Raw genomic sequence first — 71837 nt, forward strand, 5'->3', positions numbered from 1 at the left:
TCACTTGTTTAAGACCCTATATTTTGCTCATGAATAAAAAGGGTGGTTAATTCAAGTCGTTTCTGAAGCATCGCCGCGCCGAGTGTGTAGACGGCCGGTAATCACGCAGGTGTCCGGGAGCCTGCGCACGAGGAACTTAATGGTAGTGGGAAAGGTTGCGGTACAAGATTGCCAAATATGTTGCGGAAGGAGAAGAATCGATTTCCACTCTGCTGTCGCGATCGGACAATACAGGTGTCCAGCGGAGAACAGGCAACCCGGCGAGTGCATCTTGTATGATAAGCGCGGAAGAAATGCCAACGATGCTTGAAGGACGCTTTGGCTAAGCAGGGAAAGAAAAGCTTTCAGGTTCCGAAGAATTTGGACATGACGTGGCTGGCAATTAGCAGACTATGAGAGAGAATGAACATGAGCAACAAATGCCAGGCATTCAGGAAGCGCACTAACAAGAGGTGAAAACTAAGTCAACACGAGTTAATCATGTGTTGTTCAGGAAGAAGAGCACACGGATAGGGATGGAGGCTCACAAATGCCAATACCCTCCCGGTCAATGCAGGGGTGATAAACGAGGATGCCAACGAGGGATACACAGTGAAGACTTGAGGAGAGGATAAGGATGCTCGAGAGCAAATATCAACATTATTTGATTTTAACTCGCGCTCGAGACGAAGAAAACAGTATATTTTATCAACAAGGGATTTCCAAGGGGGTAGTGTCCGACGCCTCGCGTGCTGCGTCTTCTCAGGCCCCGATGCGGGGCATTCCTGTCCATGACCCAGAGAGTGGAAATGCGATCCCTATCCGGCGAAGTTCAGTTTAAGTCAACTTCACCGCGCGGTTCGATGGAAGGCGTTCGCCCCACTCAGCATTTGATTTATTTCAAATCGCGACGCCTGGTGCTGTGGCGAGCCGGGGGGCATAACTCTTGTGGTGTGTCCCAACAAAAACACGATCCGGGGTTGATTAGATTGGGGGAGATATGTATTTTTCGTTCAGGCTCTAAATTTCAATAGATTGGTGAATGGTGTAGTCCCTAAAGAATAGCTGGAGCTGTTCAAACAAATCGACGCCTTGGCCAAGTGAATAAGCAAACCACGAGGAAAGCTTGTTTCACACTACGTAATTCTAGAAATTTAAAAAGTAGGTTTTTTATATTTATATGGATCCAAAACTTTAATGTTTGGGTAAGTGTTACTTATTTACTGTATTTTTAACTAAAAGATAGGGAAAAAGATAGTTGGATTTTTCTAGACTTATTCTTTTTGCAACTTTCATAAGGAGATCTACTTATTGATATCAAGAATGGGCTATTTGTTGCTCTTTAAGCGGAATAAAGTCAAAAATTAGATGAAGTAAGTGACAGTAAACTGTACAAAGATTTTCCAAAATAAGTTGAAGTATTTAGGTCAAGGTATGGTTCCTAAGTATAATTGTTTGTCCGTCTTTAAACGTTAATTTAAGAAATAAGTTTAGAACTGTTGATCAATGCCACTCTTTTTCCAAAAGGGCAAAGGTCACCCATCGAGCTTAATTAGATATGCATGTTATGTATTATAGGCGTTTTTGGAGCAGGCTTTTTTGGATATTTCAAATATATATTTGTTTCTATTAAACCTTTATTGGTATTGGCTGTTATGTAAAAAGGGAAAGACAACTCATTTTAATAATGAATCGTTTGAAGGACCAAACGAATTTGTAATTAAGAGTTCAAGCGGAAATACTTATAGGTATCTTTGTTTAATGAATCGTGTTAATTTTATATTTTTACGGCTAACAAGATAAGACATAATGACCTTCAATTAATGCCTCGATGCCTCGGCGCAGGAGATGTGCTGCGAAGAATAGAGGCGATTTCGCTAGTATTGTCAAGGGCTCGAAGGTTCGACCTGGAATGGTTAGTGCCGCAGGTAGTTGAATAAGGCACTCGCGGTATTATTTGCGGCAATGAGCCTCTGATGGGCGGTCAGTTCGTTCGCGCACTCTCGCGAGCCGCCTTCCGATTGGTATCGGCCGCCTCAAGCCAAGAGTAGCGTGACAGCTGGACGATATGGAAACGCATGTTCCTCGCCAACTTCTTCGAGCGGCGACACCGAGATATCTATCGAGAGCATTACTGCGATGAGAAGCAAAGAAGGAGACGGGGAGTTAGTCGACACCGTTCGTTATAAAGTGTCACGGAACAAAGCGATGAATTGTCGGACCGCGCTCACCAATGAATTCATCCTCCAGACCTGGCCAGGAAAGCAAACAACCTTTGGCGGCTGGAACGTGTTGAAGGCAATGGCACAGCACCGTCCAAAACGTGGCAGGATCTGAAAGTCCGAGGAGAGCAAGCTGAACGTTTCTCAGAAGGAAGAAGGCCGAGAGGAACCTACCGACGGCCTAATCTCCTGGACTCAAACTCTTGCCTCTCTCGGTAAGGGCAGAACACGCTGCAGCTACTGGTGGTGCTAATCAAGCGTCACAACAGCAATCCCGAAGGCAGCAAAAGATTTCGGGTCCGAAACTCGAAAGAGAGTATTCGCTTCAAGGACGAAGATGTTCGCAGCCATCTTGCGAATCCCTCCTTGAAGTAACAAGATCAAGCTACCACCTATCACAAATCAAGGAGGAAGCTGACAACACCACGAGCACGACCCAAAGTACTGTGCATACGCACAGGAGGGTCGTTCATACCCCCCAAGGATTGCTTTGCTCTCAAGAATAGCATTCAGACGCTTGGTTGAAGCCGGCGTCATAACGCTAAGGTAAGCCAATTGAGAATGGCGAAACTCCAAAGAGTATACGAGTATAACTGTTTCTCATTCTGCCGACGCGGTATAAGAGGTTAAACTACTCCACTGATACTCCCCAATAGGTATATGAGTCTAAACTGTTTTCCCAACTTTTGACGGAAGTTCCTGAAGAATATTAAGCTAATATTCTTAAGGATACCCGGTTAAGGTAACTGATAATAATGTCCAAACCAGTTCGGCAGAGGAAACTGGGGTGGACGATTTATGTAACGGGAAGTTCCGCAAAACCACAGCAATGTAATGAATAAGAACTCCCATTCAAATTCTCACCATGTCTGTGCACTCAACACTCTCTCTATTAGAGTCTGGACATAAAATTCCCTAGCTATTGGTAAACTTCTTACAGTTAGGACGCACAGTCAAAATCCTCTCGATTCCCCCAATGAACGAGAGGTCCACAATCAAGCGATCAAAACCTTCCTACAGTTAGGATCGTCTTAAACCTTCCAATTCGTCAACTTTTCTACAGTTAGGACCAAAACCAAAATCCCCTCTCGATTCTTCCCGAATGAACAAGAGGTCCATTTCTAAATGCGAGTGATCAAACCTTCCTACAGTTAGGGTCATCTCCAAACTCGCTGCTTGGTCCAAACTTCCTACAGTTAGGAGCCAAAACGCACAATTCACTCTCGATAAACGAGAAATTCATCTTTAGTTCGGTAATTCAAACCTTCCGACAGTTAGGGTTATCCGAATCTTTTTCGATTCTCGAGTGGAGATCCCACTTCTCAGTTTCACCTTTCCGGATTTCTGGGGGTGGAGATCCCACCTCGAGTCTCCTTTTCCATTTGAAGATAGAATATAAAATTTTTCTTCTTCATTGTCGGGAGATAGAATATAAAATTCTTCCTCTCCCATTTCGGGTTCGTCTTTGCCCCAAGAGAAGACACCAACCTTTTTCAAATCCCAAAAATCTATGCCTCACAGGTTACAGGAATTTTATCCCGAATCCTAAGCAGGGATAAGTCTGCGCTAACACGCGCTGCCGGTTTAATCTTTTTCCATACAAAAAAGACACCCCAGGGTTCGATTCTGGGTATTCTATCCTGAAACCTAAGCAAGGATAAGTCTTGGCCTAACCCGCGCTGGGCCGGTTAGTTCTTAACCGTTGTGAAAAGAACATCCGTCCACATATTCAACATTGTGGCAGGTTTGTTTATTAATAACACCAAAAATCCATGGCCTTACACGCATGGGGAATTTCATCCTGAATCGCTAAGAAAGGGTATGCCGACGCCTAACACGCGTCGCCGGTTATTAGTCTTTTTACGCCGATTGAAAAGACACCAAGAGTTCGATTCTGGGTATCTCATCCCGAAGCCTAAGTAGGGATAAGTCAACGTCTAATACACGTTGCCGGGTAAGCCTATTCCCGGTAACAATGGCGAAGGCCTATGTATTCAACATCATTAGCACAAAGTCTCAGAGAATTCACATCTCTTAGCACAAGTTACATGCGGAACGGATTTAGACAATCCGCATGCTAGCCCGACTCAAACGCGGTAGTCGGTAAAGGCTAATCAACCCGTTGAAGGCTGGGGTTAGCCAAAAACCCTAAAGTCAACGCCTAACACGCGTCGCCGGTAGTCCATTTCCCGTAAGAAAGACGAAGTCTACGTATTTCAATATCGTAGCACTAAAAGGGTTAACTCTTTTAGCTTAACGTCACATGCGGAACGGACTTGAATCAATCCGCATGCTAGCCCGACTCAAACGGTAGTGTAAAGCTCATCAAACCGTTAATGGCTGAGGGTTTGCCAAAAATCCTATAAGTACGAGGTCACTGACAGGACATCAGCTTCTTTAGTTGGTCTCCGTGACCTGAGCAACATACGACGTTCAAAACCCAAAGGTCTACGCCAGAACAACGGCGTAACCTTAGGTCAACGCCAGTCAAACGCGTTGCGATCAAAAGGTCAACGTACGACGGTCAAAAACCCCAGGGTCAACAGTCGGATCAACGCATAACCTTAGGTAACGGCCAGTCAACGCGTTGCAAGCAAAAAATTCAACGTTCAAACCGCTACGGTCAACGCCGGACAACGCATAACCTTAGGTCAACGCAAGTAACACGCGTTGCGATCAAAAGTCAACGTACGACGGTCAAAACCCAGGGTCAACGCCGGACAACGCGTAACCCTAGGTCAACGCCTATCAATGGCGTTGCAATGAAAGAATCAATACTCCGAAAAGTATACGAGTATAAACTGCTTCTTATACTCCGAAAATTATACGAGTATAAACTGCTTCTTATTACTCCAATAAGGTATACGAGTATAAACTATTCGCCTATTGTTTGGTTGAGAAGTTCCTGGAGAATATTTTCATTCATAGGATAACTCCAACAACACTACGCGCGGACAACAGCGTCGGCAAAATAAAGACTCAACGCCGACATTCGAGGTCAGTTCTGTGTTCAACCAACAAGCACGAGCTAAAAATCAGAAAACCAGGAATTGACTTCAAGTTCAAATTTCCGACAACGGTCAGACAAATAAATGCAGGCACCGGAACTCTCTGCAGACATTCGACAAAGCACCGAATAGCCTGAAGATTGAAGAATCAGAAGTGGAAGTCATCCCAAGGTCCCATTACACCGACTGAAGGTGGGGACTCGACATATCCAAAGTATTCGCAGACTCTTTCTATAAAGAACGAGAGCTGAAATACTTTGGAGGGGGTATCTGTAGCATATAAAATTGCTTATAGGTCCCTTAGCTCAGCTCGCCCGAACCGACAAACCAAGCGAGGCGACGAGATCGACGAATTCGCACGCAAGCAACGAAATACATCCATTCGCGGTCGGGGGATCAAGCCAAGTGTTCCAAGAGTCAACGAGTCATCCAAACCGAGAGCGGACTCGACGAATCAGCGATCGAATCAAGATCAGTTTCGGACTCAGACTCAGAAGTGGATTACTGGCCTAATCGGGATCTCGGATTTACTGCCAAATCAGGTCAACGAATCAAGTCTGGAATAAATCAACCACAAGAACTGAATCACAGATAGAACCAAGAGCGGAAAACGACAGAGAACAACACACCCGAAAAGAGCCTCGAAAACCAAGTCACCGAGGCGGCTCACCGAGCCACCAAGGTGGCTCGGTGGCCGAGCCACCAAGTGGTGGCTCGGAGGCCGAGCCACCTCGCTTGGTGGCTTCGGCGGCCACCAAGGTGGCTCGGCACCCAAGGTGGCTCGGCCACACCCGAGCCACCTCTTGGTGGCTCGGCATGAGCCGAGCCACCTTGAGAGCTGGCCACACGTGCACACGGGCACGGGCACAGTGACGAGAGCCTATAAATAGGCCAAGGGGTCTTTACATTTCAAAAGGTTGGAAATTTTTGGAGAGAGAGGCGAAGCCCTGCTGGATTTGAGACTCGGAACTTAAAAAAGATTGAAACTTTGGGACTTCGGGGACTTACTCCTTCAGATCTGGTGCTCGGCAATCATCAAAGTCAAATAAGGCAGGTGTTCGAGAGGATCAGATCTCAGATCTACGCAGGCATACTCCGGATCTAAGCTTGGTCTTAGTAAAAATAACTTCTTTATTAATAATCGGTAAATCCTTTACAAGTATAAATTTATTTCGAAATTCGTCGCATCACAATAGATGAGTACATCCCAACTAGGTTGGCACCTACTCACCCATATCACTATCATTTGCAACTTTTTTCGAAATAATTTAATTCAAATTTAAAGCTAAGAAATAAAAATTACAATTTTATGAATATTATCTAATCATTATATCTATCTGCTAGTCCCAACTCTTCAAATTTATCTTCAATCATAGCAATCCGTTCGATGCCTTGTGTTCGCTTCTCGTATCTCCACCAATCCTGTAAGCACATCACCGCTTGTACAGTATACGGATCTAAGCATGTCCTGTGATCATCGATTAAACGTCCTGCTGTGCTGAAGGCGGATTCCGAAGCTACTGTCGAAACCTGCACTGTTAGTAAGTCACGAACCATGGTGGAAAGTATAGGATATGAAACTGATCCATATATTTTTCACCATTGCAAAATATCTAAAGCATTTCCTTGACATTTAACTAAAGAAGCAGATAAATATTCATCTACTTCAGAAACCTCTAATGATGACGATCCAAGTCCAGATCCACCAGTTAGCTCAGCTACCATTGCATACCTATCAAAACTTACACTTTTACCTCGGGATGAGCTCGAAGAAACCGAAGCTGTAGACTGTTGTGTAGCTACACCATGCCTAACTGCATACTCATCATATAAGGTTTGAAAATAATTTCTAATAGCTAAATGATGAGTAGTAGCAGTAATGGTGGTTCCATCATCTAAGTCTATAATCTGATTACCATACAAGGATTGTAAAAAACTTCGAAGGCCAATATCCTTCAAGCATGGATCAATAAGAACCCCCAAACCAAAAATATGAGGAATAGGCCTAAAGTACTTATTAAATTTGCTCTCTATTTGAAAAATCATAGGTCTAAAAGTATCATTCATACGATATTTCCCAAAAAAAAATTGAATATTTAAAATTTGTAAAGCAGCTAAAGTAATGGTTGGATAATAACAGTCAGATAATAACATTATAGCATCATAAAAACTTGTAACATTTCATTTAAATTACATATAATTATCCATTTATCTTCAGTTATTCCATAAGTGCTATCAGAACTAGAACTAGAAGCATAATAATTTATAAAATCAGTTATAATGTCTTTATATTCTATTGCTACACTTAACATTGCATATGTGGAATTCCACCTATGGTTAACATCTTTTGGAATTAGTCTGGGCTTTACATTTTTTGACTTACAAAATTGTTTTCATCTTTTAAGTCTTTGTTCAGAAGCATTATGCATATAAGCAACTGTTCTAACCTTTTCTATCATAGGTTTAATTTTAGTAAATGCACTTTGAACAATTAAATTTAAAATATGACAGATACACCTAATATGAAAAAGATCACCATGACATGGCAATGACAAAGTTGATCTGATAAAATCAACATGTACATTGTTATTACTTGCATTATCTAGTGAAAGAGAAAATATTCTTTCTGAAATTTCTAATTTCATAAGTTCTTCAATTATTAAATTTGCAACATTAATACTAGTATGTGACTCTTCTATTGTAATAAAAGAAACAACTCTTTTAAACATTTGCCAATTTTTATCAATCCAGTGTGCTGTGATACATAAATATCCAGTTTGTGCTCTAGATGTCCAAATATCAGAAGTTAAAGAAAATTTACAGTTTAAATTTTTAAAATAAGAAATTATTTTTCCTTGTTCCTCCTGATAATATTTTAAAATATCACGTTGACAGGTTTGACGAGAAAATTTTTTAAATGCAGGATAAAAACCATCTCTAAACATATCTTCAAATTCATCATCTTCAACTAATTTAAAAGGAAGGTTTTTAAGAATGATAAACATGATTACGTATTTCCTGGCTCTGGCAGCGTCATAGTTCCAACTACCGAGACTACCAGAAGAGGAGGATTAAGAAATCATAGATTGTCGGATATCAGCTTGAGGAGTCTGGCCTTTGTTGTGTTTATATAAATGGCGTTTGAGGTGGTTGGTGCTGCTCTTATGATGAGCTTGAAAAATCTTGCCGCATAACGCATACTTAGCCTTCTGGGTGAGGATCCTACCGTGTTCATCCTTGGTGACGTCGATCTTCTCGTAAAAATTTCACACATCGGATCTTGGCCTTTTAGAAGCTCTTGGTGCATATTCGTCGCCACCGGATTCGGGATTAACTTCGGTAGGAGTAGACCCAGTAGGAGGACTCATTTCAAGATCGGGAGATAGGTTTTGCTCTTCATAATCAGATCCGGAAGCCATTTGATGAAAGGATTAGAAATTATAAGAGAGTATAAGAGTATAAGAGAGAAGTAGATGAGTTTTGGTGTGAAGAAAACAAATAAAAACCCCCCTCTATTTATAGAACCAGCCCCCTAAGCAAATGACCAAAATAACCTCACAAAATAACCATTTTTGACCGTTTTTAGGGACAAAACGGTCAAAAGACCGTTTATGACCGTTATGGCCAAACGGTCGGGTGGCCCGGCCCGGCTGGCCCTAATTTGGCAACGGTCATCATACCGGTCCGGCCCGGCCTAATTTGGCAACGGTCACCATATGGTGACCGTTGCCACCGGGCCGGGCTCCGGGCCCGGGCTGCCCGGCCCGAATTTTGCCCGGTGTCGGCGCTGTTCCGGGCCGGGCCAGGCCCGGGCTGAGCGCCGCTGAGGCAGCCGTACCCGGGCCCGGAACCCGGCCAGGACCGGATTTTCGGGCGCTGTCGGCCGGGCCGGGTTCCTGGCCGGGCCCGGGTCGTTGAGCTTTTTGGACAGGCCTAGCTATTGGTTAGGGTTATTGTTTGAGATATTGAGAGCTTTGTTGATGAGATTAGTTGATTGGTTTGAGCGATTTGTAATCTCAGTTTGTACTCTCCTTCTCTATAGTAAAACTCATCTCCTTCTTGCCCCGTGGACGTAGGCAATTTGCCGAACCACGTTAAACTTTGGTTTTTGAATTTGCGTGTTTTGCCTTTATCTTTGCGTTTGGTTTGGTTTCTCGAAGCACATAGGTTTGGTGGCTTCCGCGCTCACAACAAGTGGTATCAGAGCTTGGGCTACGCTTGGGCTATTTGGAGGAGTAGATCGCTTTGGAAGTTTGTCTAGGGCTTTAGTTGGTGATAAAGGTGAGATTTTCCCTATTTGTGGATCTCGTTTCCGTCGTGCGGGGTGAGATTTTCAGAAGCTCTTGTTAGGGTTTCAATTGGAGGTAAAAATCTCTCATTTATCAGTTTGGATCTATTCTTTGTTTGTTCCGCATTGGTTTATTGGTGCTTTGAGATAGATGGCCAAGAAAGAAGGAGTTGAGACTTGGATATTGGATTATTGAGAAGTGTCTTGACCTGCATATTAAAGTTCTATGAGCACATTGGTATAAGTAAGAAGACCGGGGTGGAGTTTATCAGTTCTATCCATCGATCGAGGGGTCTTTTAGATGGTGTTCATGCAAGCATTTGGGGGCCTTTCAAGGAGGCATCATTAAGAGGTAATAGATATTTGGTTTCCTTGGTTAAAAAATATTCTAGGCATATTTGGGTTGCAATCAAATCTCATTTGGATAAAGTCCTAGTAGTATCCAACAGATTGAAGAAGTGTAAGATAGACAGAAAGGTGAAGGTACTTTATTCTGATTTTAGTAGGAGGTACAAGAGGGACATGTTTTTGCATTTGTACCGAGCTTACGGCAGTTTGAGACACTTCATTGAAGAGGAAACATTAGGGCGACGAGATAAGATGACAGTTTTGATGGGTCGTTCCTTGCTAGAGGAGGATCGTCGTTGGTTATCGAGCATTAATTCTGATATTGAGACTTTGACATATTCGGGTCATCTTAGTCATAGGTTGTCAACTACTGCATTTGGAGATTTTGGATCTGGTAGAGCTGCTTCAGATTTTGGGTTGCGTTGGATGTTTGGTTGCCCAGCATTTGGTCACATCGAGGATGTGGGATTTGATCTGATAGCACGTTTGGGATTCAGAGGCTCGTTTGATTATCAGTTGGGAGACTCTGATTTTGTTATGAGCACGTATGTCACATTTGACTCTCGGTAGGTGGAGATTATTGATCAGATCGTTAGGATATCGTAGCGGGTGGAGGGTGATGTTACTTAACGTTGGGTGGAGATTACTCCACATACTCCAGATCATACTACATTGATTGGGATTCCAGCTGAGGTGACACAGTTTGGGGATCATTTGGATTTGGATGCAGATGATGAGTTGGTTTTGGATTCGAGTGCAGCTAGTGGATATAGTTTCGATTTGGATATGGCGGTTGGTTTACCTCAGATGTAGGTGTTTGGTTTGTTTCACTTTAGGGCTATTAGGAGAGCTATTAGTTGCAGATTCATTGGTGATGTTAGGGGAGGGTTGAGAACTCTTCTATTGGATTGAGGGCCTTTGGAGGCAGTTGGGTGAACTACGTAAAAACTTGATTCCTTGGGCAAGAGGATACATAGGCAATCATTTATGATGCAGCTGGTTTGGTGAGTAGACATCGACATTTGGAGAGTGGTCACATTCTCATTTGGGTCTCGACTTGTTATGGATTGAGTTCGTTGTCGTGATTTTGTTTCACTTCGTACTGGACACAACAAGTAAGATTTTTAGTTTGGTTGGTATCAGCTCAGTTTTGGGAAAACTTCACTGAGGTGGAGAATTGTAGAATTAGGAACAACGGCGAAGAAGTTCAGGCAAAAAGACGAAGGACAGTTTTTGGATGCAACAACGGTCGACCGCCGAGTAGTGCGGCGGTCGACCGCGAACGTGCACAGCACTGGGGTTAGTCTCTGGACTTTTGACGGTCGACCGCGTCGATTGGCGTGGCGGTCGACCGTGAGACCCTGTAAGTGTTTTTTTTGGGTTCTCTCGTTGGCCACGGTCGACCGCGACTGGTGCGGCGGTCGATCGCAGATCGGGTCTGGGTCTGGGTTTGGTTTCCTCTTCTGTTAGGGATTTGTGTTTGGTATAAATACCAACACACGTTTTAGGGTTTCTTTGGCTTTGATTGGGAATTATTTTAGGGATATTGGAGCACAGAAAAGAGAGGTCTTTCTGAGCTATTGGTTAGGGTTATTGTTTAAGAGATTGAGAGCTTTGTTGATGAGTTTAGTTGATTTGTTTGAGCGATTTGTAATCTCAGTTTGTACTCTCTTTCTCTATAGTAAAACTCATCCCCTTTTTGCCCCGTGGACGTAGATAATTTGCCGAACCACGTTAAACTTTGGTGTTTGAGTTTGTATGTTTGACCTTTATCTTGGCGTTTGGTTTGGTTTCTCGAAACAGATAGGTTTGATGGCTTCCGCGCGCACAACACTTTTTCCTTTGGATTCTAATGGGTATAGTGCCAAATGGCACAATACTATTCATATATGGCTGCTAGTTAAAGCGCGTCCACTGCTTGTAAAGCACCCCGTGTGGTGGGTTGTAATGGATCCAATCATCGGTGTAATGAATAGAATCGGATCCTTTTTACTGTTGAAAAAAAATTCAGATCCTCTCTATTACAATTTTCTAGAGCCATCGATTCATTAATTGAAGGTCATTATTTATCTTGTTGAGCGTAAAATATAAATTAACACGATTCATAAAAATACTATAAGTATTTCCTTGAACTTAATTACAATTCTTTGTCCTTCAACGATTCATATTAAAAATGATGGTCTTTCCATTTACATAACAGCCAATACAAATAAAGTTAATAGAACAATATATATGAAATATCAAAAGCCTGCCTCCAAATATAAATACATACATCATATCTATTAAGCTCGATGGTGACCTTTGCCCTTTGGAAAAGATGCATATCAAAGTTTAAATTAGTAAAGAGACAAACAATTATATTAGAACATACTTGACTAATACTAATTATTTTTGGAAATCTTGTAAGTACTTACTACTATTAATTTTTACTTATTCCGTTAAAGAGCAAAATAGCCTTTTGATATCAATAAGTAGATCTCCTTATAAGTGCAAAAAGAATAAGTTAGAAAATCCCAACTTATCTTTTTCTCCTACTTTTAGGTTAAAAATAAGTAAATAAGTAAACTTTACCAAACATAAGTTTGGACCCATATAAATAAAAACCTACTTTTAAATTAGAATACGTAGGTTGTGAAACAAGCTCCTCGTTGTTTGCTTATTCATGCCAAGGGGTGATTTGCTTTTTTACAGCAGCTATTTACTACAATTCACCACTATGAAATTTTAGAGCTGAAGAAAAATAAATCTGAAGATCTTTGTTGACAAGTTAGTGCTGAGAAAAGAAGGGTCGCTTGGAAACCTTTGTTGATAAATATATAAACAACATCTTTAATTACACAAGTAAATTGCATATTATTTCCTTTTTATTTTTGAGAATATATTAATGTTTTATGGAAAGTTTACTTTTCCAATTTATTATGAAAATATACGTGTTATATTTATTTTCAATTATTTTATTTTGTGCCTCTTCATGACAAAATTAATTCTGAGTGCGTCCCTTAAGCTAAGGAGGAGTTGTGCCTAACGATATTTTATTAGGCTAATAAAGTAGTAGTTTTTTAGATATTAGTCCCTTAAGTCTTCAACAATTGTATATTAGTCCATCAAATCTTTGAAATTGCATATTAGTCCCTTAATCTTTAATAATTGCATATTAGTTCCTAAAATCCTATAGGGTCTTGAATAACAGTCCCCCAATTAATATTTCAGTTAAAAAAGTTAATCATAATTGGGTTACCTCCTAATCTAAAATCCGTACGTAATCACCAAACTACCCCCTCTTTCCAACGTTTTAAACATTTGCGAAGCTTAACTTTGAGTTAGGATTTTTTGTTAACAATTGGAGAAGAAGAACTCAAGTGAGTTTGGGTTTATTTAAGCGGGTATTGGATTTAAACCTATTAAAAATGGGTTATGGAACATTATAGAGAAGATAAAATGGTCACTTTGCCTCCAACTGTTAAATTTGACGGAATATTACTCTCAACTCTGACATGATTTAACTTGAAGGACCATTTTATAGGACCCTATAGGATTTTAGGGACTAATATGTAATTTCTAAGATTTAATGGAGCAATATGCAATTATTTAAGATTTTAAGTGACTAATATGCAATTTCAAACTATGAGGGACTAATATGCAATTATTGAAGATGTAAGGAACTAATATCTAACCCATAAACTTTTCATACACTTTTTCCAAGTCAAAACAAACACTTTGCATTTTTAATTAATTATAAGTGGATTGGATAGTAACCCATGCGATTTGGACCCGTGCTCGCTTCACACGAGGTTATATATTGTTAGCTCATTGAGGTTCATGGACTAATCTCAGGCAATCCTAAAAGCAACTAATAAGTGATTAATTATGTCACATACGCCTACTTGACTTTGTGCATCCATATCATTACAAGTGTCATTACATTAACAATTTTCGTCTTAATTTATGCTTTATTTTGATAGTAATTTGCTTATATCTTGTACTCAAATTGCCAACACGTAAACTTTGTCGGTGCACGAAACCTTTTTATAATTTTTTGTGGATAAATCAGCGTTGAATGTTTGTGCAAGCGATCCAAGTGATCCGGATGTTGGGGAGTTTGGACTTTGATTTCTAATTTAACTTACTCTTAAATATGTCGGTGTTATTGGTAATTAAGATAATGTTAATCTCTATCCTTAGATTTTTTTTTATTTTATTATTATTATTTTTTTGTACTTTGTATATGCTTTTGTCATGTTGTTTGGCATCGTGTTTTGGTTATTAGTTGAAATGATAAGAGTAATGGTAAAATTTACAGGTTCACTAAATGTGACGTACTCCCTCTTGTCTCATGATATTTCCTTCAATTTGGATCTTAAGAGTTGAAGGCAACGAGTTTGACAATCAAACGCTTAAGAGGTCCAAAGCAACTCTATAAGATATCATGAGATTGAACTTTATTTCAAGTACGTACCTTGAGAGGATAAAATCAGCATAAATCAAGGAATAAGTGTTGTAAGGTCATATCGACTTAATATACTATTTAAAAAAGATAGCTAATAGCACATGCTAGTATTTCTTTTTCATTATTATTATTATTACTATTATTATTATTATTATTATTATTATTATTATTATTATTATTATTATTATTTTACAATGGGGAAATATCTGTTAGAGGAGTCATATATCTGAGGGAAAGTCTAAATTCGAGTCCTCACCATCATCATGAGAACTTAACCCTTTCAAGAAAATCCCCAAAAAGCACATGCTAATATTTCTATTGTTTGTTATTGCTTCATTGATAGCCCAATAGTAACACGAGCAAAAAAAACTTAAAGGGTTTTGAAAGGTCCAAACATCTACAAAAAGATTGAACTTTCTGCATGAGTGAATAAATTACGCAGGTGGACATTTTTGCTAGTAAAAATTACGATAACACTATTAGAGGGGTTTTCTAATAAAATCTTAAACTTCAAAAGGGAGGGTTTACCGATAACCCTTAACATTTGGTAATTGTCCAAAGTTTTTCTTTTGTGGGAGGAAGGTTGGGGGAGGGGGTCATCCAGGAAAATCTAGCCGAGTTGGTAAGCTGCCCATGAATAGTACTTCAAGGTCTTAGGTTATATTCTCCTAGAGAGCACCCATAAGAATTTAAATGCCTAGAATAAATGATGTTGTGTGTATGGGGGATCCCCTTAGTCACGCCCAGGGATTTGATACCCATGATTCAAAGGATTGTGGAAAAATTTACTCGCCAAAACCAAAAAAAAAGGAAAAAAGGAAAAAAATAAGAAAAAGATGGGAGTTTCTGATATTTAGCCTAATATCAGACTATGCCATCCTTAATTAGGAGCGCAGCTAAATGGGCCTTCATAGGTCCACTATCTAAGAAAAGAGTGACTAGGCGAAGTTGGCTTCATATATGGAGCTATGTCTGTTTGGGCCTACGCTATTCAAACCCACCAAATGGATCGACAAGTGGGATAATATAGATAATATCCAATACAAGAAATAACCCAAAGCCGTTTAAACCCCTGAACATCACTCTTGCTGTCTATGCTTCCTTCTTCCTCCTCTGTTCCAACTAGGGTGGTAAACGATCGAATTGAATACTAAGGTATTCCATATTTGTATTTGTTTAAAATTATCGAATTCAAATGCGGACTCTAATATTCATATATCTAGTTTTTCGAATTCGAACTCGAATACTTGGTATTTGATAAATATTAATGAATATTCACGAATACTTATCGAATATCAAAATAAAGAAACAACCAGATCTGAAACAGAAAAATATAATTATATAAAAAGAAAAGAAAAATACACTTGTATATGCAGAAAAATCTTTAATTCTATCTTTGTCTTTTGTATTCATTTTTTTCCTTTTGTTAATAAAAAAGTGAGCAATCTACCAATCTGTAGAAAAAAAACCATAACAGTCTAAAATAGCAGTAGAAAAAAATGACAACCTAAGATAAGATGAGCTGTTTTCATGGAAGAACTTAAATCTGTCAAATTAGCATCAACTATGTCAAATTAGAGTGCATCAACTATGTCAAATTTCAGCCAAAAGCAACATGTTAGCTTGCATTTATTGTCATATTTCAGCCATTTAATTTTACAGACATTTAATGTACATCTTTGCATTTCTTCACCTAGCAAATTTAAGTCTTGTGCATCAAAGCGTTCAAGCCAACAACAATGTTCAAAACTCTGAATCTTTATCTTGCAAACAACAATAAAATCACGAACTTAAATCATCATTTATTGATATTCATAATTAAATAAACAAATAACTAAAAAATATACCTCATAAAATGACAAAGAAAGAGCGAATTTGTCTATAAAATGTACCCCATAACATAATTAAATAAACAAATAACTCCGAATCTAAAAAAAGTACCTCATAATTAAATAAATAAATAACCAAAACCAACGGCACATACCTCCGCCTCATAAAATAACTTAAAATATGATTTTTTTTAAAGGATTTTTATCGACAAAAATAGTTAATTTGCTTGCAAGAAAAAGAGCATTAATATCATTAAAAATAATCTAATAGGATATAATTATTGTTCTCAAGCCTTGATAGAAGGAACTAAAATAAAACAAAGGGTTATTTTACTGTAATATCACAAAGTTTATACCAATTGAACCTCAATACCCCAAACTTACTTTTTGCCCAAAAAGATCCCAAAGTTCTCAAAAGTTTAACTTTGATTGTGTAAAAATAACTGTGGTATCCAAGTTCATATTAACTTTAAAATAAATACAAAAAACTAAATAATTTCTAGGGATTTAACTCCAAATGAGCAAGAAAAGACATCTATACAAAAAAATATAACACAAACTTACAACTAATAGATGAAACAACATACTCTTTTCCAGTAATAAATCAAATTACTTCACTCTCCATCTTATAGAAATAATCATCTCTCAACAACCTCTACAGTCACCTTAAATGTTATCTCAGCCTACACACTCTTAAGAACTTCCACATGCTTTGAACAAAAGGACTCCGTGTACTATTTTTTTTTTAAATATGTACATTTCAATAAACAAATCCCAAACAACATAAAATCACCAAAAAATGAAAAGAAACTTATTTTCCTGTATTGAATCCATGAAGAGTGCTTAGCAAAGCGCCAAGCTTAGAATCAAATTATGCGACCTACAACATAATTAAATAATTGCACACCGGAGAATTATTGCACATCTTAAGGGAAAGATCTCTTTTGAGAATATGAAAATAATTTTCCTTTTTTAAGGCTAATATTGATAGGAATTGCTTACTTATGTTACAATCAATTCAAAGGTAATATAAAATGTGTGTTTCTAAGCATATTTCGTAATTAACCTATAGAGAACAAATTTTTTAAAAGATTGGTCAATTTAGATGTGAAGCCTGTTTGAATCGTTCACATTAATCATGGCTGATTGTAAATGCTATGAAACATAAGAATGCAAATAATGATTGTAAATGCTATGAAACATAAGAATGCAAATAATGGTTATATATACCAAGACTGCAACACTACCTTTAAATATAGGTTAAAGAATGCAAATAATGGTTATATATACCAAGACTGCAACACTACCTTTAAATATAGGTTAACCTTTGGTAAATAAAAAACTAATAGAGCCAATTTACCTACAAACTTTGAAAGTTGAATTCAATTAACAATCCAATTACATTAGCCTTAGTTAAAGACTTAATTAAATTTAAAAAAATCCACTAAAATCACACAATTAAAGAAGATAAAACTACCAGAAAGATGAAAATAAACCTGTAGTACCCTTTCCAACTGGACCTTCACAAACTCGAATAATATTGGCAACTGTGTAACAATTAGAGATTTGTAAAAAATTTAGTAAGGAAAGGTTTTTGGCATTATCGGTATAGTACAAACAAAATAGTAAAAGTGATTAAAAAAAAGTGAAACGAACATGCAATACCCTTTCCGATCGGACCTTTGTAGATTTTATTGATAGATAAAGTAAGCTCTAATTAAAATGGGCAGGGGGGGTTGCATTATTGTTCTAACTGCTGATGATAGAATCTCTAATGGATAAGGATTAATTACAATGCATGAAAGTTGAACACTTTTCAAGATAAAAAAGTTCGGTTAGACTAGCAAAGAGATCACTATTTGCATAGACGGGGAAAAAACATAGATAAATTTAAAATAAAATTAACAAGTTTGTGCTGAATTACCTTCTAGTTTTTCCTTTTATGTTTTTAGAATATCAATCTGCAGGATATAATCTGCCTCTTCCTTCTCTAAACTGCAAAATATTCAAAATCCACAACTCTAATTTTTTTTATCTATGTTAGTACTTGACTTCAGCCATTAGCTTGAGTCTCTTTGCAATTGTTTTCTACAACTTCCTCTTCTTTGCTTCAGTTTCCTGCACAGTAAGAATATAAAAGCAAAGCCCTTTTGTTCATATGTTAAAAATAGATATACTTGGTACAACAGCAAGGAAAAAAATTGACCTAAAAATATTGAGAAAAGATCAAAAAGAGTTGGACCTAAAAAGAATCACCTTAGACACACATCACGAAGGATAAATGCAAAATACACATATAAGAACACCGCTAAAAAAGTTGAAAAGATCCTTCAACTTTAGAACCGAAGGAGACTACCCAAATTGATGCCTACCATGGAGAAGTCAAAATTGCACATAACAACTAACCCTAGATCTCTGAATCAATAAACAAAGATAACCCATTAAGCAAATAAATTCCTAACCCTATAACAACGGATCATATGTACATAAATAGATTTTTAAAAGAAAAAGAGAAGATATGAACAAAAAAGAAAAGTTTTTTTATTACCATGAGCAGTTCATCATAATCATGCACAAGGGCCTAATGCTTGAACCGAGCACTCGCTTCCTCTGAATCCATCATCAAAACCCTGCTCCCCTTTCTTCATCATCTTCAACAAATTCCAATCTGAATCCCAAATAAAGGAGGAGAGAAAGAGGAAAAGTCTATAATAATAATAATAAGGTGGAAGGAGGGGAAAGGTCCAGAAAGTAATAAAAGATGAGAGATTTGAATTTGGGATGAGGAGGAATATATTAAATGAGAAATTTAAACTTGAGAAGCCAAAATGAATGTAGGTCATAGGAAATTGAAGCAGAAGATGGAAGGTTGTTGAAGAAAGGGGAAGAGATTGACACGTGACGGAAGAGGCTTGTCATGTGGCTTTTTCAAGGGGAAGAGATGTCATGTGGCGTTTTCAAGGGGAAGAGATTTTAGATATAGAATATAGATTAAAGCGTGTCCACTGCATGTAAAACATCACGTGTGGTGGGTTGTAAACTTGTAATGGATTTGGATGCTCTCTATAGAGGATCCAATCGTGGGTGTAACGATTAGAATTGAGTCCTTTCTACTATTAAAAAAATCTAGATCCTCTCCACTACTTTTTTCTGGAGCCGTTGATTGACTAATTAAAGGTAATGATTTATCTTGTTGATTGTAAAATATGAATTAATCGCAATTCATAAAGATATTGTAACTATTTTCTTGAACTTGATTACAATTCTCCGTCGTTCAACTATTCCTATTAAAAAAAATGTTCTCTCCATTTACATAACAGCCAATACAAATAAAGTTAATAGAACAATATATATGAAATATCAAAAGCCTGCCTCCAAATATAAATACATACATCATATCTATTAAGCTCGATGGTGACCTTTGCCCTTTGGAAAAGATGCATATCAAAGTTTAAATTAGTAAAGAGACAAACAATTATATTAGAACATACTTGACTAATACTAATTATTTTTGGAAATCTTGTAAGTACTTACTACTATTAATTTTTACTTATTCCGTTAAAGAGCAAAATAGCCTTTTGATATCAATAAGTAGATCTCCTTATAAGTGCAAAAAGAATAAGTTAGAAAATCCCAACTTATCTTTTTCTCCTACTTTTAGGTTAAAAATAAGTAAATAAGTAAACTTTACCAAACATAAGTTTGGACCCATATAAATAAAAACCTACTTTTAAATTAGAATACGTAGGTTGTGAAACAAGCTCCTCGTTGTTTGCTTATTCATGCCAAGGGGTGATTTGCTTTTTTACAGCAGCTATTTACTACAATTCACCACTATGAAATTTTAGAGCTGAAGAAAAATAAATCTGAAGATCTTTGTTGACAAGTTAGTGCTGAGAAAAGAAGGGTCGCTTGGAAACCTTTGTTGATAAATATATAAACAACATCTTTAATTACACAAGTAAATTGCATATTATTTCCTTTTTATTTTTGAGAATATATTAATGTTTTATGGAAAGTTTACTTTTCCAATTTATTATGAAAATATACGTGTTATATTTATTTTCAATTATTTTATTTTGTGCCTCTTCATGACAAAATTAATTCTGAGTGCGTCCCTTAAGCTAAGGAGGAGTTGTGCCTAACGATATTTTATTAGGCTAATAAAGTAGTAGTTTTTTAGATATTAGTCCCTTAAGTCTTCAACAATTGTATATTAGTCCATCAAATCTTTGAAATTGCATATTAGTCCCTTAATCTTTAATAATTGCATATTAGTTCCTAAAATCCTATAGGGTCTTGAATAACAGTCCCCCAATTAATATTTCAGTTAAAAAAGTTAATCATAATTGGGTTACCTCCTAATCTAAAATCCGTACGTAATCACCAAACTACCCCCTCTTTCCAACGTTTTAAACATTTGCGAAGCTTAACTTTGAGTTAGGATTTTTTGTTAACAATTGGAGAAGAAGAACTCAAGTGAGTTTGGGTTTATTTAAGCGGGTATTGGATTTAAACCTATTAAAAATGGGTTATGGAACATTATAGAGAAGATAAAATGGTCACTTTGCCTCCAACTGTTAAATTTGACGGAATATTACTCTCAACTCTGACATGATTTAACTTGAAGGACCATTTTATAGGACCCTATAGGATTTTAGGGACTAATATGTAATTTCTAAGATTTAATGGAGCAATATGCAATTATTTAAGATTTTAAGTGACTAATATGCAATTTCAAACTATGAGGGACTAATATGCAATTATTGAAGATGTAAGGAACTAATATCTAACCCATAAACTTTTCATACACTTTTTCCAAGTCAAAACAAACACTTTGCATTTTTAATTAATTATAAGTGGATTGGATAGTAACCCATGCGATTTGGACCCGTGCTCGCTTCACACGAGGTTATATATTGTTAGCTCATTGAGGTTCATGGACTAATCTCAGGCAATCCTAAAAGCAACTAATAAGTGATTAATTATGTCACATACGCCTACTTGACTTTGTGCATCCATATCATTACAAGTGTCATTACATTAACAATTTTCGTCTTAATTTATGCTTTATTTTGATAGTAATTTGCTTATATCTTGTACTCAAATTGCCAACACGTAAACTTTGTCGGTGCACGAAACCTTTTTATAATTTTTTGTGGATAAATCAGCGTTGAATGTTTGTGCAAGCGATCCAAGTGATCCGGATGTTGGGGAGTTTGGACTTTGATTTCTAATTTAACTTACTCTTAAATATGTCGGTGTTATTGGTAATTAAGATAATGTTAATCTCTATCCTTAGATTTTTTTTTATTTTATTATTATTATTTTTTTGTACTTTGTATATGCTTTTGTCATGTTGTTTGGCATCGTGTTTTGGTTATTAGTTGAAATGATAAGAGTAATGGTAAAATTTACAGGTTCACTAAATGTGACGTACTCCCTCTTGTCTCATGATATTTCCTTCAATTTGGATCTTAAGAGTTGAAGGCAACGAGTTTGACAATCAAACGCTTAAGAGGTCCAAAGCAACTCTATAAGATATCATGAGATTGAACTTTATTTCAAGTACGTACCTTGAGAGGATAAAATCAGCATAAATCAAGGAATAAGTGTTGTAAGGTCATATCGACTTAATATACTATTTAAAAAAGATAGCTAATAGCACATGCTAGTATTTCTTTTTCATTATTATTATTATTACTATTATTATTATTATTATTATTATTATTATTATTATTATTATTATTATTATTATTATTATTATTATTATTATTATTATTATTATTATTATTATTATTATTATTATTATTATTATTATTATTATTATTATTATTATTATTATTATTATTATTATTATTATTATTATTATTATTATTATTATTATTATTATTATTATTATTATTATTATTATTATTATTATTATTATTATTATTATTATTATTATTATTATTATTATTATTATTATTATTATTATTATTATTATTATTATTATTATTATTATTATTATTATTATTATTATTATTATTATTATTATTATTATTATTATTATTATTATTATTATTATTATTATTATTATTATTATTATTATTATTATTATTATTATTATTATTATTATTATTATTATTATTATTATTATTATTATTATTATTATTATTATTATTATTATTATTATTATTATTATTATTATTATTATTATTATTATTATTATTATTATTATTATTATTATTATTATTATTATTATTATTATTATTATTATTATTATTATTATTATTATTATTATTATTATTATTATTATTATTATTATTATTATTATTATTATTATTATTATTATTATTATTATTATTATTATTATTATTATTATTATTATTATTATTATTATTATTATTATTATTATTATTATTATTATTATTATTATTATTATTATTATTATTATTATTATTATTATTATTATTATTATTATTATTATTATTATTATTATTATTATTATTATTATTATTATTATTATTATTATTATTATTATTATTATTATTATTATTATTATTATTATTATTATTATTATTATTATTATTATTATTATTATTATTATTATTATTATTATTATTATTATTATTATTATTATTATTATTATTATTATTATTATTATTATTATTATTATTATTATTATTATTATTATTATTATTATTATTATTATTATTATTATTATTATTATTATTATTATTATTATTATTATTATTATTATTATTATTATTATTATTATTATTATTATTATTATTATTATTATTATTATTATTATTATTATTATTATTATTATTATTATTATTATTATTATTATTATTATTATTATTATTATTATTATTATTATTATTATTATTATTATTATTATTATTATTATTATTATTATTATTATTATTATTATTATTATTATTATTATTATTATTATTATTATTATTATTATTATTATTATTATTATTATTATTATTATTATTATTATTATTATTATTATTATTATTATTATTATTATTATTATTATTATTATTATTATTATTATTATTATTATTATTATTATTATTATTATTATTATTATTATTATTATTATTATTATTATTATTATTATTATTATTATTATTATTATTATTATTATTATTATTATTATTATTATTATTATTATTATTATTATTATTATTATTATTATTATTATTATTATTATTATTATTAACGGAAATTTTCCGTCTAGAATATTCCGTCTAGAATAAAATATTCTAGACGGAAAATTCCGTCTAGAATAGTATTCTAGACGGTTACTTTATTTTTTATTTTTTTTAAAAATAACCAGGTATTCTAGACGGAAATTTCCGTCTATAATAGTATCCTAGACGGAAATTTTCGTCTAGAATACATAGATCAATTTTTTAAAAAAATTTCACCCAATTAAACCCGCGAATGCCCTACTTTCCCCCCTAAAACGAATAAATCATCCCCAAATTTGTTTTCATTTCTGGAAACCCCCTCCTACTCCTCCCTCCACCGCGTCCCCCTCCTCTCCCTCTCCCTCCGATCTCCTCTCCTCTCTCAAACATCAAGACCTCCGGTCCAGCCTCCCATCGCCACGCCTCCTGACCTCCGCTACCACCACCAGCCTGAGCCACCTCCGCTCCCATGGTCCCACCGGCCACCTCCAGCCGTGAGCCGCCTCCGCTGATTTTGGTCCAAAGGTCATCTTTTAATCCATTTTCTTTTTAAGAATCAAATCAATTTCATGGTTTCTTTCGAACATATTCGTGAAAAGCACCTTGTTGACCGTGAACCTCGAAATGAGTTACTGATATCATCAATTTTACAGGTATTTGTGGGCATAGATTTGATTTTTAACAATCAAATCTATTTATTAGTCATGGGATCTCTGGGTGGCTAATCCCTGGCAAAATCTTCCCTCTTGACATTTGACCGGCAGGTGATCTGAGTATCAGTTGATAGGTCAACATGCTATTTTCACTTGCACATTCTCCATTGCATAAGAATTTGATGTTCGTTTAACTATATTTGGTGTTTTGGGTGTTCTGATATTTAATTTAAGCAGAAAGTGGGCAATAGTTGACAAAAGTGATTGTGATCGAGTGTGTTTGGGCTTTTAATATGAAATGCTATGTGTGTTATTAACTGTTCTGTTCAACATCCCTGATTTGAAGTTAAGATTAATTGTTAGGATTTAGAAGGAAATTTCTCTATAAATATTGAAGACTGGGTATCGGCTAGTGGGCAGTTCTGAGCCTTACACTAGATGGTTTCTACGCAGGAATAACTGCTCCATTTAAAAGTTGCAACTAGCTAATTTGTAAAGATACATAGTTACATACATCATCTTAATCTCGAAATTTTGGTTTTTTGTTTGATTTGAAAAAATTAAAAGCTTTAGATGATATTAAATTGAAAGAATATTGTCTTAATCTTGAAAATACACTAAAACATGATGAACATTTAGATATTAATGGACTTGATTTGTTTTCAGAATTGAGAGTGCTTAAGGAAATTTTAAAAGTAGAGATTAATAGTCCACTTGAAGTGTTGAACTATATAAAACGGTTAGATTCTTTTCCAAATACTTGTATTGCTTATCGTGTATTATTGACTATACACGTAAGGCCGTAACAGTTGTTTCCGCTAAAAGAAGTTTTTAAAATTAAAATTACTAAAATCTTATTTAAGATATAGGTTGAATGGTTTAGCAATATTATCTATCGAAAATAATATATTAGAAAATATTGAATATAAAGCTTTAATTAGTAATTTTGCAGCTCAAAAGGTAAGAAGAATGAGATAAAATATATTATGAGTTGTATCACTTAGGTCTCATCTAATATTTTACCTTGGGCCCCAAAATACCTAGGTACGACCGTGCATACACCAGGCTGGTCCGAGCCTAGGTCTAAGCAGGGCTTAACCTGACCGAACCCGGAGTTTCTGGCCGTCATGCTCGGACACCCTAATTAAATACTACTAAAGGTTAGTTGCGGATAGATCTGTATTAGTTCAATTTGTGTCCCTTTGTACTATTTGCTTAAATGATTATAGACCATTTGTTCTATGTAGTTGCAATTCTCTTGACACTAAGCATCCCCCGTGTCTTCACTATGTCTTCTTTATCGTCTCAAATCATATCCGTATGTTTCAAAATAAAATAATTTATGTAGCTATAGATACCTTTATTAGCCGTTTTAAAATTTTTGAAAGGTAGTAAGTGTTATTATCATGACAAATAGATAGGTAGGCTATCCTTTGCCAAGAGAAGTATCTAAGCTCTCCTAGTCCATAGGAATCGTGCGGATACAAATGGAGTGGGGGACGCCCACGTTGATCATGTATATTTTCTCTCATCCTTTTCAGTCCTTTGACTCCTTGGATTCCTTTTTGATTCACATGATTTTTTGTAATGTGTTACACGTAAAAAAATATTTCAGCCATACAAACAAACAAGCACGTCAGGTTAAAAGAGACCATATCTTACATGGAATATCTTGTTTCTAGATCAGAGTATTACTACTCTACCCTATGAATATCATAAAATTTTGGAATGAAATTCCATAGACAGCCCTCTATTTATAACATGCAATTGTTAGGAACATTGAATAATGCTAACTATATATTATTCTTTTCATAGCTATTCTTACACTACAAGAGAAAAAAGTGTGATATCTTTTAATGAATCATCAATTTTGTAAATAATAATATTTAAAGCGATCAGTTTCTTAATTTCTGATTATATTTCTCAATTATCTGTCTATATTTTAGTCTATTATGAGATAACTCCTTGAAGTCTAAAAATATCATAAAATCTAAAAAAAAACCAGACAAATGTCTGTATTTTTTTATATACCCGATTTATTGCATTATTGTGATTTTCTAAAAATAATGTTGATACTTTAAGCTTTCTAAAATAATGTTCAAAGTTGGGGGTACCTAATAATATTGTCGAAATCAAGGAGCATCTTTTTTGAAAAATGAAGGTTACTCCATTTGGAGGTCATGTTGAAGAAATTGTACACGTTTTAATTTAATATTAATAAATGTTAAAACTATTGTAGAAAATGAGCTCATGTTGTCAAAAATTAATATTGTCAAAAAAGTATAGAAATTTTTTGGAATATAAAAGTAAAAAAAATGAGCTCATGTTGTCAAAAATTAAATTTTGGAGTATAAATGTAAAAAATGACACTAGATTTATTAACATTTAGGGCTGCCAATGTAACCTTTACAATTTTGTTGTTCCCAAATGTATTTTGCGGTCTATCTTTCAACTATTGTGTTATTGTGATGTATTATTCTATAATAATTCTTACCCTTATGTAAATCTTGTGCTTCATATTGCAATTACAGCCTACTTATTAATATGCGCTTCTTATTCAAAACCTCTCATAAATCACTCATTAAACCTCTACCCATTAAGCACAACCATTAATTAACTCTTTCAATATCTTTAATCATTACAAATTACTCACAATCTCTCACTTATTACGTACCTCCTCATTTTCCCATGTCTTTTGAGTCATTTTTATTTTATTTTTATTTCTCACTAGGTGAATTGCACATGCAATGCATATGGTATAAATTTTTAGATTTAACTAAAATAGATAATTTAATTTAGCATTTCACTCTAATTTATTCATTGAATCCTTTTAAGCTAATTCGGAGTTTATATAGATGTTTAAATAAACACATGGTAGCCTAGTTTCTATGAAAACGTACATGCTATACTTATTTTTGATTGTTTTATTTTATGCCTCTTCATGATAAAATTAATTCTGATTGCGTCCCTTAAGCTAAGGAGGACTTAATTCTCATTGATCCTTGTTTAAACATTGTCAAACGACATTTTATAAGGCTAATAAAAGTAGTGGTTTTTAGATATTAGTCCCTCAAGTCTTCAACAATTGTATATTAGTCCATCAAATCTTAGAAACTGCATATTAGTCCCTTAGTATCTTCAATAAGTGCATAGTAGTCCCTCAAATCTTAGAAATTGCACATTGGTCCCTAAAATCCTATAGGGTCTTGATAATAGCCCCTCAATTAATATTTTTGTTAAAAAACTTGATCATGATTGGATTAACTCCTGACGTAAAATCTGTAACTACCAAACTACTACTCTTTTCGATGTTTCAAACATTTGTGAAGCTCAGCTTTGAGTTAGGATTTATTGCTAACCATTGGAAAAGAAGAACTCGAGTGAGTTTGAATTTATTTTAAGCGGGTATTGGGTCTAAACCTATTAAAAAATGGGCTACAAAACATTATAGAGAGGTAAAACAGTCACTTCGCCTCTAACTGTTATATTTGACACACACACACACACACACACACACACACACACATATATATATATATATATATAATAGGACTCCATAAGATTTGAGTGACTAATATGCAATTTTGAAGATTTAAGGAACTAATATCTAAAAAACCTATAAATTTTTTATACACTTTTTCCAAGTAAAAAAAACACTTCACATTTTTAATTCGGGAGTGTTTGTCAACTGGAACGTTTTTTACGTTTCCGTTTTAAAAAAATAAAAAATAAAACACGTTTGGTCAATGTGATGTTTTTTGGGCTGACCCATCAAAAAGCCCAAAAGTAAACTGTTTTCTCAAAATTTTGAGCTCCCATGAGCTCTTTTATCCACGCAAGCTGATCGTCGCCGCCTCCGAGTCGCCACCGCCGCCTCCCTAGTAGTCGCCACCTCCGACTCCGATCAAGGTATCTTCTCACATGCTTTCTTCTTCCTCTCCACTCGCCTTGGATCTGTTGCAGAATCCTCTTTCAAGGTTTCTCTCCTTCGATTAGCTAGTTAAAGATTGCATCCCCTTTTTGCTGATTTTAACCAAGAAATTAGCCTTTCTACATTGAAAGCTTGAAAGGGGATCCAGAAGCTTGTAGTGGTTGAAAATGTTAAAAGCATTAATTAATTGAATCATAGCTAGAGATTGTACAAGAGCATAGCTGTCATATCTCGTTGACTTCTTGTTAATTATCACACCTAAAACTTCATAATGCAAACTTGAGTCCAATAGGGAAATTAATCCACCTTCTGATTCGAAGTCTCAAAAACAGTAGCTCACATAAAATTGTTTTTTTTCCGTAGAATTTCTAAAAGCTGCATTCGAGCTCAGGATCACATAGTTTTAACTTTAAAGAACGCCTTCTTGCAGCTCTATATCGCATTTCTTCCCTTTCTAATTTTGCTATGACCCGAAGTTACCATATACTGGTATTGCTACAAGTTGCTTGAGGGTTGACAAAGATACTAAATTTAGCGTGAGACATATCAGTAGTCATTGATGCATTATTTAAACAGTTTTATGGTCTCTGATTCATACTCGTGAATGGAATGACTAAAACGGAAGATAAATTAAAAGATCATTATCAACCATGTAACTAATGAAGATATGTCATGTTCTTATCACTGTTTTAAATATCGGCCGATAATCGATATTATCGGCCGAGTTATCGGCCGAGTTATCGGATTTGGGAGCTCTCCGCTAGGATAAATTAGATTTTTAATCGGTTATCGTTTTTGTGGGTTTATCGGCGATTTATCGGCGTTATCGGCACTTATCGGCCGATAAGTAAGACTTTTTTATCTGGATTATCGGGATTATCAGCCCATTTTGACTAACATTATATTTTTTCAAGGCTATGATGCAAGTTTCGCTTTCTACAATTTGTTAGTGATTTTAAACATGATGATTTACATTTTGGTATGTTTATATTTCATTAAGCATGATTAGATTATATTTTTTAATTGTTATATTATATATACACATCATCCAATATATCACTCCGATAAATATTACTTATCCCCGATTTCTGCTATCCGATAAGGATTTTGACCGTCCGATAAATCCCCGATAACCGATATTTAAAACCTTGGTTCTTATAATCCGTAACAAGTGAAGATGGTGAAGGAATAATGTAAATGAAGCTTTCAGTCAAGAAACATACTTTAATACTTTAATATGCCAAGAAATTAGCCTTTATATGTTGAAAGCTTGAAAAGGGATCTAGAAGCTTAATTTTGAAATCCCAATGCATAGTTGCACGTAGATTATTGAAAGGGTATATTGTACGTGCGTTGCACGTAGATTATTGACCCTCTTATCTGAATCGAGATCACAATTGATACAGTGAAAGTAAAAAATAAATAAATCCATTATAGTCTTATAACGGATATTTACTCAAAAGAAAGGGTCGACTTTAAGTTTCAATATATTAAAAAATATTTCAAATTGAATAAATTTGATGCTAATTCTCAAAATTCTATTGAATTATAGGTGAACACACTTGCAGTAACATGTGTTTGGACAAATTCGATCCTTGAACTAAGAAGGTATGCTCTACTCGCTAACTTTTCTATCCAAATGTGAATGAGTTTTTGGGTTAAGCTTTGATTGTGTAATTCTAGGATTTGGCTTAGCATGTGATCTGCTAAATTGAAGAGAATGAATGCGTAATTTTTTAGTGTAAATCTTTAAACTGAGCTTTCTAGTCCTGATCATATGAGAAGAAGTTGAAAATGAATGTGCATTTAGTAAGATAAAAGACCAAATTTTACTATGCACATTTATAAGAGAGAGAGAGAGAGAGAGAGAGAGAGAGAGAGAGAGAGAGAGAGAGAGAGAGAGAGAGAGAGGAAAATAGAATAAAAGACGTCCAAAGAAACTTTATAAGATAGAATAAAACACGAGATTGAACTTTATTTGAAGTATGTATATTCAAATAGAGGATAAAATCAGCATAAATCAAGGAATAAGTGTTGTAAGGTCATACTTCGACTTAATATACTATTTTGGAAAGATAGCTAATAGCACATGCTAGTTTTTTTAAATTATTAATTATTATTATTATTATTATTTTACAATGGAGGAATCTTGGTTAGAGGAGCCCTATATCTGAAGGAAAGTCCGAATTCAAGTCCTCACCATCATCATGAGAACTCAACATTTTCAAGAAAATTCCTAAAAAACACATGCTAATATTTATATTGTTTGTTATTGCTTCATTGATAGCCCAATAGTAACATGAGCGGAAAACTTAAAGGGTTTTTGAAAGGTCACTCAAATAATCTATGAAAAGAGTGAAATTTCTGCATGAGTGAATAAATTATGCATGTGGACATTTTTGCCAATAAAAATTGTGATAACACTGTTTCATGGGTTTTCTTATAAAATCTTAAACTTAAAAAGGGAGGGTTTACTGATAACCCTTAACATTTGGTAATCATCCAAAGTTTTTTTTGTGGGGGGAAGTGGCGTCACCCAGGAGAGTCTAGCTGAGTTGGTAAGCTGTACATGAATAGTACTCCAAGATCTTAGGATAGATTCTCCTCGAGAGCACCCACAAGAATTTAATTGCCTAGAATAACTGATGCTGTGTGTATGGAAAATCCCCTTACTCATGCCTGGGGGTTTAATACTCATGGTCCAAAGAATCACGGGGAAATTCGCTCGTCAAATCCAAAAAAAGAAAAAAGAGTAAAAAGAAAAAGTTAGGGGTTTCTGATATTTAGCCTACTATCAGACTATTACATTCTTAATTAGGAGCGCATGTAAATGGGCCTTCAGAGGCCCACTATCTAAGAAAAGAGTGAATAGGCAAAGTTAGCTTGATATATGGGGCTACATCTGTTTGGGCCTCCGCTATTCAAACCCATCAAATGGATCGACAAGTGGATAATATAGATAATATCCAATACAAGAAATAACCCAAACCCGTTTAAACCCCTGAACCTCACTCTCGTTGTCTACGCTTCCTTCTTCCTCCTCTGTTTCCAGCCCTAGCTCGTAAACCCTAGGTCACATCCATTTTCGATTGTAAATTTTTGTTAATTCCTCGATAATTTTTTGGGATTTTTTGTGATTTTTTTGGAATCTCAAGCTCATTTTCCACTTGAATGCTGCAGGGCAACCATCAATGGAGGAGCCCTCATTTCTTGATCGAATGATCTCTCACCTTCGATCAACAAGCAAGTGAGCACCTTGATATCTCCCCGAAAAAAAATATACCATCTTTTATGCTTTATATGTCACCCCTTGCTTGTTTCTTATATTAAAAATTCCAATTCGTCTCCTCTTATAAAAACTAGGAACTAGGAAATTACAAATCTCGATGGACCCAAAAAAAAGGGTGACAGAGTGTTGAAATTACATGGGTTTCTGTATAGTGTTTACATATTGGTTAATTTTGTCTTTTCTTCGTTTGGATGCAACTAAATGTATATTGGTAAATGCTAGGTACTACACTGGATATCCAAAAGACTTAGGACCTTCGAGAGTTATTCATTTTACCTCTGAGCGTCAGTTTGTTCAGCAGCTGCACGAAGGTCGCCCTATGGTTGTTGCATTTACTATAAGGTGTGCATCTACTTTCTATTGTAAGTTCTGTCAATTATCAATTTGCACGATAAGTTAGACTCCTAGCACTAAGTTCGGTAGAAAATTGATGGACCCTCATACTTGAGTCAGTTGTAGCCGGAAAATGTTCCCCATGTAGGAATATCCCTTTTCTTTGTATGTTATGGGCTGGTATATGAAGCTTTGAATATTTGGAAATGCGCAAATGTAGGATGTGTATTAGCTCTGTGAATTTTTTAATCAATAAGGTTATATTCCGTGATTGTAGGTGCTCTTATACAAAACATCTTGATAAAGTGTTGGAAGAGGCTGCTGCAGAGTTTTATCCACATATAAAATTCATGCGGGTATGTCTACTGTCTATTAGCTACTGCATAATGCACTTGATTATCTTCATCAGCTTGTATCTTGGAGAAATTATTTTTCCAAAGTAATTTTGCACTTTAAATTATTAGATCTATTCTGATTAGTTGTTAGGTGTTTTAGTTGTTTGTTGGAAGCCTTATGGTTCAATTGTAGTGAAAATCCACCTTCTTAGTTACAAGAAAGAGTATCTTTCAGGGTACTGGAGGCTGAGGTACTACCTTCTTGACACGGTGGATGGTAAACAGATGCCCTGTAGATTAGAATCCATGTTAAGGCATCACTCTTCCCGCCCCGTTTCTGATCTTGCTAATGAGTAAGAAAGACTCAACCTGATGGTTTATAATAGACTTGAATGTTATGGATGAAGAACATTAAGTATTGAGGGTCACAGTGATATTTTCACCAAACTATTATCCGATAATCCTTAGCTCTTTAAATTGAGCCCAGATGCATTTCTATGTTCCAATTGTTTAAATTGTTCTGTCAATGGCTCTACGAATAAATGATGATATATCTGGAGCAACTACCTAAATGCCTACAAGCAGTAATGGATCACTGATCCAGGAAAAAGAAAAGTATGCAAAAATTTCCTGGAAGCCAACATTTTGTTTGTTATTCTTTCGCAAAAAACAACTACTGCTGCCTATATGCCAGAAAACCACCATTTTACTTAAATGTGTTTGTGGTGGAATGCATAGCAGAAGACTGAAAATAATATTGTTATTTGCATATTCAAAGGGCAAACTGAGATTTGCATACAATTGAAAAATAGAAAATAACTCTTATTTCACTTCATCTGAGGTATATAGAAATTTTTGTGCTATTCCTGAGTATCTAACCTATTTATTTTAATATTTTATCATCGCAAGGATTGTACACTCTGCTGATTAAACTTTGCCCACTTGTTTGCCTTCTGAATTTCATGGAAGCGTAGTCAATGATACCTGGGAGAACGTCTAATTTCTTTTTGTACTGCTTCATGCTGATTTCAGGTCGAGTGTCCCAAGTATCCAGGATTTTGCATAACAAGGCAAAGGAAAGAGTATCCGTTCATTGAGATATTTCATAGTCCAGAACAAGTAGGTGGATGCTTTACCTCGTCTCTTTTTTTTGGGTATAAGTAGAGTAGGATAAATATCACAATTCCAGAAATTTTTTTGTTGGAGGTCATGCTATTGGCTTCATATTGTTAACCAGCGACAACATTCCCTCCTCCTAAAACCCAAACAAAGAAAAAATAAATCGCATCCTGTCTGACGTCAGCAAGTTCAGAGTGCAGGCCAAATATCCCCACATACAAAGACAAATGTGTCTATCTTGCTAAGTTCTGATGTTGGTGTAACAGTCTTGCCATGATCCATTAATGTTTGTCTTGGCTTCATCTTATCACAATTCCAGAAATTTTTTCGTTGGAGGTCATGCTATTGGCTTCATATTGTTAACCAGCGACAACATTCCCTCCTCCTAAAACGCAAACAAAGAAAAAAATAAATCGCATCCTGTCTGACGTCAGCAAGTTCAGAGTGCAGGCCAAATATCCCCACATACAAAGACAAATGTGTCTATCTTGCTAAGTTCTGATGTTGGTGTAACAGTCTTGCCATGATCTATTAATGTTTGTCTTGGCTTCATCTTATCCTTTGGTAATTGATGATATCTTGCAACCGTAAGTGCTTGGATTTTTATAAAGTTTTCTGCGATTAAACAAGATGAGGACAAAAGGTAAAATGCAGATATTATATATGTCTGTAAAGCAAAACGGACATAAATTTAGGCTCTCGGTTCTTTATACTGAAGGTCTGCATCAAAAAAAAAAAAAATAATAATAAATAAATAAATAAAATCCAAAGAACATATAATGAAAATCTGCCTGGAGGGAGGTGTGTTTTGATTTGGGAGGAAAACTGTCTCACAAGCCAAGATGATTGCTTAGGAGACAACATAAGCAATTAAACAGATGGACAATTCCCAAGTCTAGCATTAATACCATTCTATGATCAGTACTGAAAATCCTGTAGATCCTAAATAAAGATATGAGAACCATTCTCAAGCACAACCCTAAATGTAGTTGAATAATAAGTCTAGGCATCTGGATGATAAAGAGAGCAACATGGGAGATAACCTGAGTTTTGAACTCAAAAATCCTAATCTATTAATATTGAGATCTAATGATCTATCTTGTAGTTAATGATATCCATTTGCAGAATTGCCCTCATTCTTCATATTGGATCCTGCTTTTATGATTGTCGCATGTCATCCTGCACTTCTATTGTTCTTTAACATAAGTTGTTGGCTACAAACCAGGACTTCCCTGGATGTCAACCTTCCTAGTATTAATCTTTATGCAAGCATACTTTGACGGTAGAGCATGTTCATGATTTCTCTCTTAAAAATTATAAAAATAACTAGTTTACTTCGTAAGTTTGATGTGACCATTAAAACACTTTCCTTCCAGCTCGCTTTCCATGGGGTAGTAGTCCACTGGGGAACTACAACCTCTCATCTTTGCTTCAAGAAAACAGAAAATTTTACCTATATGACCAGTTGAACTTGTCAAAAAAAATGGAGAAATTAACTTCCCATCCTGAAGAGTCCATACTCTTCTTTTTCTAAGAGCGGACTATTGCAAATCATAGCTTACGATACGTCTATGTAATTTATAAAAATGCTCTTATAGATGCATATCCATATATAGCTCACAAAGCCCACTTTTTCTTCTTTGATCAGGCAGCCAGCCAAGGAAAAGTTGCAGATCCAAACATTACAAAGTACTCTGTGAAAGTGTTGCCTGTAAGTTTGTTACCTAAAACTTTTTGGCCTATCAAATGCTTTGCTGCTTATTTTCCAAAATCACATACTTCTATTTGATTTAACGTCAATGTGAGCCTTCTTTCCTTTTGATATGCATACTGGACCCTTCTCTATGTAGTTATTTAGATTTAACTATATTAAATGTAAGTGCAACATTTCATTTATTAGGACCTGTGAATTAAGATTTTGTCACTGAACCCATTTTTTTCCTCCTCTATTAAACCCAAATGGCATGCCCTTTAATTCAACCCCCCCCCCCCCCACTCACCACCACCACCAAACCAAATATTTTAAATTTATCAGGTTCCCTATGTTTTTTGTCCACTATTAGACGGGGAGCTTTAAGATTTTCATAAAACATCTATTGAGGGATTGGATGCAAAAGTCTCCTACATTATGGTAGCTATCCTTGTATCTTTGAAAGAAAAAAAAATTGTTCTTTGATTTTGTGACGATATGGAATATTATATATCCATTGCAGGTAAAGTGTATGTTGACTTAAAGCTTGGCATTCCTCGTGATTGATGAATTATATGATACTAGATTATGAGTTAATATTTTCTGTTGTCAACTTGACGCAAAATGATCCGATCACTGATGTTAATGTCCACATAAATGAAGCTATTATGTTTATATTATATATGATTGAATTTTTAATATATCATATGTTTCCTTTTTTTCTTCCAGTTTAATTATGATCAAAGTTCATATGGGTTTCGGGAATTCTTCAAGCGTCACGGGATACATGTACCGACTAGCAAATGAAGTGCTTCTTGTCAGTAACCTCAAATAAACCATTACCAATTATCTTGAGGCCAGCAATTGCATCTCTCTTGTACATCAAAGAGTTTATCTGAAAATTTGTATTTGATTGTGATTGAGCTTTAGGATTGAAAAGGATGGAATGCTGTATAAACTATAAAACGCTTTTACACAGCTGGGACTTAATGTGGAACGTCGCAATATGTAGTAGTTTTCAGGGCTAGTCACGTACTCATGTTCAGTTTTAAGATGAGATTGTTCGTTTTCTAAAGGATTCTGGAAATGAGCAGGGAATTAACAGATCTTTAGAGGTTTCTGATGAGAGAAACTCACCATATGACACAGCTGATAAACCTGCTTAACATAACTATATGCTCCTCGCACAACCTTCTTTTTCGTTGAACGCTTAGACGTCGGATATGTCATCAAAAAATGATGGTTCATTCATTGATATATTTTTTTGTCAGTAGGGGAAGCCAAATTGGAGCGGTTACTTGCATTGCGTTAAAATTAATTATCATCAACAGTTCAGACATTTTTGTGAATGGAAACGTTCTCTGCGTTTTGCATTACCTTGAACAAAATAGTATTGGTAATGACCCACTGAAATGCTGATGGACGCAAAGTCTGACGCTGTAAGCTAATTGCAAATATGATCGTTCGGTATATATTTTAGCACAAGAAAACCACATGAAAGAATGGTCCTCTGCAACAAAATTGAAGAAAAATTGGTTCCATTCAAATAAAAGAAGCCATGCAGGTGCAAGGTTCATCAAGTTTCAATGTCAACTTCAGCAGCATCCATCTCATCATCTTTCCTCTCATCGGTACAGTTGATTTCCTCTTCATTTACTCTCTCCTCTGCTGCTTCTTTCTCCACTGCAACATCCACATCCGCTCCAGCCTCTTCCTTCACCGGTGCTTCTTCCTCTTCTTCTTTTTTCTCGGGCATTGCTTCTTTCTGGGAGAGCTTTTCCTTGGCCCTTCTCAGCTCATCTCTCAGCTTTTCCAGCTCGTAGTCTTTTGCTTCTAGATTATCTTGCAAAACAAACACCTGCAATGGAATATATTCCGAGTTAAACGGTCAATGCCATTTATAAATTTGCTCCATAAGGGTATTACATCTATGAAAAAAATGCGCGACTCCTTAGTTCAGATATATGTTCGAAACTGATAAATCATAAATTTTGATTTAAGGAGTTACCAGTTCATTGGATCTCTCAACATCGTTTGTAAGACCATCCATATGCTTATATAATGCTGCAAAAGAGAAAGAATGAATAGTTAATTGCAGAAATAGAACTACTAAGACAACTAGCGAACTCCTCCACAAAATTCTCACATATAACTATTGGTACTGCCTATTTAGCCGAAAATTGAAATTTGTACCCAATAACCAATATGTGGAAAGCGAAAAAAAGGGGCAGATTTACAGCCAGCAAACCAATTTTTTAAGCTAGTCGTTCTAAACTAGATATTACTCGCTGAAAACATATAGAAACACATGTGACAAGGATACGAATGGAAATTGCAATGGAGAAATCTAATTATTGAGGAATAAAGAAGTAATTAATAAAGCAGAAAAAGGAAAACAGTAATGAATTGGTTACTTATACATTTCAACCTTGATGAGAAGAAGGAAAAAGGATCAAAGACACCATGAACTTTCTCTTCTCTCCAATTTAAGGGTAAGAAGAGCTTCCGTAACTGAGCATAACAGCAAGAAGCTCTGACATGTCACTTACCATCGAACTGATTCCTGAGCTCTGTATTTTGTGACTTTAGCACAGCAATTTTCATTCCCAACTCGTGAATCTACAAATTCAAAACACATAGATTAGACCCAGAAGTGTTAGAAACATGCATGCTAAGATATAATTTAATTCGTGAGAGGAGCTGACCTCTATTAAACACAATAGTTAATTGTAAGGAAAAAACTATCAAAAATTTAGTAAGTTCTAACTTTTACCAACTATTTGTAAAGGTGATGAAGGTATTACGGAAGATCAAGTGATTTATTACTATGCATGTCATTAACTTTGTACCAAAAATTTATACACGCAGGGCATAAATTATTGTACATGTGTTTGACAAGTGCATGCTTGTATGTATATTCATGACGTAAATTATGCTCCCAATCATTTTAATTATTGCATATATTAATGTTTGCACACATGTACACTTAACGTAGTTCTTTTGAACATGCGTACACAAATGTGTATATACCAGTGCACAAATGCTACAATTTTGGACTTAAGTGCTTGAGGAGAACATCATCAGCACGCATAAAAGATGCAAGGGACCTAGTCCTACCACTTCATGATCAGAAGACCTTTCACCACAATCTAGATCACTTCAATATGTTTAAGTTAAGAAAAAAATAAATAAATAATGGTAGTCTACGATATACAGGCATGGGGGACATGATGCTGGGTGCAGCAATTCTCCAAAAATCAGGAATGGAGAACGCAGGTAAATAAGACTGTTTTTTGAAAATATGTATTTAAACCTCGAGTAATATGTAGTGGACTATTAGCGCTAATTGAATTAGAAAAATGACTTACAATGCAATCAATTTTTTTCAAGACCATACCATATTTCATGCACATAACCTACAAAGTTTACATGTGTCTAAGTTTCAGACATGCATGGACACATGCCCTGTTTGTGTCTTGCCATCAGAGACGCAAGCCTCTGTAGAAGGGATTATCCTACAATATAGGTTCCCGAGCCTTCAAGGACTTTTCCAATAACGAAACAGATGCAACCCATGATGCATCAACAAAAGGCTGGTATTAGTTGTGCAACCACTTTGTGTCCGGTTGGGAAGTTTGGGCCTAGAAATTTGATTAAAAACATGTATTAAATGGACCTAGAATTTTGATAAAAAGTGTGCGACGTGGGCCATATACTAGATGAAAAGTCATGTTTTCCAAGTTTTCATGCATCTATAGATATATTTGCCTTGAGTTAGATAATAATTGAGACTCATGAGAAAGGCATCTAAACTTAGATAGTCATGCTTTGGCGCATAATATCTACCTTATTACATACTTTAAGTGAGATGTAGTGCAAGAATATAAGAAACACAATAATAGTGAAACAGAATGGCAGTCAAACAAACAGAGACGCATTCAAACTTTCAGTCCATTAGAATTAGGGGTTACAATAATAGATGCTTTAAAGGGCCGAATATGATATTCTATCAATTTTATATCATGTTTCTCTCTGGTTTCTTTATGGGCAAATGGGCATACGAGCTAGCTGGTGGTATCTCAGAGAATTTCAGAAGATGAATCTTGTTCTGAGCCTAGAAATTGACTAAGGGCTAGCCAAACGTGTTTTGGATGGTTCATACATGACCCTATGTACTGACGCGATTTTTTTTGGCTTTGTTCATTTGTCGAACTTGTGAACTTCATAATTTCTTTCTTTGCAGGAGCTTTTTTTAATATCTTTATTTTTCTATCTATTTATCTCTTTATTAGAAAAGTTTTCAATAATACATGTTACTGCAATGAGTACCACGCCACTTTTTATGAAACAAAAAGGAAAAGAAAAAAATAATACATATATTCAATGAAGTCAAATTCAAGCTTAAATATGTGATCTTTATCTGATGTGCTCCTCAGATATTTCTCCATATCCCGATCAAAGAAATGAATGTGATTATTATGTCTCAATGCCTTGCCTATGTTTAGTATGTTCCTTTCCAGTTGACTTTATATGCCTGTATCGGTCTGGTTCCATGGGTAGGTAAGGTACAATAGGTATATGTGGATACCATGAACAGATCAATTTGTGGGCGTGAATACATGGAATGTCAGATGTCTGTTCTGCCAGCACAATGTTCTAATAAGACCAGCAAGAGCATCCACTTAGGCGGTGTTTGGTTCAAATGCCAAAATTATAGAATTTGTAACTCCATATGGAATTTGAAATCCATAGGGTTTTTAATATGGCTTGGGATTTCTAAAATGGTGTTTGGTTCATCAATATTGTAGGATAACAAATACTACAAATTGTAATATTATGTTTGGTTTAAACTCAAATTGTAACATTATAAATTTTAGAATTTGAAATCTATAAGTTGAATGAAAAAAAATTTAGGATTTCCAAAAGAATGATAGGTGAATATAAAAACCTTTGGTGAGCTTACCTCCCACTAAAGAACAAACAAATTTTATTGCAATTGGGGTAACCATACTCATTCAAATTTAAACTCCAACGGCTATAAACGATCATATTTTGCCAATGGCTATAAATATAGCTCAATTTCACTAACTTCATGAGTAGTTTTTTTGCAAAGCAATAAGCCTCCACACATCATCTTTTAGCAACTAGGATAGAGATGCAAAAATGGTGCTACTGTAAAATTCCAACAACCTTGAAGCAATGGAGGAGGCAGGTAAGGTTTGATTGAAAATTTGTTGATTTGGGACGAAAAGCACTAGGGTTTTGTAGCGGGAAATGGAGGAGGCGGGTAAAAGAGGAGGGAGACGAAAATGGAGGCGGTGATGATATTTTTGGGTCTACCAGAAGCTTTAGGGGTCACGGGAGGAGTTTTGATGAGGTGGACTTTTTTGTCAGATATACATCACAAATCCTCTCAATGTTAGGATTTCATAAATTCTAAAATTTGAGTGTTTTTTGCAATTTAGGGATCCAAAATTCTAAAATTTTGTTTGAAACAAACACAGTTTATGAAATCCAAAACCCAAAAAAACCCCTTTTTGATCCTAGAATTTCAAATCCACCATATATCCCAAAAAAAACTTCAAACAAACACCCCCTTATCATATTAAGTAGCAGTTATATTGTATATCACAAGCGAAACATGGTACATTGTTACTGAATCAACAATAAACGATTTATGCAATTATATGACATGCAGCTGAGTGGACTCTGGAGTACCAAATTCAGTAATGTTGCAATCTATAATCAACCCATCGAGCCAGCGACATACTCAAACCTTAAGGAAATAAGGGCCCACAAGGGGATTGCAACAATACTCAAGCTAAAATAGTAGGCGGAAAAACTTCGTTGACTATGCAATTCAAACTTCAAACAATGCAATGAAGGAATGCAGGATGCTATTGGATGTGACAAACGAAAAACTAGATTCTTGGGAAACAAGATAAAACTTGCAAAATATAAGTTAGCAATTTAGCGAATTTAAAAGTGTATACCTTTCCTTCAGAAGCCATTGCCCCAATCTCCTCATTTTCTTCTTGCAAGGTTCGACATTTGGCCATCAACATTTTCCCCATCCTACTATTCGCACTAAAGTTGACAGCAGCAACATTGTCTTGAAGTTCTTTCACTTTCTTTTCTTTTTCTTCAACCAAATTCTAGCAACGTAACCAAAAAGGTCAGCAATTTCTAAGCATGAAAAACTATACAAAACACACACACAAAGTGCTCTGCTTAAGTTAACATCACAAATATTCTCAGCAAAAGCATGAGATAACTTCTCACAAGTATAAGAAAAAACCAAGCAAGACCATATAAAAAAGGGAAGGGGGAGAAGACAAAAAGAACAAAATTCCCCTCTCAGGAAGAAATCAAAAGAACCTTTAATCTTGTGAACTCTTCATGTATTGCTGGATCAAGCAATAACCTCCTGGTCTGTTAAGATAGATAATAGATGTTAAGTCGCTAGACGAGGATTTTGTGCAAATCGCAGTAACAGTCTATTAGCTACTCATGTTATCACATAAAACAGTATATGCAAGTAACGATGCTGCTAGACATCCACTTAAAAATCAAGCAAGCAGTACCTGAACTGATGGCGGTCGTAACTGTTTCTTTAGATCTCGAACTGCTGACTGAAATTTCAACAGAAAAAGCTTTCTCAGAGATGTCTAATAAGTTAAGTCAGAATTCTCAATAAGAAAGATCCTGCTAAACAGCCAAGTCAAATAGCATATGTAGTATATATTGGCAATGATAAGCAAACTACAACTTTGTAGCAGATTTACAAGTTCGAAGAAATGAATATTTTGTCATAGCACCTTCATTTTAGCATCAAAGAGACTATTTGGCAGAAATGCTGTTAGAGATAAGCACTCTAATTACTTTTAGATGTTTACTATTCATTTTACTATTCATTGAAATGCATTTACACAGCTGATGGAAGGAATATCTGTCCCTTCCAAGTTTTACAAACTTTACATAGATGAAATATCTCAGTAGTTTCCTTAATTCCTTTCAACACTTTTCTTTCCAAATTCAATTGTTTAACATTTTGATCTCCTACCATCTATACGTGAAATGTGCTAGTCGCATGACTATTTTCATAGCGAAAATGTCTTTTTTGCCATTATATTCTATAGTTTAGAAAAAGGATATTCAAAACAAGTCTAAGCTAAATATGTTACCTTCAAGTCTGCAATTTCCTGCTCACGTTTTGCATAAGTAACTATAAATGCAGCTTCCCTTTTCTTTGCCTTCTCAAGCTGAAAGAAAATAACTGGTATGAGATACATAAAGATAGCCCAAGTTGAGAGCAAGATGCAACCAACCTTCTCTTTCAACGAGTCCTCTGAAGATTTCAGATTCTGGAGATAGGTCACGACTAATCCAGGTTCTAAATAGGCAGGAAAAATAACTCAATCAGAAAGCAGAAGAGGAATCACGGGGCTGAGAAGAGACGCCAGTTAGGTTTTGGGAGTGCTATGTAGTTAAAAAAAATCCATGCTCATGAGCATATGAAACACTTAACAGGCTAAATCTATCAGTTCGTACAAAAAAATCAAAGGGACAGACCCAAAACTCCTCATAAGTAAGAAAGACGAACCAGGAGTGGTTCCGGCAGGAGCAGCAGGACCATTCTGAAATGCAGAGTGCCACTTTTTAATCTCTGATTGTGCAGCTTCTAACTCTGCCTGCAGCATACTTAAAAGTTTTTACCAAAAATTTTTTTTTTTTGAGAGAAATTATGGAGGACATAGCAAACAAGAATACAATTGATGAAATTTATAGAATAAATCAAATGACTAAATTGAAGCCTTCAGGGGAGGGCTGATCATAGTACGGTTTGGACCGAAGAAACCGACCGAACCGCCCGATTTTTGACGGTTGGGTGCAGTTGTTATGTACTTTCGGTTCAGTGCGGCGGTTATTTTTGTAAATCGGTGTAATACCGACCCGACCGATTTAGTTTTATATCTTGAAAGTCACACAGTGGCATCTTATTCTCACTCTTTGTGGGACCCACCACAATGCATTCATCACAAGTCCCCAATTTCGCACCTCTTCTCAACTTTGTAGGCCCACCCACTACACCTTTTAAAGCCCCAAAGTTACGCCTATTCCCAAGTTGCAAGCAGTCTTCAATGAAGAATGAGCTACCCTTCATCCTTTCTATCGGATACCCAAAGTAAACCCATTGCTATTTCAAAGTCAACTATTTCTCTCTCCGGTTCTTTTTCTATCTTTTATTTTCCGTAATCTCAATTCTATCTTTTCCTCTTGTGTTTACTGCAATGAGAAGATCGTCTCCTTACTGAGTAGCTGGAGTCGTTCTCGCCAAATACTAATTGGTGGTGGATCTTATAGAAACATAAATAACCGACCGAACCGAACCGAAATAATCCGGTTCGATTTGGTTCGGTTCAATCAGTGATTAGGATTTCGGTTTTAGATTGCCCGAAAATGGTCTAAACTGACCAAAGCGATCGTTTGCTCTCCCTTACTTCAGGTATAATATTTAACAGATTTCACACAGAAAGAGTTGAAGAAGGATTGCAATACAAAATTGAACTTGTAGTATTGTACTAAACAATGTTTGAAAAAAAACTTCGTGAAACTTGCTTCAAAACTCATTTCAAAACTTTTTGAAGGATAGTCACTTCAAAGATCAAAAGAGAAGCTATTTATCCTTTGAAGCATAAGCCTTATTGCTTAAAAGCATAACAGGAGAGTGAGCGTGTGTGTGTTTTTCGTGCTCCACAGTGGTTCTCTTTTGAAGCACACACTTTAGACAAGATAAGAGGATATAAAAGATTATTATTAACATTGAGATGCCCCTATGTATCGTCAACATGACCATGTGACTATGAATAAGATATATATTTTATGTATGTAGCTTAGCTTATTATGATTTTTGTACATAGATTTCGCATATTTAAGTCTTATTTACTACGCAAGTTATTATACCACTATATATTATATCTTTGTAATATTTATAAATTAAAATATACTTAGGTCATGAGGTTTATGTCTCATGCTTTTTAAAGCTTACGCTTCTCTTGGTAAAAGGGTCTAGCGCTTCTGTGGGTTTCCATTTCTAAGCAACAATAATCTCCTCTTCTTGATATGAACAAAATTAGCAATTCCCTTAGCATGTCTCAATAATGCAATGTTTTTATGTTATGTAACTTGTGTTTGTCTTTTGAAACTTCAACTGCAAATTTAATGTTTAGACCACAAATTCAAGATTTAATCATATTGACTATGACAAGCGAACCTTATGTAAAAGAGGGCAATTGAAGTGAAACACGTAACCATAATCAATCTTACATAACAGTCTTCCTTGGTTGTTTAGTTCAATAAATTAAATAAATCCACTTGAATAGGTTATTGTTAACCTACTTGAGCAGGCTCAAATTTATAGGCTTATAGCCATAATGAATGTGCTACATCCTCCTTCCAGATGAATGGAGAGGAGAGTTGACCGAGGGTACGACCTGTTTTAATCAAAGACTTATATGCCATGCTTATAACTATTGTATTTGTAACTAGAACATAAATAGCGCATTCTACTAATAGCAATAAGATGGTTATAAGCATAATACACAACTCTTGGATTAAATAGGTATTTCCCTAGGTCAGCTCTCTTCTAGAAATCTGATCACACCCATTCTCGCTTAACAACAACCTACGTTGCATGGGTACTAGTACGGGACATGATAAATTTGTAAAAGGTAGGGTACGGGGATACGACTATATAAATATTTATACAGACATATAATAGATATTGGAGTTAATAATTTACATGAGAACAATGATGAGAATAAAAAAACCTTTAACATTTTCATGTTTCTTTTATTATGCAGATTATAAATTGGAAAATCACTAGCTTTTGAACTAGACATCCACGCAGCCCTCCGATATCATAATCCAAAACCTGACCTATATCCAATGAGTTTCAATAAGTGGATGTGAAGTGTAGGATATATGTCCAAAAATGTATGACAAGCGTTTTAAATTAGAAGATTTATTGTATAATTGAGTACATGTCAAAAATAGATGTATGCGCAATGACTGTCCAAGAAGTTTAGGTACTGGTACGGGTATGACTTTAGATTAGAAGTACTCAAGTAACGTGGAAAACTTATTCAAGAGCATTTATTTAATTGATTCAACTAAATAGCCAAGGAAGACTATGTTGCCAGATTGATTAAATGGGTAGATGTTTTACTTCAACTGACCTCTTTTAGATAAGGTTTGGTTTATCATAGTTCATATAACTTAGCTCTCGTACTTTTGGTTTAAGCATTAAAATTGAAATTACAGTTTCAAAGGACTCTAACAAAACCTTAGATCATGATATTATTAATTAATAAACGCCTAACAAAATTGCTAATTCTACCAAGAAGAGGGGCTTATTGTTGCTTAAGGGTTTAAATATGAGAAAATGGATTTACAATGGAGATTTTAATACTACAATAATCTGTGTGATAAGAAAGGAAAAAGTAATCATTTTAAAGATCTTGAGGAGTTTAATGATATTATTAATGAGCTTGAAATGATAGATACTCCTTTGAGGGATAGAAGATTTACATGACAGGTGAAAGAGATTACCCCTCTTTAGCAAGACTAGATAGAATGTTATTCAATCTTGAATGTCCTTTGAGGGGTAGAAGATCTATGTGACAAGTTAAAGAGATTACCCCTCTTTAGTAATACTAGATAGAATGTTATTCAATCTTGAATGGGAGTAGAAATTTCATCGGTGTTGTCAACAAGGATGTTCATGTACTATTTCAGATCATATCCATGTGTGTCTTGAAGTTAAAGAGAATTTTAAACCCAAGAAAGTTTTTAGATTTGAGAAAATTTGGTTTCAAAATAAAAATATTAAGCAAAAAAAAAAGGATTGGTGGTCTATAGTCCCTATGTGCTTATCAGCTGCTGGGAATTTTTTACGGAAGCTGAGATTTTTAAGAAGCTAAAAATGGTCTGTGAAAAAATTTTAGTGTTAAATAGATGAAAAAACAAAATTTAAAAGAAATTTTAAAGATTGATGTATTAGAGGAGGAATTACGTGAACATATGGATCATATTTTTAAGCAAGAAGAGATTAAGTGGAAACAAATGTCCAAAGTTCACCGGCTTAAAGAAGATCATAATACTAAGGTTTTTCATTGTGTGGCTAATGGTATAAGGAGAAATAATTTGATTCATTCTATAAAAAGATATTTGGTTTAAAAGTTGAAAAAAATGTACGGTTGATGTTATCTCCTGAAGTTGAGTAGGAAGCTTCTGAGCTAGAGATCCCCTTTACTCTATGTGAAATTAAAAAGCTATTGATAAGGAAGGAGATAAATACCCTGGCCTTGACAGGTTTCCCCAATTTTTTTCTAAGGATGTTGGGATGTGATTAATGGGGATTTATTGAGTGTTTTTTTATAAATTTTATAAGGGAAAGTTAGAATCAGATAGGCTCAACTTTGCTTATATTGTTTTGATTCCTAAAATGTTGAAGCAGGGGAAACTGGAGACTTTAGGTTTATAAGTCTCCTTAATGTGGTTTACAAAATTACTACCAAAGTTATTACTAATAGATTGAATAAGAAATTGGAAGTTCTGATTGATCCTATACAAACAGGATCCATAAAGAAAAGATTGTTGATTGAAGGTGTAGCAATAACACAGGAAATTATAAACGATAATTATATAAACAAGAAGAAAAGGAGGTGCTATTAAAACTTGGTTATGCAAAGGCATATGATATGCTTGGTTGGGACTTTATTTGTGATGTTCTATGCTAAGGGCCTCGGTTATAAATGGATTCAGTGGATGAGAATGTGTTTAAATGGGGGAAAATCTGCTATTCTTTTCAAATGGTAATCCTGAAAAATGAATACATTCCAAGAGAGGAGTGAGACAAGGGGATTATTTATCTCATCTTTTGTTTGTTTTAGCTGCAAATGTGTTTACAAAAATTATGATGCTAGCAGAGAGAAATGAGTTTAATTCAGGGTCTACGTCCAGAGTCAAATCAGAGGAAGATTGTGTGTTTACAATATACAGATGACACTTTGGTGTACTGCGAAAAAAATTTCTTAAGCTAATCTTATATGGTTTTGAGATGGTTTCAAGGCTAACCATTAATTTCCATAGAAGTTCTATGGTTTTGTTAGAGGATAATCTTGTATGCCAACAAGAAGTGGCTATGATGTTCAATTGTCAAAGTGGTTCTTTCCCAGTCACTTATTTAGGGTTTCCTCTGAGACCTATCAGGTTAACGAAAGTAGATTGGTTCGTTCCCTCTGCGAAAAAATAGACAAAAGATTGACTGTGTGGAAAAGTAGATATCTTTCTAAAGGGGATAGATTAGTTTTAATAAGTTTAGTTCTTTCATCTACACTTTTATTTTTAATGTCAATTCTTTTGTTTATGTGATAGACTGGATAAGGCGAAGAAAAGATTTTCTTGGTCTGGAGATAGTCATTAATCATTATTCAGGAGCCTCAAGTTTGATTGCATGGGATTTGATTTGTAGACCAAAATACAAGAAGGTTTGAGGGTATTAAATCTTAGAATTATGAATACAGCTCTAGTCACTAAGTGCATATGGAATTTGTTTAGTAATAAAGATTGTTTGTGGAAACATTTTACTAAGCACAATTATTATGAGGGGAGTAATATTCTTGAGATCAAAAGAGGTTTTATACCCAATTTATGGAAAACATAATTTAAATATGGATTGTTATATTAGATGCACAAATGTCCACATTGGAAATGGAGGAAAAACTTATTTTTGGGAGGATAATTGTGTGGTGTGGGGTCTTTGGCTTTAAATTTGACTATTCTCTATTCCTTCGCAGAGAATCCAAGGCAAGTGTGTCCTCTATCATGAAGAGAGATTCTAATAATGGGTCATGTGATGTTCCTTTTATTAGACAAACACAAGGTGTGTGAAATGGAAAATGAAGATCATAACCATCTTTTCTTAAAGTGCAAGTTATTAGATTTGTGTGGAATTCTATTATTTTCAAATAGCAGTTACCTATTGTATGTATGTCTGAGATCTCTGATATGTGGTCTTGGAAATAGTCATGTGTGTCTAAAGATAAAGAGAAGAAATGGGATGTTATTGTTAGCTGCATTATTTGGTGTGTTTGGCATGAAAGCAAGGTTGTTGATAGCGGATCGCGGCGCGTCGCTGCGAGGTACCGCTTAGGCTATTGCGGGCTATTGCGACAAAATAGCGATAAATAGCGCACAGTCAAATAGCGGCCAAATATAAATATATTTAAATATTCTAAATAATAAGAAAAATCATATAAAAGATATCCATAAAAGAAGCCTCCTATTAGTTACGCTTATTAGTGCAAGTTCAAAGATCAACAAGATATCAACCACTGACAATACGGAAAAATCAGTTTATGAAAATATCAGATAGTGAATAGGATAAAAAAGATGAAATTGTACTTCATTGAAAGGGAAGACATGGAAACTATGAGAAGGTTTAGAGGAGATTTTATACTTCTTTCTCTGTTGCAGATCTAACCAACAGAGATGGAGAAGGAAGTCGGAAGTCGGAGCGGCTGTCCTGGCTCGAGCTGGAGCGGCAGTAACTGAAGCTCTGCAATCGGCAGAGGGAGGCTGGAGCTTCGAGCGGAACTGTTCGCTGGAGCCTGGAGCGGAGCTATTCGCTGGAGTCTGGAGCGGAGCTGTTCGCTGGAGCCTAGAGCGGAGCTGCAGAGATGATGAAGTCGCGGCGAGGTCGAGCGGAGCTGCGAAGCTTGGAGCGGAGAAGATGACAGGAGTGGGAGAGAGGGATTAGGGTTCGGGAGTGGGAGAGAGGGATTAGGGCTCGGGAGTGGGAGAGATGGATTCGTCGTGGCCGCTTTTATCCGCATTTAACAAGTCGGGTTCGGGTTCAGGTCGAAAGTCGGGGCGAAAAAATCATATGCATTTGATAGCGGGTTTAGCAGCTTTTATCCGCTTTTAAGTGCTTTTATCCGCTTTTAAGCGCTTTTACGCGCTATTCGAGTGCATATCGGTTTTTCCCGTGAAACCCAGCCGCGAAACCCCTACGCGTAGCGCTGAAGGCCGCGACCGCTATTCGCCCCGCTATAGCCCCGCTATTGGCCGCTATTTACAACACTGCATGAAAGGTATATGCATATTTTTAAACAAAAAAGATACATTCTTTGGAGCTGTTAAAAAAATCTCCACTTGTTGAGTTCAGGCTAGGTAATGTTCCTCCCAAGTTTGATTTGACCTATGAAAGAAAGAAGAAGAACAATCAGAAGAAGGCAATTGCTGCTCAGGACGGAGATCGAGATGGAGACTTCTAGCTATGGGAAGATCTTTGGAGGCATGAGGAGAAGTTTCTTTTGAGGTTAAATGTCTTTTTGTAATGAAGTGTTTCTTATTGTTGTTGATGGTGTTTGGGATTCTGGCACTGTATCGAATTTACAATGTAGTTGATAGCTGTCGGGTGTAGCTTGGTGTTGGGAGTGCAAGTTGTATGTATTACAACCATATGCTTTGAAATGAAAAGTTAGTGGGACGGAGTTTCCTTTGAAACTGCAAAGTTTTCTCCAAAAAAATGGATAATAATGCTAAAAGCAAGGCAAGAATAAGAATTAATAAAGCAACACCCAAGAGAAAAACAACCACAAACCTGGCATGTTGCAAGATTATCCTTACAGTTTTGCAGACTGAAACAAGAAAACAAAATTAGCATTAAAGATGATGGCTATTTATATAACTGTAAGTCATTAAGCTCTCAGGTACCTTTCACGAAGAGACAAAATCATCCCGGTTGTAGCACCAGCAGCTTCTTCAGCCTTTTTACCCTGCAATATGCATTAAAAGGATTGTTTTCACGTAAATACACTTATTATATTTACGGTAGAAGATAAATTGTTTAAATCCCTAGTTAATTCATCTCTGATTGAAACCAAAACTCGCTAGGATTTCGAGTTACCTTCTTATTAGAACCGAAGACATCATCTTCCTCCTCGTCAAAATCCCCAAATGCTCTTTTATCACCTACAATTAATCCATTGAAAAACGAAGACTAATTCATTGAAAACTGTAGTAAAAAAATCGAGAAAAACGAAGGAAAACAATGAAATTAAAGCAAATAAACCTGATCTCCTGCCGCTCCCAGGGTAATCGCCGCCGAAATCATCTTCCTAATTTCAATCAAAACAAAATTTAATGCAAAAGGTAGAACTTGTTAGGGTTTCGAATCGAATGAACAGAAGAATCGAGAGAGGAAAAAGGGCTTACATCGTCGATTTGGGGTTTAGAAGCCATTGGAAAACCCTAAACCCCCTTTTGCTTTTTTTGTTCGATTTCCCGCTAGAGACAGTGGGAGACAGAAGAATCGATTTGGGGTTCAGGAGCATTTGGGTCGGGTTTCTTGTGTTTATCGAACTCGGTGGGTTTCTTACGCAAATGACCGAATATAGAAATTTTTTACGAGATGGGTTTATGATTTTGTTTTAAAACAAAAGCCCAATGGTCTTAAAGCCCATGGCCTTTGCTGTCATCTGAATTAGGTGATTTCTTATTTAAACGAACCATCTGCTATTTATTTGAAAACCTTTTTTACTTTTTCCCCCTCATTATCACAAAAATATTTCACCAATGCAGCCATATCTATCACAGATCCCAATGCAATATCAAAGGTTAAAAAAGTTGGTGGATGATTTATTCCTATCCACATAAGTTGACATAAGTTTTTGCATATATATATATATGAAGAGGTTCTAATAAAAACCTCATTAGCCTAAAAACTAAAAACCTCCTTCATTCAATGGCTAGGATTCAGTCAAACAGTCAACAGACACATGCATTAATTACCTTATTAAACACATGCATTAATTACATCAACGCAGTGAATCCAGATCCACTGTAGTGAATCTGGATTCACTGTAGTGATTCGAGATACGTTGAGGTAGTGAATCTGGATTCACTGCGTTAAGGTAATTAATGCATGTGTCTGTTGACTGTTTGACTGAATCCCAACCATTGGATTCATCTAGATCCAATGGATGAAGGAGGTTTTTAGTTTTTAGGCTAAGGAGGTTTTTATTAGAACCTCTCTCTCTCTCTCTCTCTCTCTATATATATATATATATATATATATATATATATATATATATATATATGAGAAAACTGCAGAAGCACTGCCCAGCTCTCCTGAGCGTGCGCTGCTTGGGCTTTTCTGAAAAAATTCACGATTCCTCGACAAAAGCGCTGCTCTCTCTCCCAAAAAATTAAAATCCCCAACTCTATCTCACCAAAAGCTCAGATCCCCAATTCCTCTTCCTCCCCCAAGCTCAGATCCTCAAGTCCACTAAAAGAGCCCCAAATCTCCCCCCAAATCCCACCATTTCGTCGATCTCTCTCAGGTCGATCTCTCTCAGATCCCCGACATTCGAAGACTAAAAGAGCCGCCACGATTCCTCTCCGCTCCCTCTCCGTCGCGGGTGACCCCAGCTCCGAGCAGCGCACTGCCCAGCTCCGAGCAGCGCACCGCCACGAGCAGCGCTCTTCCCTCGCGATCGAGCAGCGCTCTTCCCTCGCGATCCAGTCCAGCTCCACGAGATCCACGAATCCCTCCTCCACGAGCTCCTCCCCCGCCAATGTAGGTCATTTCCTATTTTCTCTCCAATTTTCCGTTCATCAAGAGCAGATTGGGCCTTTACGTCTCTAGTTTAGATAAGGATTTCGGGTCAAGGCGAGGGTTCCGTAACCGAGCCCCAGTTTATAGAAAAAATGGGTTTTGCGTAGAACCTTGGAGCTAATTAATGACCGTTAATTTTTAGTTCATGCATGAGAAGTTTCTAGACTTTCAATGGATCCAAACTTAATTTAGGCTGCCGTTTGGTTTTGTAGTTCATGCATGAGAAGTTTCTAGACTTTCAATGGATCCAAACTTAATTTAGGCTGCCGTTTGGTTTTGGTAGGGTTTGGTTGTGTCTATTAAGGAGTTTGATTAATTGGTTTAAGTTTCTAGACTTATGAATTCTCTTTAATTATTTTTGTAAGAGAAGAGAAGAGGGGAAGAAAGAACAACATGGCCGGAGTAGGAAGTGCTAGGATTTATAACTTTGAGAGAGAAACTTTTATAAGAAGTTGTATTTGTATAAATTAATAAGCCATCAAAAAGTTTGTAATACACTATATAGAAAAATTACACGAGTCAATCATGATAACAGTTAAAAATTACATGAGTCAATCATGATAACAGTTCGTTTGCATGCATTATAGCCATAAAACTAATTAATTTTGTGTAAATTCATGTATTTTTCTTGATGAATCCATGCATCTCTTTTACAGCAAAAAAAGTGTTCGAAATGGGAGAATCAAGTGCTAGTGGAATTGAAATTTCTGCCAGTACAGAAAATGCTCCTAAGCCACTACTCGGAATGAAATTTAATACTTATGAAGAAGCTTATAACTATTATAACCATTATGCATTATTGATGGATTTTGGAATACGGAAGAGCACGGTGAATTACTCGAAGAAGACAAGAGACGTGCTGGACAGAAAGTTTATTTGTGATAAGGAGGGCTATAGATCTAATAGAGATAAGATGGAGATGCCTTTTCGACGAGAGACCCGAGTAGGATGTAAGGCAATGATGAGAGTTAAAGTATTGGAGGACAAATCGTGGGAGGTCACGGGGTTTGTTGAAGAACATACAAATCATGTGTTGAGTAGTCCAGTCAAAGCAAAGTTGCACATATCACACCAACAATTCCATAAATCTCAAAGTTGTAAAAAACTTATTGAGAGTTTGCAAGAAGAAGGTATCCCCCCATCCACTATTTCTCGCGTCATTAACGCAACCACTGGAAGAGAAGGCGAATTAGTGACACCACAACAGTGTATTGATCACATCAGATACCAAAGAGTCAACAATATTGGCCATGAATGCATATCTATCATAAAACATTTTCAGAGTATGACAGCGAATGATCCAGAATTCTATTTTGCAATAGAAGTGGACAGTAGTGGACAAATGAGGAGTGTTTTCTGGGCTGACGGAAGATCAAGAGCGTCTTATTTGCAATTTAGTGATGTTGTTGTGTTTGATGTGACATACAGAACTAATAAGTTCAGTCTTCCATTTGCTCCATTTACTGGTGTGAATCATCATAGGCAATCCACTTTACTTGGTTGTGCATTATTAGCTGATGAACAAGAAGATACATTTGTGTGGTTATTTGAAGAATGGCTTAAATGCATGCATGGGGTTGAACCAGGTGCTATTATAACAGATCAGGATAGAGCCATATGCAATGCTATTCACTCTGTGTTTCCAATGACAAGACATCGTTATTGCTTTTGGCACATGCAAAAGCATATTACTGATCATTTGCCTACTTTGGGTTCTCGTTACGGTGAACAGTTTCAAATGTATTAGGGCTTATGGTGTAATAGTTCTTTAATAGAACAGTGTGAAGGATATTGGCTAGAGATGAAGGAGAAGTTTGATATAAATGAAGAAGAGGATGGATGGTTGCAAACTGTTTACAAATATCGAGAACATTGGGTGTCATGTTATTTGAAAGATACTTTTTTTGCTGGAATGAGATCGAGCCAAAGAAGTGAAAGTATAAATGCATTTTTTGATGGGTATGTTAACTCACAGACTCAATTACACGAGTTTGTTCTACAATATGAAAAAGCATTAACTCATCGTCGCTTAAGTGAAGCCCATGAAGATTTTAAGAGTCTTAACACAAAACCTATCATGCTCCTTGGACATCCGATTGAGGTACAAGCTGGAGAAATGTATACCCGCACAATGTTTGATGTGTTCCAAACTGAATTCAAAGGATTTGCAACAGAGTTTTGTGAAGAATTGAGAAAAGATGGGGACATTGTTGAATACAAGATTTGTAAGTTTGCAGATAGATCAAAAGGGGAGCTGGTTACTTATGACCAATCCAGTAAGATACAATTTATTTGTACTTGTGCTTTGTTTGAAACTAATGGTGTTGTATGTAGACATATATTGTCTCTAATGATGGCTAGTCAAATTTCTTCATTACCCGACCATTACATCCTACACCGTTGGACTATACATGCTAGACATCGTAACATTGGGGTTGGCAATATTGTATTTGGAAGAAACATCACAAGCTGTGAAGAGAAGATTAATTTGTTGAAATCTTGGGCTTTAAGAGCAAAATTCAATAATGCGCTCGAGCTTGCATTTGATTCAGAAGAGGTGATCCTGAAAAATCTGCAAGGACTAAAGGTCGTCCACGCAATGCTACTAGAATTCAGTCAGGTTTAGAACAAGCACAACAAAATAAAGAGAGGAAGAAGCGTATATGTAGCAGATGTGGTGAACTCGGGCATTATAGAACTAGCTGTAAAGTCAACTTGCCAAGGTACAATTACTTTGTTTTTCATATGTAGCTTTTTTGTGAATTTCTTATATGTTTATCTTTTTTCAAGTTTGAATTTGTCCTATATCATGCACAATATCTTTTTTCATATGAATTTCATCTACATTTCCCTTTTGTACATTTTACAGGTGAAATTCAGGGTGCTTTCCAATGATGAGTTACTCTTATGCCCCCCCAAGATTCTGCATGACGAAGATGATTGTTTCTTGCAATATTTCACTTGTTGTGTGTTGTTTTCAAGAAGATTCTTGAAGAAGTATTTCTGGTGCAAATGTTGTAGTAGTTGTTGAACAATATTTGAGCTCCTTGTGGTTTGTAATTTGTATGCTACTCTTATGAAGCTTATGTATCTATGAAGCTTATTTATGTTTTCTGATGCTTGAACAATAGTTGAACAATAGTTGCTGATTTATGTTTTCTTGAACAATAGTTGCTGATTTATGCTTGAACAATAGTTGAACAATACTTGAACAATATTCAAGCTCCTTGTTGAACAATAGTTGCTGATTTATGTTTTCTGATGCTTGAAATGAACGAAATAACTTGAATAAGAAAATGTCAAATTCAACTGATTGTATGAATGATGACGTTTATTCACATTAATCGTGTCCAAAGAGAGCGTTTGGTTCGGTGTTAATGCAGGGATTGCGAATGCATTTTGCATTGTTGCATAAATCTTGCCATTTTGCATCCTAGTTCCACTGCTTGTTTCGTCGCAACAATTGAACACAGTAGCAGAAAGACTCACAGTTGCACCCAACAAGTTGCACTGATTAGCTCATAAACAGGGTGGATAAGTGTCAGTTTGTAATAAAGCTTACCCAGATCAACATTTTGTTTCATTAGTACTCAATGTAATTCCCATCCATGTAATAAATGACTGATACATGCCTGATCAACATTTTGTTTCATCGGTACTCAATGATTAAACCTCTGAACCAACCATCCAAATACATCCGAGCACTGAAACCAGAACATGGACATCCACAATACATCCAGAGTCAGCATGAGTAGAAAAGAGGACTAGTGAAAATGAAATTCAGTGTTTAGAACAAAGAACCAAAGTTGCCTGAGTAGATGCAATTCTTCAAAATGCTTAAGAGTTGAAGGCCACTTAGGCATGATATAACTAAACACCATATAAACTCAACAAACCAACATCCAATTAAGTACAAAATCATGATACAAACTGACCACAACCCATTTCAAAATAGACAAACCAACAAACCAACAAAATCATGCACAATCTGACCACAACCCATCAAATTAAGTACATTGAAGAATCATACACGCATCACATCACATGTTTCCCCTAATAGAGAAACCAACAAATACTGTAATGATACATACTGGAAATATTAAAATTGTAAACACTGAACCTAATACAAAAACATATATGGAGGAAATAGCAGTTTCCCCATGTTTTCCCTTGTCCTCAAGAAGGTTATGCCCCTCTGGAAACATTTGTTCTTGAACACAAACATGTGGCTGCACATGCCTTGAGCTGGATGCTGAATCACGTTCGCTTAAGTGCTTCTCCCATTCACTCAAAGCCTCTTCATACGTTGCATACCCTTTGTACCAAGCATTTGGGAATCTATCAACTTGAGATTTGCATTCCTCCCAATTATAAAAAATACCACAACGTCGACCTCTCTTTACAACATAAAAACTCTTTCTTGCCATTTTATCATCTGCAATAAAAGACAAGTGAATATTGATATATACATGTGGCTATTGCCTCTCCAATGCTTGTCTGGAAAATAAAACTGAAGTGATCGAATATGTATAAGCCAGGTTAGAGATTCTGCCAACCTTGTTCCAAGCTTTTAAACCCAAAATCCACATTAATTAAAGCAGTCAATGACCACATACAGTAAGAACAATGCACATTTAACAACCATAGAAGACATATCAAAGACTCATAATTATCCTTCTTTATTTAGAAGCCTTTTAAGACATCACAACCAAAATACTGAAATAAAGGCACCAAAACGCAACTCCTACGACTAGATATTCAAGATAGAATATCATAACTTGCAAGATGTAAGGCCACTTGTAACTAAAATTTATCATACTACATGCTGCATAAATCCATACCAAATTCAGTTTACTTCCAGTTCACATCCTACTATTGCACACTAAGTATCAAAAAACCAAAACAGAACATGAACATTTAAAGCCCACAAGGTAGAAGCATTCTGTAGGGTTTTTATCTGCATCTCAAATAAAAAATTGACCACAATTGAGAGTTCAAAACGGCAACGATAGCAACCAGCATAAGAATAACAAAGGGAACAACAACCTAGAGCGCAAAATGTTCTCTTCTCTATTCAATATTTAAGTTGAATCATTAATCAAATTAAATTAAATCAAAGCATCTCTCTTTTTTCAAGTTTTAACATCCATTAATTAGTTTCATTATCTCTTTTTTCAAGTTTCTGATATAAACTCAATGACCAGCTACAAACCTTTTTAATTATAGTCAAAATTAACACTGAGGTAGAATCAAAATCATTGTTTCTAACTCGTTATAGAATGATGGAGTACCTTGTAAGCGGTCACAGTTCTTGGTCTGGGGTCACCCGCGACGGAGGAGGACTGCCCAGCGGGTGGCGGGGGACTGAAGCTCGTAAAGAGAGATTGGGGGACTGGAGCTCGTTGATCGGGTGCTGGGCAGCGCTTGGGGGCTGCGGAGCTCGTTGTAGAGAGATCGAGAGGATTCGTGGCGGAGGACTGGAAATAGTGGCGAGAACTGGAGCTCGTGGCGGTGCGCTGCTCAGTCGGTGGCGGTGCGCTGCTAGGTCTAGGGTCACCCGCGACGGAGAGGGAGCGGAGAGGAATCGTGGCGGCTCTTTTAGTCTTCGAATGCCGGGGATCTGATAGAGATCGACCTGAGAGAGATCGACGAAATGGTGGGATTTGGGGGGAGATTTGGGGCTCTTTTAGTGGACTTGAGGATCTGAGCTTGGGGGAGGAAGAGGAATTGGGGATCTGAGATTTTTTCTCTTCTGAGTTGGGGATTTTAATTTTTTGGGAGAGAGAGCAGCGGTTTTGTCGAGGAAGCGTGAAATTTTTCAAACCGGATCTTATAAAAAGACCGGATCTTTGTAATCGATAAACTATTACAAGAGTGTACGATGGAATCATTAATGAAGAAAGCAACGATTTTTCCCGCGAACAATATATATATATATATATATATATATATATATATATATATATATAGGGTGAGGTTCTAATAAAAACCTCCTTAGCCTAAAAACTAAAAAACATTGTGGGTCATTGGATCTATCTCATCCAATGGTTGAGATTAGAGCTTATACTGCAGTGAATCCAGATTCAGTGATGGCAATAAATGCTATTATTAAAAAGTGCAATAAATTTGTCTGCCATTAAAGAGTGTAATAAATGCCATTATTCTTTAAAAAACAAACACATCACATAACTGAATCTGGATTCACTGTAATAAATGTCATTATTCTTCAAAAAACGAACACCTCACATAACTGAATCTGGATTCACTGTAGTGAATTGAGATTCCAGATTCACTCATACGTGTCTTCGTTTTTTCAACTGTAAATCCTCACCCTATATATGAGTGAATCTAGATTCACTATAGTGAATCCAAATTCACTGGAGTGAATCGAGATTCACTGTAGTGAATCTCGATTCACTGTAGTGAATCTCGATTCACTGTAGTGAATCTCGATTCACTATAATGAATTCAGATTCAGTTATGTGAGGTGAAACTAGATTCGCTGGATTGAATCTGGATTCAATCCAGTGAATCTGAATTCATTGGTTGTTTGTTGCCCCTATTTATTGCACTCGGTATAATAATGATATTTATTACACTCTTTAATGGCATTTAGTGCAATAAATAGGTTTTTAGTTTTTAGGCTAAGGAGGTTTTTATTAGAACCTCACCCTATATATATATATATATATATTATATATATATATATTATATATATATTTATATATATATATATATATATATATATATATATATATGGTAATGTTTTCCTAATGTGCCATCTTAGATTCCATCTAAGGATGCGACCTAAAATTACATCATTCCTAGATTTTTTTCTACGATCCGCTCCGTTGAACTTGATCTATACATTCTTAAACCTAAACACATTAATTTTGGGGTAAACCCGTCATGTTTTGAACCTTCGTTGAGCTGTGCAAAAAGTTCTATTCATTCATAAACGTTAAATTACGGTGAGTGGATGAAGGGTCAAAACACGACGGGTTTACCCCAAATTGGTGTGTTTGGGTTTAAGACGTGTAGATCAAGTTCAACGGAGCGGATCGTAAAAAAAAATTTAGGGAATGATGTGATTTTAGACCGCATCCTTAAGTGGGAATCTAATGTGTCACCTTAGGAATTAAAGGGAGTATATATATTATATATATATATATATATATATATATATATATATATATATATATATATATATATATACTCCCTTTAAAAGAGGGAGATGAAAAAAATTTCATGGACTATATTGCTTCTATTTTTTTTTTTGATATTATATTCTAATCATAAATTAATTATCATTATTAATTAATCATATTACATGCCAATTCAATTTTATCTAACTTGGCCCTAAAACTTCCAATGTTATTGTAAAACTCTTATATTAATTATTAATAATGCATAATACTATATTGATAGACAATTGCAAGCTAATAAATTATTTTGGAATGAGTATAAAATATAGAATTGTCCTAAAATTATATCGTGGCACTCACATAGGAAAGTTATAAAGAGTATTCTCGCGTACATAAGTAAAAACATGCAATTTTAGAAAATATTTGATATCTAAGTGCATTAAGATATAAGTGGAGGTATATGAGTATAACTTTCGTAAGTTGTAAGCTATTTATGTTTAATTAAGCCTATAAAGATTTGAATCCTTTGTTAAACACAAGCAAGTTGTAAGCTATTTATGTTTAATTAAGCCTATAAAGATTTGAATCCTTTGTTAAACACAAGCAATAGTATGTGATCCCTTTGATAAATAATATTTTGAATCCTTTGTTAAACACAAGCAATAGTATGTGATCCCTTTGATAAATAATATACATCGTATAATATGTGGCCAGAAGCTTAGCTTATATTTATATAGTACAGAAGATGTGGAAAAATTTTAAGTATCATATTTTGAATAATTCTCAAGATTTTGAATTATAAATAAAATTATATACTTCGTTTAGAATCATACTCCCTTTAAAAGAGGAAGTTGTAGAAAAAAACTTTCTATGGACTATATTACCCCTATTTTTTAAATATTATATTTTAATCCTAACTAAACTAAATTAATTATTATTATTAATTAATTATATTATATGTCACTTTAAGTTTGTCTTGGTCCTTAAAACTTTCAATGTTATTGTAAAACTCTCATATTAATTATTAGTAATGTCTAATAACATATCAATTGACAATTGCATGTTAATAAATTATTAATGAAAAGAGTAGAAAATATAGAATTATCCTAAAATTATATCATTATATTCATATAGGAAATTACAAATAGTATTCTTGTGTATAGAAGGTACAAACATGCATATTAAAAAATTAGGATAGTTAAGTGCAGAAAGATACAAGTGGAGGTATGTAATTAAAACTTTTATAAACTGAAAGGTATTTAATTTAATTAAGCCAATAAAGATTTAAAGACTTTGTTAACCACAAGCAATAGTATGTGATCTATTTGATAAATAATATTCATCATATAATATGAGGCCAGAGGGTTAGCTTATATTTATATATATACTAGAGGAAATGTGGGAAAATTAAAGTATCATATTTTGAACAATCTTAAGATTTTGAATTATTTCTGAATTTATATACTTTGCTTAGAAAACTTTAGAAGAGGCTTTCGAATGACTACTACAAAGTGTTGGACATCATATAAATGCTAGACAAATAAAATCTATGATATTGGATTGCAATAATCGAGGTTATGTAAAAAAATATCTCGGTGTCATATGAGATAATGCTCATACATAATACAACATTATAATCTATAATATCAGATATTGATGGATTTTTAACATAAGAATTTGCGTCAAGATATATGCTTGAGATATGGGAGAGCTGAGAGTGGAGAGATTTGGGATATGAATTGTGGCTTTTGTGACTTGTGTTTTAGTTTTGGTTTCTAAACACGACCTAATTCCAAGCCCACAATCAAAGTAAAAATGACTCGATTTTATTATACCAGCCAATATTTTCGATAATGATCGATATATGAGAAAAAATCCCCCCCCCCAAAAAAAATAATAATATAAAACCATAAATATTATTAAGATAAATTATTTAACCTTTGATATCAGTCGATAGAGCGATATATCGGCCAATATTTCATATATTGCCTATAAGAGCAATATTTAAAGATAATTTAGATATCATTTCATTGATTTTAAATCTCCAATAATTCTACATTATTCCCTTAAAATTTTAAAACCGTTGTGTCCGTCTCTCGGTTCTGTCCGTGATTCGGTTGAATTAGACTCTGATTTGTTGATCTGATTTGACAGTAAATCCACTTCTGAGTTCGAGTCCGAAACCGTTCTTGATTCGATCGTGATTCGTCCGAGTCCGCTCTTGGTTGGATGACTCTTTGACTCTTCAACACTCGGCTTGATCCCAAGCGCGAATGGATGTATTCCGTGGCTCGCGTGCGATTCGTCGATCTCGTCGCCTCGTTGGTTCGTCGGTTTGTGCCGAGCTGTGCTAAGGGACCTATAAGCAATTTTATATGCCTACAGAAATTCCAAGCCCACAATCAAAGTAAAAATGACTCGATTTTATTATACCAGCCAATATTTTCGATAATGATCGATATATGAGAAAAAATCCCCCCCCCCAAAAAAAATAATAATATAAAACCATAAATATTATTAAGATAAATTATTTAACCTTTGATATCAGTCGATAGAGCGATATATCGGCCAATATTTCATATATTGCCTATAAGAGCAATATTTAAAGATAATTTAGATATCATTTCATTGATTTTAAATCTCCAATAATTCTACATTATTCCCTTAAAATTTTAAAATTGCTTATAATTTAGGTACTAATATAGAATTATAAAATATTTGACCTAAATTTAAAAGAATAATCAATTCTTTGAAAACTCTCTCAAGTATGAGAAATGTCTCAAAAAACCACTCAACTAATTTAATTTGACAGAGCCTCATAAATATAGAGGTGTTGTAGATAACCCCTCTCAACTTTGGTGCGATTTTAAAAAACACCCTTCGACTTAGCGTGTCTTATAAAAACTCTCCTGGTCTTTTACACATCTCTTAACAAACCCCCTTAATGTAAAAGATTTTAATAAACGATTTTGTCAAAATGCCCTATTAAAGAAAGCCATTTTAGTTAAACGAAACTCTCAACTGATAATAAAAGTATTACGACTAATTTATAATTTTTTACCTCTAAATCTTCACTTTTTCTTTCATCTAGCAAAAAACCAAGCTAATTCTTTTATGGTTGAGCAAATCTTCACTTTTTCTTTCATCTAGCAAAAAACCAAGCTAATTCTTTTATGGTTGAGGGATATTTTGGCTTTTCCAAGTCAAGTACTTATCACATAATGAATTCGACTCAATGATATTAGTTTTGAGGGGTTAATTGAGAAAATTTTATATGGTTAAATTAAAATTTTGAAGTTGAGATGGATTAACTATAACATCACAAATTTGACGAACAAACATTTACTCATTTCAAGTAGTTGAAGGGAGGGGGTTAACATTTTCCCCATAGTTGAGGGAAAGTTTTATAAAATTAACCCCTAAACAAAGCACAATTTAAGACACATGTGATATCAATCTTATAAGAGTGAATTTTATAGCAAGTCTATCAGTATCTCTGAAAATCTTTTGCTACAAAATTCGCTGAGAGAAATTTAATTTTTATTTAGGGTGACTATGTGATCCTTTATGGTTCTATTTATATTTTATGATTTGTAATAAATTATTTAATAAAATAAATTACGTTGTTTATTTTATATGTCTCACCTTTATGAAGCATACAACTTGGCTATGAGTGTTATTAGATTCTTTTAACTCTTTAGCTTAATTTTTTGGATATTATTCAATATTGGATAGATCTATATTATTTTGTTAAAATACAACCCATATGTGTACAAAATACGTTTAAATCATCCTCAAATTATATTTTATAGTTTTCTAAAATTAGAGAGAAACATTTTGACAAATTAATTAATTAGTTGAGAAGATGTAGGAAGATTATAATGACAGATTTTAGAATTGATCACATAATTTATATTTTCTTTCTTGATTGTTTGCACATTCTAACTTTGAAAGTTTTATAAAAAAGTTTTTGAATATCTATAATACTCGGTCGCCAGATAATAGAAAGTGGAAGTAGACAATAGAAGCGAGTGATTTCTTTATAATTAAACAAAATCCTATATGACCAGATAAACCTATCATTTTACATTAATGAATTCAAGATTTATTTTTCATAATAATAATAGTTTTTTAGATATTGGGGCTTACATCATTAATATTTTAAAATAATAAATTTAAATCTGCTCTTAGATCATTAATATTTTAAGAATTTATATATTGAAATATTTGAAACTTTTTAATATACTGTGATAATCATAAACTTTTTTGTAACTATGTTATAGTAAATACATAAACTAAAAAACAACAATTATAATATTTGACCACGTGCATTGTACGTGCATTCATCTAGTTGAATATAAAATTATGTGTCTACATGTTACTTTCTCATATGACACATGACAATTTTTTGTGCTTTTAGATTACCACCAATTTCTCATTAGGGAAAATTGCTTCTAGCCCCCAAAAAGAAAAAACAAATTTGTTCCAACCTCAAGACTAAGGCAATGAACCTACTACCCCCAGAATCAAAATTTATAAATAAGCAACCCTTCTAGCTCACATCTATCCCATTAGTGTATTGTTTTCATAAAACCCAAAAATGCTCCCTCATTACTCTCCCTTAAAAAAAAATCTAAACAAAACCATTTCTTCCCATCGTGATCTTCCTCCTCTTCCACATACCAGGCTTCCTTGCCGGCAACGCCACCGCTAGTTTCATAAGAAAACTCCCCTGTGCAATTTCAAAAAAATAAAAAAAATAAAAAGAAGAAGAGAAGAACACCATCAATATCTACTCACTCCTTCTTTTGTCATTTTATCAAACAAAACGTCTCTCAACCTCCATTTCAGCTAAAACCTCCACTGTCGTCATCATCGACAATGACGTTTGTTGGCCTTCTTGTTTTGATGATGTTTAACAAACAATTTATCACTAATATTGTTTGTCTAGTATTTGTGTTTTTTTATTTATTATAGACAAACAACGTTGTTGGAGGTTGGATAGATTGCGCCATAACGATCATATCAAATGGAGGATGGCGGATATAGTGGTTGAAGTAATGCAATTCAAGTTCAAGATCCAAGTTCAAGTTTCATCCGCAAGTGTACTAAGTCAAGCTTATTGAAGATCAAGATTGCTTGGGTATATTTGTTTAGATTTATATTATATGTGTTCAATACTTTAAGCTCAATCATATACACACATACACGTATTTGGTTATATATATATATATAGTCATATATATAAATACAAGTTTTGATTTTCTAGTTTAAATATGAAACAAATACATATTTATATATATACATGTTTGTTTTCATATGGTTAAGTTGTTTTGGTTTAGTTATGTAGATATGAAACAATATATATCTTCATATACACTTTTATTTGTTTCATATTCTATTGTATTTAGAAAATATTGTGTTTATAGATTGAAGACTTGTTCACACTATTTTCATATCTCGTATAATGTCTACAAATCCATTCTAAAGTGTTTCCAAGTTGTTTGAACTCGTTTTTGGAAAAATCAAGCTTTTTGTTCATGTACGTGCGTGTGTCCGTGTATATTTTTACAAAACAGATACGTTTTCACAAATGAGAAATGAGATTTGAAAAATTTCTTTGTTTACATATTTATTATCATATATACAAACATTTTCCCAAGTTTTACTAATTTTGGAGTTGTTTTGTTATTTTTAATTGAATTTACAAAACCGAGTTTTCAGCAGTTTTTCAGAAATTGTTTATCTGTGTTTAAACATTTATTTCTCTCAAATGAGAAATGATTTTTCAGAAATTCTTTCTCTAACATGTTCTTATACATGTATAAAACCTTCTGTAAAAATGTCATAATTGTTGGAATTGATTTACTATTTTTAATTTATTTTATAAATTCAGATACATAAATTCCCAGAATGCTGGAATTTGGGGTATTTTGGTCTTTTCAGCCTATAACGGCTAGTAACGGCTAGTTTTAGATATTTTCGGTTTTTGGGGGTTTGTGGCTGATTTAAGAGGCTATAAAAAACCCTTAACTTTTATTGTTTCTTATGGATGTTTAAGAGAGTTTTAAAAAGAGTTTTACAAGTTTGTTGAAGGGTTTTTAAGTTTGTTTCAAGAGTTTGTTTGTGAAGAAAATTCTACAAGAGCTTGAGGAGATCATCTATTGAAGTTTGAGCTTCCAACTATTCTCCCTCCACCTCTTGATCTATTGAGAAGTTTTCTAAACTCTTATCTAGCTTTACATTTGCTTAGTTATTTGATTATCTTTCTTTAAAGCTAGTTTTTATATTGAGTTTAGATTTGATTATATTATCTCATTGTTACACACACACACACATTGAGCTTATTGTATTTTTATACATAGTATATTTGGGTTGGTGAGAGTTGTAACAATTGAGTGTGAGCTTTCATTGTGTTCTCATCCATAATAGAGAACAAACATTTATTATATTAAGCCTAATTGTGAGGATACACTTTGTAATACACTTGTACACCGAGAGAAGTGTGTGGTGAGAGTCGGGGATCATCCCAAGAGGAGTGACGTCGGTTGACGAACCTAGGGAGAGGTTGTAACCGAGCACTTGAGGGAGACACGGCTAGGTCCAACACTTGTGAGGGTGTAGAGTGTGATTGCATAGTGTTTGTTGTGTGAGAGCCGGGGGATCATCCCAAGAGGAGTGACGTCGGTTAACGAACCTAGGGAGAGGTTGTAACCGAGCACTTAAGGGAGACACGGCTAGGTCCAACACTTGTGAGGGTGTAGAGTGTGATTGCATAGTGTTTGTTGTGTGAGAGTTTTCGGTAAGTTTGTAAACCGAGTGTGTAGAAGTTTTGGCTTTCAAACCGAATTGTGATAGTGGATTTCTCCCCGGGAGAGGGGAGCGGAGACGTAGGACGGAAGGTCCGAACTCCGTGATCATTTGATTGTGTTTGAGTGTGCTTTGGCGTTCATTTATATTTGTGCTCATTACTCATATCGTCATTGTCTCATTATTCATATCATCATCTATCTTGTTTCATATTGTTTACCATTGTGTTAGTTTATATATCCTTGCATATATATTTTACCATATATGATATATCTCATTGTTTACATTGCTTATCCTAGCTCATATATCTTGTGGTATTTCATACTTTCTAGGATAACTTGTTAATTAATTTTAATTAGCATTTAATCAGATTAGATTAGCATAAGACCCTAATCACCCCCCTCTAGGGTCTAACAATTGGTATCAGAGCTTGGTGTTCCTTGATTTAAGGTCTAATCACCTTGAGTTAAAGATCCAAGTTAGCTTATTGTGCTAATCTAATTTTGAGCTTTATTTGTACCTTGCTTGCCTTTTATATTATGAATATGCATGGTTTAGGTTATGCCATTAATATTACTCCTAGATTAGATAATTTCCCCTATGCCCAATGGTGTGTTAGATTTAAACTTTTTGTTCAATCTAAACACTTTGATTTATGGGAAATTATAGATGATGCTTATATTGTGCCAATTTTGGAGAAATCCAAGTGGAATAAGAATGATCATCGTATGTTTACAATGAACAATATTTTGTTAGAATATTTGCTAAATGCTTTTAATTCATCTATGTCTAACAAGTTTGTTCATTTTGATAGTGCTTACAAACTTTAGAAATTTATAGAAATACATCAAGGGGACTTGGAGGCGATCCAACAAGCTTTGGAGGATCCGACTTCAAGTTCATATGGAGCATCATGCACACGGCCACTAGGCGATAGCCCTAGTAAGGTTTGCGAGTTTGAAATCACTAATGATTTATCTAGTGATGAACTTGCTTGTGCTAGTAAAAAATTATTGCATGCCTATAACTTATTGCATAAAAATTTTATTGATTTAAAAAGCAAGCATGAGGATTTAAAATCCGATCATGAGTTGTTAGCATCTAAGTTTGATACTATTTCTAATGAAAATATAATCCTTAAAGAAAACAATAAAAAATTAAAATTGGATCATGATTCTTTGCTTTTAAACTTTGCTAAGTTAACTCATGAAAGAGATAATGTCATGCTAGAAGTAGTTGCTATTAGAAATGATTTTGATAACCATACATGCTCTACTTCTATTATCAATGATGTTGTGCATAATGATGATTTGAATCTTGTTAAGGAACACATATCATGCTTAGATTCAACTTTAAAAACATGCATTGATAACCATAAGAAACTTATGGACACGTGTGCTAAATCTAGTGCTACAAAATCACCTACACACTATGCACACTTGTATAGCAAAGTTTACAAGTGCTCCTTTTGTGGTCGTAAAGGCCATTTAGCTAAATTTTGCTATGATGCACAAAAATATAAGAATATTAATCCTACTTGTGCATCTCATCAAGTTTCTTCATCACATGTACACACACATGCACCTATTTCTCATCATAAGCATGCTCATGTGTATCATTGTGATTTTTGTGGTAGAGTTGGTCACTTAGCTAAGTTTTGTTTTAATTTGCGAAAAGTTTCTAAATCGCAAAATATTTTAAGTAGACCAACATTGTTTCAAAATATTTCTCATTTGCAAAATAATCTTAAAAGACCATCTTTATTTGCAAATGTTCCTCGTGCACATCCACATGGTCAACATAACCAAATGCATCATCTTCATTGCACTTATTGCAATCGAATGGGTCATTTGCATAATTATTGCTATGATCGGACCCGTGCACTAAATGCGCCCAAATAGGTTCATAACCCAAGGGCTTTGAGCTTAAATGATAGGGGTCATGTCCCTAATTTTTTTGGTACCAAGAGTTCTTGGATACCAAAATAAATTTGATTTTTTAAACCAAGAATTTTAATGTTTTTATCCTTTTTTTTTGCTTTAAAAATTATGCTTTAAAATCTTTTGGTTAAGAAAACAATTTTTCTTGTATCAAATCTTTTGTTTTCATGATTATTATTTTTTGTTTTGATGAGAGGACTATGTTTATATAACCCTCCCGAGTTATTGGGTGTTCATTCCCAAATCATGTTTACCGGATGTTAGAATGTTTATATGGGTTGTTACTAGCTCAAGAGCTAGATATAGTTGCCTCTCTTAAGTTTTGAAAATCAATGATGATTTCATTTTATGTTCTTATATGATTTACTTGCGATTTATGATTTTATTGGTTGATTTGTTTTCTTTGGAAAACTCTTTTTGCATGATTCTCATGTTATTCTCTCATTTGTTTTCATAAATCTATTTTTACATTTTTTTGTGTTAATGAGACACTATTTTTCACTTTGATATATTTATATATGTTCTCATTTGTCTTTTTGTATGTGAGTGGTGTTTAGCATATTTTTCATTTATGCTTGCTCACATATGTTTGCCATGATCTTCATTTCATACATTCATGAGGTATTTTGATAGGGGGAGCAATCCCTATACATGTTTGATACTCATCTATGCTTATTGATAGGGGGACCTTTCGCTCTCTTCATTCTTTTGTCCCCTTTTTGATGTTGTCAAAGGGGGAGAAATATTGAAAAGTATATTCTTTCTTGTTTATATGCATGTGAATTATAAATTATATATTCATTTGCTTCATGCATATATTTCTTTTTGTAAATTGTTTGTCATTATCAAAAGGGGGGAGATTGTTGGCCTTCTTGTTTTGATGATGTTTAACAAATAATTTACCACTAATGTTGTTTGTCTAGTATTTGTGTTTTCTTATTTATTATAGACAAACAACGTTGTTGGAGGTTGGATGGATTGCGCCATAACGATCATATCAAATGGAGGATGGCGGATATAGTGGTTGAAGTAATGCAATTCAAGTTCAAGATCCAAGTTCAAGCTTCATCCGCAAGTATACCAAGTCAAGCTTATTGAAGATCGAGATTGCTTGGGTATATTTGTTTAGATTTATATTATGTGTGTTCAATACTTTAAGCTCAATCATATACACACATACACGTATTTGGTTTTATATATATAGTCATATATATAAATACAAGTTTTGATTTTCTAGTTTAAATATGAAACAAATACATATTTATATATATACATGTTTGTTTTCATATGGTTAAGTTGTTTTGGTTTAGTTATGTAGATATGAAACAATATATATCTTCATATACACTTTTATTTGTTTCATATTCTATTGTATTTAGAAAATATTGTGTTTATAGATTGAAGACTTGTTCACACTATTTTCATATCTCGTATAATGTCTACAAATCCATTCTAAAGTGTTTCCAAGTTGTTTGAACTCGTTTTTGGAAAAATCAAGTTTTTTGTTCATGTACGTGCATGTGTCCGTGTATGTTTTTACAAAACAGATACGTTTTCACAATTGGGAAATGAGATTTGAAAAATTTCTTCGTTCACATATTTATTATCATATATACAAACATTTTTCCAAGTTTTACTAATTTTGGAGTTGTTTTGTTATTTTTAATTGAATTTACAAAACCGAGTTTTCAGCAGTTTTTCAGAAACTGTTTATCTGTATTCAAATATTTATTTCTCTCAAATGAGAAATGATTTTTCAGAAATTCTTTCTCTAACATGTTCTTCTACATGTATATAACCTTCTGTAAAAATGTCATAATTTTTGAAATTGATTTACTATTTTTAATTGATTTTATAAAGTTAGATACACAAATTCCCAGAATGCTGGAATTTGGGGTATTTTGGTCTTTTCAGCCTATAACGGCTAGTAACGGCTAGTTTTAGATATTTTCGATTTTTGGGGGTTTGTGGCTGATTTAAGAGGCTATAAAAAGCCCTCAACTTTCATTGTTTCTTATGGATGTTTAAGAGAGTTTTAAAAAGAGTTTTACAAGTTTGTTGAAGGGTTTTTAAGTTTGTTTCAAGAGTTTGTTTATGAAGAAAATTCCACAAGAGGAGATCATCTATTGAAGTTTGAGCTTCCAACTATTCTCCCTTCACCTCTTGATCTATTGAGAAGTTTTCTAAACTCTTATCTAGCTTTACATTTGCTTAGTTATTTGATTATCTTTCTTTAAAGCTAGTTTTTATATTGAGTTTAGATTTGATTATATTATCTCATTGTTACACACACCCACATTGAGCTTATTGTATCTTTCATACATAGTATAGTTAGGTGGTGAGAGATTGTAACTTTAAGTTGTGCTTAATTGAGTTCTCATCCATAGTTGAGAACAATCATTTGTTATTAAGCCTAATTGTGATGATACACTTTGTAATACACTTGTACACCGAGAGGAGTGTGTGGTGAGAGTTGGGGATCGTCCCAAGAGGAGTGGCGTCGGTTGACGAACCTAGGGAGAGGTTGTAACCGAGCACTTGAGGGAGACACGGCTAGGTCCAACACTTGTGAGAGTGTAGAGTGTGATTGCATAGTGTTTATTGTGTGAGAGTTTTCGGTAAGTTTGTAAACCGAGTGTGTAGAAGTTCCGGCTTTCAAACCGGATTGTGATAGTGGATTTCTCCCCGGGAGAGGGGAGCAGAGACGTAGGACGGAAGGTCCGAACTCCGTGATCATTTGATTGTGTTTGAGTGTGCTTTGGCGTTCATTTATATTTGTGCTCATTGCTCATATCACCATTGTCTCATTATTCATATCATCCTCTATCTTGTTTCATATTGTTTACCCTTGTGTTAGTTTATATATCCTTGCATATATATTTTATCATATAGGATATATCTCATTGTTTACATTGCTTATCCTAGCTTATATATCTTGTGGTATTTCATACTTTCTAGGATAACTTGTTAATTAATTTTAATTAGCATTTAATCGGATTAGATTAGCATAAGACCCTAATCATCCCCCTCTAGGGTCTAACAACGTTAAGATCCTAGCCCATTTCTATTATCTCCACAACAATATCTACATTTTAGAAGTTTCCAGAAGGGTCACCAACAACATATTCACTATGTCCCGCCTCCCTCCTCCTTAACTCCTCCGACACCATTCACTTCCTCTCCTTCATTCTGAGACCCTAACCAATACCTATTTGAACGTCTTCACCACTCTCCCATCAATCCTCGTTGCGAGGGTCATCGGAGAAGGATCATAGAAACGATGAGGGATGAAGGTGATGATGCTGTACTTGGAGGTGGATATGACGTTGGTTGGATGATGATGATGGTGATGGTGATGGTGATGGTGATGGTGATGGTAATGGGTTTGATATTGCTTAATTTAGTTTGTTGCCGAGTTTTTTGGTTAGTTGTTAAGATTATAGTTTAGTGTTAACCACGCAGATTGGTTGTTAGGTTTACAGCATAGTTATCAAGTTTATAGCGTAGTTGTTAAGGTTACACTTTAGTCGATAAGGATACACATTAGTTGTTAAGTTTATAGTTTGGTTGTTAATGTTACAATTTAGTTATTAAGTTACAGCATCGTTGTTATATGTTAATTATTAAGGTTCAGTTTATTTCATAATGATACACATTAATTGTTAAGTTCAGGTTGGTTGTTAAGATTACAAATTAGTTGTTAAGTTTACAGTGTAGTTACTAAGTTTATATGTTTGTTGTTAAGGTTATAATTTAGTTGATAAAGATACACGCTAGTTGTTAAGTTCACAGCTTTGTTGTTAATGATAGAGTTTAGTCGTTAAGTTTACAACGTAGTTAAGTTTATATATTCTTTGTTGAGGTTATAATTTAGTTGATGAAGATACATGTTAGTTGTTAAGCTCATAGCTTTGTTGTTAATATTAGAGTTTAATTGTTAGGCTTACAGTGTAGTTATTAAGTTCATATGTTGGTTGTTAAGGTTACGCTTCAGTTGATGAAGATACACCTTAGTTATTAAGCTCACATATTTGTTGTTAATGTTATAATTTAGTTATTAAATTTACAGCGTAGTTATTAAGTTTAGATATCGGTTGTTAGGGTTATAGTTTAGTTGATAAGGATATATGTTAGTTGTTAAGTATATAGTTTGGTCGTCAATATTACAATTTAGTTGTTAAAGATACACGTTAGTTGTTAAGGTTACAACTAATTTATTAAGTTACACATTAGTTGTTTAGGCTACATATTAGCAGTCAAACGTATGAGTTTTTTTATGTAATTTACAAATGCGACAATGTTACTTCAAATGTTGCTCAGTATTTTAACAGTTAGATAAGAAAGACATGAATTTTATACACAAGCAAATTATGGAGCACATGTCGAAAAAAGCGTGGGTTTGTTGGGACGGTAGAAATGGTAATCCGACAGAAGGAAGATGAATAGTGTGATGATGGAGGTGAGTAATGCGATAGAGGATTCAATGATGATGTGTTGTGTACTGCCATTATACTGTAAAAATTCTAATCTTAGTTTTAGAAAATTACAAAGATGAAGGAAGAAGAAATGTGGGGCTTTTTTTTGTTTGTGTTGGCAG

The 71837-nt window shown here is 34.5% G+C and overlaps 4 protein-coding genes across 11 annotated transcripts; 3 read left to right on the top strand and 1 right to left on the bottom strand.

Annotated features, from left to right (window-relative positions):
* Positions 23745 to 35769, top strand: LOC109828947. 8 transcript variants are annotated; one of them, XM_020395956.1, is made up of 10 exons: positions 23745 to 23836; positions 23965 to 24075; positions 25009 to 25124; positions 29448 to 29503; positions 31076 to 31142; positions 31407 to 31526; positions 31795 to 31873; positions 32885 to 32971; positions 34620 to 34682; positions 35391 to 35769. In XM_020395956.1, the coding sequence occupies exons 5-10, from the start codon at positions 31087 to 31089 to the stop codon at positions 35466 to 35468; spliced, it is 483 nt and encodes a 160-aa protein (XP_020251545.1). In that variant the 5' UTR covers positions 23745 to 23836; positions 23965 to 24075; positions 25009 to 25124; positions 29448 to 29503; positions 31076 to 31086; the 3' UTR covers positions 35469 to 35769. The 8 variants fall into 8 exon arrangements, with proteins under 8 accessions (XP_020251545.1, XP_020251546.1, XP_020251548.1 ...); XM_020395957.1 differs by lacking the exon at positions 25009 to 25124 and having other exon boundaries at positions 23965 to 24098; XM_020395959.1 differs by lacking the exon at positions 29448 to 29503.
* On the bottom strand, positions 36081 to 50066 carry LOC109828946 (FKBP12-interacting protein of 37 kDa). The gene is made up of 14 exons (XM_020395954.1): positions 49944 to 50066; positions 49801 to 49846; positions 49636 to 49700; positions 49443 to 49504; positions 49330 to 49366; positions 42265 to 42352; positions 41990 to 42054; positions 41846 to 41923; positions 41246 to 41293; positions 41040 to 41093; positions 40655 to 40816; positions 37211 to 37280; positions 36670 to 36725; positions 36081 to 36519 (listed from the first exon to the last, which is right to left on the bottom strand). Exons 1-14 carry the CDS (start codon positions 49968 to 49970, stop codon positions 36238 to 36240), a joined length of 1140 nt encoding a protein of 379 aa, XP_020251543.1. The 5' UTR covers positions 49971 to 50066; the 3' UTR covers positions 36081 to 36237.
* LOC109839256 (protein FAR1-RELATED SEQUENCE 5-like) lies at positions 52019 to 53092 on the top strand. Its single transcript, XM_020407689.1, has one exon. It carries the CDS (start codon positions 52019 to 52021, stop codon positions 53090 to 53092), a length of 1074 nt encoding a protein of 357 aa, XP_020263278.1.
* Positions 53147 to 53971, top strand: LOC109839262 (protein FAR1-RELATED SEQUENCE 5-like). Its single transcript, XM_020407696.1, has one exon. It carries the CDS (start codon positions 53147 to 53149, stop codon positions 53969 to 53971), a length of 825 nt encoding a protein of 274 aa, XP_020263285.1.

The sequence above is a fragment of the Asparagus officinalis genome, chromosome 1 (assembly GCF_001876935.1).
Source record: "Asparagus officinalis chromosome 1, Aspof.V1, whole genome shotgun sequence".
Classification (NCBI taxonomy): domain Eukaryota; kingdom Viridiplantae; phylum Streptophyta; class Magnoliopsida; order Asparagales; family Asparagaceae; genus Asparagus; species Asparagus officinalis.

Bases quoted from the DNA above. Each gene is read 5' to 3' on its own strand.
- LOC109828947 (XM_020395957.1), top strand. From the start codon at position 31,087: ATGGAGGAGCCCTCATTTCTTGATCGAATGATCTCTCACCTTCGATCA. The intron at 31,874-32,884 runs GTATGTCTACTG...TGCTGATTTCAG, and splicing joins CACATATAAAATTCATGCGG to GTCGAGTGTCCCAAGTATCC. The intron at 32,972-34,619 runs GTAGGTGGATGC...TTCTTTGATCAG, and splicing joins TATTTCATAGTCCAGAACAA to GCAGCCAGCCAAGGAAAAGT.
- LOC109828946 (XM_020395954.1), bottom strand. From the start codon at position 49,970: ATGGCTTCTAAACCCCAAATCGACGAT. The intron at 49,701-49,800 runs GTTTATTTGCTT...GATTAATTGTAG, and splicing joins TGGGAGCGGCAGGAGATCAG to GTGATAAAAGAGCATTTGGG. The intron at 42,055-42,264 runs GTTCGTCTTTCT...CTGCCTATTTAG, and splicing joins TCCTGCCGGAACCACTCCTG to AACCTGGATTAGTCGTGACC.
- LOC109839256 (XM_020407689.1), top strand. From the start codon at position 52,019: ATGGGAGAATCAAGTGCTAGTGGAATTGAAATTTCTGCCAGTACAGAA.
- LOC109839262 (XM_020407696.1), top strand. From the start codon at position 53,147: ATGAAGGAGAAGTTTGATATAAATGAAGAAGAGGATGGATGGTTGCAA.